Source organism: Lathyrus oleraceus, chromosome 2, assembly GCF_024323335.1.
Source record: "Lathyrus oleraceus cultivar Zhongwan6 chromosome 2, CAAS_Psat_ZW6_1.0, whole genome shotgun sequence".
NCBI lineage: Eukaryota > Viridiplantae > Streptophyta > Magnoliopsida > Fabales > Fabaceae > Lathyrus > Lathyrus oleraceus.
Genome location: NC_066580.1, coordinates 8217290 through 8289378, shown reverse-complemented (window position 1 = coordinate 8289378; position 72089 = coordinate 8217290). Strand labels below are relative to the sequence as shown.

Sequence of the window (72089 nt, the reverse complement as noted above, 5' to 3'; positions counted from 1 at the left end):
AGTGAGTCTCCCACACCACCTGACAGTCCTCAGCCTTATGAAAACCGAAATGTAAATCTCCTTGATACTGCTTCACACGTCTCTGGTGCTCATCGTATTGATCCTCCCATTGATTTCGACACTGATATCCATGCTCTATAGTCTGAAGTTTATTTTCTTAGAGGAGGACTTACTTCTCTTCGAGTTGATCTCCTCGGATTTATGGACGTTGCTAATGAGCAGTTCGACCATATGTTCCAGCAAGTTTATTCCTTGCGACGTTCCTCCGAGCTTAATATTAGACATTGTGATGGCTAGTGTTGTTGATTGTAATGTTGTTTCCCTGCCTTCTAGCTTAGACTGTTTATTATTCATCTGTATTTTCCTTTTGTTGTTTACTTTTAGTTTATGTTTACTTTACCGTTGAAATATCGACGAAAACATATGTTACTACTATTTCAATTAATGTAATTTCTCTTTCAGTTATTTATTTTTATTTTTATATCGTGAATCCCTTTAATTTAGTGTATTTTTATGTTTCCGGTTAAGGCCTTATGCAACTATTATTTCAACTAGCATTAGTCTGCCCTTAAGAGCATAGAACTTCCTTATTTTTAAGCAAAAATTCCAAAATTGCGCATTTTAGGCACTTGGCGTTCTCCTTTAGCCTCTTTTTAAAATCCCTACATTTTAGGCATATGGCATTCTCGATATACCTAATGGCGTTTGCCATATCAGGAAAATAGAAGATTTTCCATTTTTTCGTTTCCCTCCTGCGTGAACTCCGAAAATTCCTCATTCAAATCTCTTAACTTCCTACTATAACCATCATTTATTCCCATTCCTCAACACCTAACCATCCAACTTCCTTCCAATCATTATAAAACATATAACTATCCTTTTTTCTCATCTTTAAATCCATATTTTCTCATTCTTCCCTTTTCATAATATCCATACCCCTTTCTTTCCAACTTTCTCATTCTCATTCGTTCACCATGCCTCCTAGAATAGCAAGGCCAAGAAGATAGATTTATTACTTAAGTATCACATTCGCAGAGGGTATCGTAGGAGAGAATTAAAGGAGCAGTTATCACAAGCTCTTCATGAGGAATGTCTTAGAAACAAGGTATCCCGATAACGCTACTCTTCGTGATTTAGGATTAATCGACAATGTTAATTGGATGCTCAGCAACCTAGCTATCTCTTACTTTTGTTCTTTAACTAGTCCTACATAAATTAGGCTTACCTATGAGTTTCTGAGTTCTTTTAGATATGTCACCCCCATAGGAGGTTCACGCACCATGGGCACTGTTTATTTTAGAATGTTCAATAGAGACTACACCTTTAGCCAAGACCATATGGCCAATATATTTTCATTCCCTCATGGAGATAAGTATGCTTGCCAAGCTCCTCTAGATAGCGAATGGGAAGCTAGTGCTCTTGACTTTTGGCAGCAACTAACAGGAAAAACCACCATTGATTGGGAAGGTCTTAAGGCAACTGCTATTTAGAACTCACCCATTAGGTACTTGCACCGTATTTTGGCCAGCACTATCTTTGGCCGGGAAAACACTGGGAACATAAATTCTAGGGATCTTTTTCTCATTTTCTGTACACTATCTATGACTAAATTTAACCCAACACTTTTCTTATTAGCACACCTTCAGTCTACTAGTGTTAGGATAGGAGGTCTTATTTGTGTTGGAGGGTTGATTACATCCATAGCCCTTGCATTATACTTAAGCACGGAGTTGGCTACACTTGAGCCATTAGAGACTCCTTTTGCAGACCTTGATTATTGTCATAGCATGAGTCTTATTAATAATAAACCAAACTACAAGTATTATCTGATGATTAGTAACAGAGAGGTTATGGGAGTTAGTTTACCTTACGCCGCATGCATTAACGTGTGATTGAGCGCTAATTGGACTTTTGATGCTAGTGCCTCTGACCCTGACGATACTGTCAGGCTTGATTGCATGGAGCAAGATGCTCCCCATACTATCACCCATGGGCATGAACACACCCACACATGATTTTCCTACCTCTTTTGCAGGAACCTCATACGGATATCATCCCTGCAAGGAGTGTGACTACACCGCCATGAGGACAGCTCTTGATGATATCCTAAGTGAGCTTAGACATCGGAAGGATATCGATGTGGATCGTGACGTGCTACTTAGGAGTATTCAGAGGCAGTAGAAGGAGATGAGGGTCACCATTGATCAGATCAGAGACACTCAGCTTGACTTTGTCGAGAGGACCGAGCTCAACATGGGTGACCTCACCGAGCAGATGAACGAAGTGCACATGGAAGTAGCAGACATGCGGGAGTATATGCAGCATGTACCTCACCATGTGTACGATATAAGCGGTATTAAACATCATAAAGGACGCGGCTGACATCACTGAGCCTCCTACCCGGTTGTATCTACTCCTTTTTCCGTCTTGCACTGAAACATTAGGAACAATGTTTGGTTCAAGTGTGGGGGAGGAGCGTTCCCGTTTTATTTTACTTTATTTTATATTTTTACTATTTTTCTAGTTAGTTTCTTAGTTTCTTTTAGTTTAAGTTATTTTTCTTTGTTGTTTGTGTTTGATCGAGTCATACATGTGTTGTTGAGTCATGTTAGATGATATTCTTTTCTCTTGTTGGAAAATTCCCTTAGATTTGACCCCCTAATTAAATAAAAACATTGTTCTGGTTCAATGGTATGACACCTCGAGAGTATAGGTTATTTCTCATTCTTAGGCTTTGTTAAATAGACTTGGGAAAGTTTCAATAATATCGGTATTGTCCTAACACCCTAAACTCCCTAAGTATGCGGCATCGATTTGAATAACCATTATGCCAAGACCTTAAATTCTAAGTTTTTGAAGTAGCCTCTTAAGTAGTTTATTTAAGCAGTCAACACCATCTTAAGCACACATTGAGTAAGGAAGTCGATGCAAATAAGTGTATCGTCTCAAGCTAAAAGCGGGAAAAAATATGTGATAAGATATGTCCCTTCGAAGTTAGGTGATCCTCACCCGTCATTTATCCCAACGGTACAAACTCTTAAAAATTCAGTTGATGCTTAAGCAAATTTGCTAAGTAAGTGTGAAAAATAAAAATAAAATAAAAAATTTGAAAACGAGACCATAGTCACTAACAGGTTCGTCTACCATGAATGTGTACGGATAACGGGATTAATGTGATTGCTCTAGAATGAAAGAGAGGTGAAAAAGAACAATGAGTGTAGGTCGAGTTATAATGGCATGATTCAGATTGGTTTTGCATAGGGGGAGTTTTTGTCCGTGTAATGTGAATATGTGTCATTACGGTATCCTTATTGTCGATATCTAGTACATATTTATTTAGCACTAGCCTAGCAACCTCTTACTTTTTAGAGTTTTCTCGTGCATATGTCTCAGACGTTGTGCTTAATTGTTTTTCATTTGCGTTGGGTGATTGCTTGAGGACAAGCAACAGTCTAAGTGGGGGGGGGGGGGGGGGGGTTGATAACGAGAAATTATATCATGTTTTTAGGCTTATATCGCATGTTATTCGTATTTATTTCAATATGTTTTATCACCTTTTAGTTCGTTTTTATTTATTTTGCAGTTGTTAGCGAGTTTTGGTGCAGATTCGAAAGCAAATCGGAAAAGGAGCAAAAGAGCAAGATTGTGCCTATTCTACCAAAATGGTGTTCGCCATTGGCCTGCCTGCCACACCATTTAATGATCAAGGGAATTGAGTTCTCCATTTCCCTAATGGCATTCTCCATTATCATGCAAGTAGCTGTTTTGCGAAAATGGGCAGTTTTGTGCAGTTTTCTCCAACCTATTTTCCCTCCACTTTGCTTGCACGGTCAAGGGAAGTTACAAGGGAAGTCACATCGAGGGATTGTCACACTTGTTTTCTTTTAAATTTCATTGTACTCTTGGATCAAGAACAAGCTTGCCGGAATTATCAATTCAATTCAAGTTTCTGTTTTCTTTAATTTCAGGTTTTTACTGCTTTATTATTTATAGTTGTTATTGACTTTACTACAGTACATGCCATGTTGTTTTTAAGTTTAGTCGCTTTGATCATGTTGTTTTTAATTAAAATAATGTCTTGTTAAATATCCTTGAGTTCGGCGTACGAGGATTGTCGTTATTGGCGGGACTCGGTAGAAATAATAGGCGTGAAATTGTGATTAAATTATGTTTTGGTTTTAGTTTCCAATTGCATGTTTCATTGTTTTGGCACGAGAGTGAAGAACAAACTAAGGTTCTAGCCGATAGTGCGAGAGTGTAAAGAAGGAACCGGATAGTGGAAACTAGGCATCGATCCTAAAAATAGCAAGAGCGCTTTAGGCATTGTTTAGGATCTCATTGGTTTTCAAAATATGCTCTCTAATTGAAACGGACGAGCGAGAGAAAAATCCTGGGGTTAGGAGGTATGATTTTAGTCAATAGCGCGAGAGTTTGACACAGAGTCTTTAAATCAATATTTTCTACATAATGCAATACAATCGTAATTAGTACCCGAATTCTACGTAATCCCTTAGGAACATGGAATCCATATTCCAGGATCATTTTATCATCATTTTAAACCTTTAGCTATTAGCGTTTATATTTCCGTTCATATCCTTTTAAACTTTAGCCTTAGCTTTGCAATTGCAACGATACATAACATTAGTTTGATTATTAGTCTCTGTGGGTTCGAATTTTTAAAAAAAATACTCGATAAACTGGATACTTGCAGTTGTTATCCGACAGACACGTCCATCGCGATCAGTGATTACGATGGTTGATTTCACCAACCTATTTTATCTCCCCCTTGCATTTTACTTCTTTACCGCTTCTCTCATTAATAAGGAGCTTGCATGTATTACAGTTGAGTAGTACTTGGATGTTACCAAGGACATGGTCATGGAGGAGTTTAGGTTTAACAGGGGGTCTCACTTATCTCTCTCATGGCTCTAGGATATGTATCAGACATAGATGGAACACTATGTTTGAGGAAGGCACTAGGGTATACATGCTGCATCTGGTAGGATTTACTATCCTAGTGGATAAGTATCATGTATACATCAATGTCGGATACCTCTTCCTATTTACTGAGCTTGGGCATGCCAACTGGTCATGGGGGTGTGCTACTTTGATGGTACTATATAATCTCCTTGGAGAGGCGACTGTTTTTTAGACCAGGCAACTTGCGATTATATAAGTCTATTTTCGGTATGAATATTTATTATGTTTTATGTATTTAGTTGTTATAGATTAAAAAAGTTTTGTATAAGTAATTTCTTCTTCTGTTGTGTTGGATATACGAGCATTTCCCGTCCATTTGTTATAGGTGTACTTGTGTTCCTACCAATGGCTCTCCATGGGATACCATATAGGAGGCCATACATTCACATACAGTAGGTCTTTAAGAGTACAGGTGGAGGATCTATGCACTGATCATAGACGATTTCATTTGGACACCCTACGTAAAGCGTAAACTGCATCGGGACTTTGATGACACCGCCATGTTTTGGGGAAATCTGCGATGGAAGAGTTCAGTGGTTAGACATTTTTTTGAGAGGTGTTTGCGCTAGTTTGGGTATGTTTAGGGCATCCCTCGACTAATCCTTGTTGTCCCATTTGAGGGAATTAATAGATGGTTTATGTTTAATATTGTAAACAATGTCATTGTTATTAAAGATAGTGCAGTGGATGTGAAATTCCCTTGGAAATATGAGGATGGTTACTTAGAGTGGTATGTTACAGTATCACATCCTTGAAAAATCCCACATGCCTAGCGTGTTAATGATGTTGGACCTTTCCATGATGGAGGATCTTTAGATGATGTGTCACTACCTCCACCTGGTATGACTGACAGCAGCGACTTCAAAGGATCATACTTCTTTCAGATAACCTCATGGGTTTGGTAAACCTAGATGGTGAGATGTATGCTTTAGCATTGCAGATAGCACACATTTCTCGTGGTGGACCTGCATATATTTTATTAGTTTTTTCATTATTTACTATCGCTGACATTGTTTTAAGTTTGTACTGAATTATTTGTATATTATTGACACTTTAGTTTGAAATTTCATTAGATAAAAATTAGAATTACATAACTTAACATGAAAATAACATGAACATAACTTAAACATTGTTAGATGATTTATGAGGTTTCAACATCTTGATAATATCGTCGACATATTTGTTGCATCCACCTCGATCATACCCTTTTTTTCGTGTTGTTCCTTTGATTGGCTTATTTTTATAGGAAAAATGGAAAGCAAGACTCCTGAAACATTTTGTGTGATGTCTTGGTGTACGTGATACACTGATTGGATTCTCATGCATTTCATATTTGTTTCAAGATTTGTTCAGTCTAATTTTCTACTAAAGTTGCTTGATTGAAATATTTGGTCATAGGTAACTTGTTAAGCACGATGTCTGGAACATGTTATGTGACATCATGGCGCACAGACTGCTCATATTGCATTAAATGTTCGCTTCAATATTTGGTTATAAACCCGTATTAATTTTGGTACGATGAGAAATTTACTTTTGTGAGAAGTTTATTAATCCAAATTAGTTTGGAAAAAGGTTTTATTAAATCATAATCCAAAAAGGTGAAGAACATTTTATTGGATATGGTTTAATTAAAATATTTTATTTAAATAAGAAGATTTGATTGAATTTATTTTGAAGAAAAGATTTATTTGAATATGCATCGAAGGAAAATTTGTTTCAGATTTAGTTTATGTAAGATTGTGCTAAAATTGGATATGCGAAGATATTGATGGAAGATTCATCCCATGAAGAGATTTAATTAGATATGTTTTAATTATAAGATTCAAATTTGCACTTAATGAGAAAATCTCCAATCTCTATTATTTAGAATTTTGTTAAGTGGACAAATGTCAGACCAAATGTTTCACAATCTCTTAGACTTCTGTCTCAGACTGTTACTTGTTGAGCAAGATAAATTGAAGTATATCTTATCCTTTTATGATTTGTTTTCTTTTTTGTTATATAAGAGATATAAGCACTACTACAAATAATACATGACATGTCGGACGCGAAAATAATTTCACCTCGGTTGCAATGTCGAGATAACCAAGGGTGGCATAAAAAGTGGGAGTTTTACCCATCGGTTTAAAAATAACTGAGGGGTGAGATATATATTAAATACTCATTACATTGTTTACACAGAATATTAATAAATTAATTTGTTTATAAACTACATTGTTTACACAGAATATTACATATTGTTTACATATAATATTAAAGTAAAAATGTTGTTCTTCATCGTCATTGTTGTCGATGAAGAACAAATGTTGGATCTCTTGGAGAAGAGCAATTGTTGAGGATCCTCGTTTCATTGATCTTGAGGAAGATCAAATGTTGAATGTAATATATTTTCTTTGGATTTTGCATTCATTTGTTTTTGATATAAAACAAAAAAAAGTTAGATAAATAAAATAAATATTCAGTTATATGATTATATAAGAACGCAAACCTTGAACCCCAAATAATTTTCTGCACTTGCAAAGTAAATACAGTACTCTCACCAACCACATTAAAAACCTAAATTTTTTCTGATCTTGCAGTCTATCACATTGATACAGTGCTCTGATTAAATATAGAGGGTTTCACAATGTTTGGGTTTCTTGTGGATTCACTAATATTCAAAATGCTTTTATAATGAGGCTTTTAGGTTTCACGAGGATTACTAATGTAAGTGCCTTGAACGTTGATACTCATTAAATGGAAGGCAAAGATTTCTTTAAGAACGGTGAAGAAACACACTTATATTTTACCTCAATAAAATATGTTTCAACCCAAGCGTCAAATATCTCTCGTTTTCTATTAAAATCTGAGGAGAAAAAGATTTTTTTTTCTTCAATATTTACATTATTACACAGAATAATAAAACAAATTGTTCAAACAAATCAACCACACACCTCTCGGTTTCTGTTAAAAACTGGTGAGAAAAAGTTTTTTTTTAATATTTACATAGTTTACAAAGAATAATAAAATAAATTGTTCAAACAAATCAAGAGTTTGATAAAGGATTCTTGGAGAACAACATATCTTTCCAAATTTCAGATAAGTTATATGTTCCAAATAAGAGAAACAAAATTTATGTACTTGCAATCCATCCCAGAGAGATTTCATTATCTTGAGAAAATATTTTTCATGGCAAAAAATTTCACACGACAGAGAATATGAAAGAGAACGTGAAACTGAAATGGATAATTGTTTTTATGAATAAATTTTTCAATGTTGTCAACCGATGAAAGCAATAAATTTCTCAATATTTTCTTTGATTGACAACATAGTAAGTTTATTACAAAAATACAACAACAACACCAACATCATTATGTGAGATAGATTAAAGGGCAGAAAAATCTTAGAAAAAAAGCTTATGATAAAATATTTGCTCTTATTAGTGAATATCTTCGTTGATATCTTTGCTCTTATATTCTAACCATTCGGTTAAATAGAAAACTGAAGGGTTAGAACATTTTTATTTACACTTATAAACAAATAAAATCATAAACTGTGTTAGCTGAGAATCGAAACTTGTACTGAAATATTTTTTCACCTCGGTGTTATGAAAAACTGAAGAAATGTATGGTTTTTTATTTAAATAATAAAAAATAGCGCGTATTGGCTTTATACCTTGGTTTTATATTGTTCGAGGTGAAAGCTTCTTTATAAAAAGTGTTATTTGTTATAGTGAAGTATGCTAGCTTGAGTTTGGATTTGAAAAGTATCTTAATTATTCAAGATTTGTATCAATCAAAGATATCAATCTTCCAAATAAAGATTTGATTGATCATGTGTGTTTTTAGAGGATGTGATATGAATCAAATACATCAAGAATAATCAATAGATTCCTATTTATTCAAAGTGATCAATTAAGATTAGAAATCATCATTATTGAAGATTTATCTCATGTGCTTTTTAGAAGTCCAACCAAGTTCATGACCTAAATCCTTACAAACTTTTGGAGTTGAACTTTTGTGGCAACATAAGGAGTTCTTTGTGAAAACTCATAACTTTATAGAAAAATATACTCTATAAGAGAGTTTTAATTAAGTCTTATCTTTGATTTTTTGTTGTAATACTCTGCAACTATATACTAATTATATAAACTTGAGAATAAAGTATTTGTGTAGGTTTAGTTGTTCCATCTTTCCAGTCATATTGTTATTGTCCCAACACATGGAAAGTGTTTGAGTCAAAGTGATAGGTGTCTCTTATTCAGGGGGAGCCTCAATGAATCTTCATGGTAATATTATGAAAGTATCCTTGAACTAGGAGAGTTCGGAGTAAGCACATTTGTCCTTCTAACTATTAGGAGTGAAGTCATTCTATAGGGAGTCCCGAATAGAAATTGATGGATAGTATTAAGAAGAGAGGCATTAAACAAGGTTTATTCATCTAAGACTATTTATACTTTTAATATTGAAAGTGGATTTCTTTTCTTGGGTTGAATGCGCTCAGAAGTAGGTGATATTGCATCGAACTGGGTTAACAATTCCTGTGTTATTTTTATTATGCATTTATTATATTTGTTATACATTTATCTTGTCATACACATTGTCCCACACATTATGTCAGACATCTGTCCTCCTAAGAATAGAATTACATTTCGTATTGATGATAATGTGCTCCACATGACTTTTAAATTTTCATTTGTATGTCATCCAAACTTAGTGAACCTAATCTTTCATTCATTATCGATCGATGGCGAACGACACTGGATCTTAACCACCTTTCTATTATCGGTATGATGCACAAGATTTTCCAGTTTGGATTTCATTTCAGCAATAGGGGTGTCGTATGTGAACCTAAAATCAACTGGAGGTTTCACGTCGTTAAACTATACAAACGTGATATACCAATATTGAGACATTCTGAAATATTTATTAACAAATCAAACATATTTATACAAGTTTGGAATCAATATGCATGACACAAAATTGTCGGTGCAATCACAACCGTGCAAAAGTGTTGGCAAAATCTCAATTGTTGACACATTGATTATTTTGAAAAATCGATAAAAAATACATACTGAATATCTTTATTTAACTAAAGGTATTTTCGTGTGTCTATCATATTTTTTGTTTGCCTACCGAATTTTGTGAACAACTTTTCTTAAGAGGAGATAATATCGATATTATGAAAATATGAGTGTTCGGTCAAATTGGAAGGGTGCCCGAAAAAAAATTCTTGTCTGAGGCATTTTGCCTTAATGGGGCCTACATAAGCTTTTTTTTCTTGTCTATGGATTAAAATGAGTGTATCTCTTGATGACTTTGGTTAATATGAGTTATTTTATGATGGGTATACATATTTTGCCCCCTACCATGTAGGTGAAATAAATATAATTCTTAATTAAATTTTTTTCTCATACATGATTATATCTCTTTTGAAAGTTCAATCACTCATTAAAGATAAAATAACTATACATATATTCTCAAATAAAACGAATCTTAGTGACGTTCACCTAAAAATAATCCAACCTTTTTACACATATATTATTTTGGGTATCTATTTGGCCTTAGCAAAAATGATAAATTTTGTTGACCTTAAATAATAGTTTTGATATAAATTATAACTACATAGTGCAACTTAAGAGGGTGCGAATTAGGTTATATGAAATTTTTTCGTTATTTTGTAGATGATTTTTTATTTTTATTTTTCGGAAATTATGATAAAGAACTTAGAACAAGAATACAGAAAAATAAAGTGCATGAAAATAAAAAAGACACAAGAAATTATAATGGTTCCTCTTATCAACAAATGGTACGTCTAGTCCCTTCACACTCCATGAAAGATTTCACAGTGTTAGATCTTTGTACAACCTCACACCAAGACTCTCCTACTATCTTCTAACACAACACATCAAACTTATGGTGGATTTTGAATCTCTCCAATTCAAAGGACCTATTTACAATAAACACCAAATACCTAGGTAGACTTTGAATCTCCATGAATCAAAGAACTTTTTTACAAAAAAAAAAACATAATTTCCTATTTGCAAACACATGTAGAAAGTACACACAATTTCTTTACAGACAATGTCACCACATATTTGGTGAATAATTTGCAGCAAATAGATAAATTAAGTGCATACAATTTTGTATGCTTTCTAGTATTCTGAAAATTTAGTCTTCTCTTTCCTATGAATAATTCAAGAATATATAAATCTTAAGTGCTCAATGATTTATGAAACTTTTTCTCTGATGTGTGAAAATTATACAGTAAAAGTTTCTAAGTCATTTTGCATGAACACTTTAATAACAATAAGAATTGTTTGAAAAATTTGATGAAAGAGGTGTATTGAAATCTGAAAATTCTTATTTTAAATACATCACAATATGCCTCTTGAATGGGTAGCAATGTTTGAAAAATATTCACGATTTAATGCAATGGTTAGGAAAAGCTTTCATGAACAATTGTAATGTAAAGGCATCATACTGGTTCAGAATTTTTCATAAAGCTTCATAAAGCAATCGATTGCACTAAGGGATCAATCAATTATTTCATTTGCAACGTTCGAAAAACATGAAAAATTACAAAGCATCAATTCATTGTTGTGGATGCTCAATTGATTATGGGGTCAAAAATTCAAGGTAAAATGAGACACTACAATCAATTGCTTCAATAGATCAATCGATTGACACTTAAATTGAATGAAAATCCAATTTTAAAAGTCAGTAGCTACAAGCAAATCAATTCCACCATTGCATCAATCAATTGCACCTTTTAAAAATTAGACTTTTTTCTTGTTAAAGAATGTACTTTGAATGACAATCATGCATGAATGATTTAGAAACATAGAATGGTTTAGACGAAAATATTTTGATAACCTAAAACTTATATACATATGAATTGTCATTATATCTTAATCTCCATGATTCAATCCTTTTGATTTCCAAAATTTATAGAATTTTATACTTATTCCAATCCTTTTCTTCTTTGATATCATTCTTCATTGATAAACTTTTGTCATCATAAAAATTAAATTAAAAAAGATGATGAATATCTTTCTCACATAATTGGATACTCAAATGTTTCAAGTATCTTTTCAAAAACCTTGACTATTAGAACTAGAGGGTTTCGAAGAAAAAAAATATGGTTTCTATTTTTTTTAATGTGATAGATCCATCTTATTGAATAATATCCATCTTTTTCTCAATGTAAATTTGTCATTTGAATAACTCATAAATCTTAAAATGAAGTGTTATTTATAAATGACTAAGTTTAAATTACTGGCTCTTTTATCATGACTATGTTATACTTTTATGATTATTTTAGTAATTATTTTAGAAGTAATAGTAACGATCAAGTGTTATTAAAAGGAACTATATATCATTTATTAATTGTGCGAAGGTATAAAAACACCATAGCAAAACTAAAAACAAATATTTGCAATGATTTTGGACACAAAGAAAGAAAAAACATTGTAAACGGTTGCAGCGGAAATCTATATATGCAAAGCATATTTTTATTTAAACAAAATTAAAGTTCAAGTCTCCCCTACCTCAAACATAATTTTTTTAAAAAAAATATTATAGAACAATTCACCTTTAATTTAAATTCGAATAAATTCTTCTATTGATTCAGGATAAAATTGTCTAAATCAACTTTAATTTGATTGCTCCCTTATGAATTGATGATAGCAAATTAATCTTTGGATTCAATGCTCTTATAGTTTTAATTGTTTAAAAACTTTGAGTTTAGAGAAGAGCGGTATAAATGGGAAGGTTTGGTTGTATTTGCGATAATTCCTAACTGTTTTTTTATGAGTGATTTTACCTTAAGACTTTAGAGACATTTGTGATGCTTCAATTTTTAACTTTCACCTTTTTAAATTGTAGCAACTTCAAATTTTAATCATCATTGTTCCTTTATGTTTGAGATTTTTCATGATAATTGAAAAGATGGAGATGGATTTGTGATTTCTTATATTGGAGTGAAATAAAATTAATAAATAGAGGGTAATAGATTTATTTGCTTATTAATTTGTCATAGGAAAAATCAGTTTTTAGATTTTGAGAAGAAAATAAGAATTATAAAATTGTCATTCAAAATTTCTCTATTTTAAAAATATCAATAACATTCTTTTATATAATAGAATGAACTTTATTTAATTATTAAATTGGTTTAAAAAAATAATTTAATTGATAATAGAATAAAATTAGATTTAATGATAATATATGAATATTCTAAGGTACTTATTTTATCTACATTTGACTGCATAGTTTAATTATGAAAACAGTTGGAAACTCTAAAGACCAAATATTTATTCAAATTTTATCGGGTATTAAAATTAGAAAATCGTCATTTTATAAAAGTTAAAAATATATTTAACTCTTTATATATTTTATATTTTAAATATTTTTTTTAAACAAAAACTAGCCATTTATTTTATTATCATATTATATTGTTTTCTACATGTTTAAGATAAGAATTATAAATAGAAAGAGAGGATAAATTAAATTTTAAAAATAACTTATCATATTCATGAATCACTTAAAATATTAAATTGAATATGATATTCACATTTATTCATCACTTATTTTATTTTGGCCACTAAAATTCTAATATCGTGAAGAAATGAGAGGGCGAATTATTTTCATAAGATGTACGGGTGGTGTCATGCATATAAGTTGGGGCAGTATTGGTGATTCATATGTATAACATGAGAATAAAATAAATTCAATTATATATGATTTATCTAATATTAGATTAATTGTTTAAAATTCTAACTTAATAATACATTAATTGTGTTTTTATCATTTTTTAAATAAATTTCATTACACTAAAACTTCTATATCAAAAGTAAAATTCTTAATTTAAAATTAAATTCTCCATATAGAATATTTAAGTTTTGATATCTCATTTAAATAATATTCAATATATTTTATAAATTATAAATCAAACTTCAATAAATTTGAGATTATCACAAGCTCTTTCCCTTGATAATTAGAGGGATAAGATCAATCCAACAATTTATATTCAATTTTAAAAAAAATTAAAATATCGCCACCATAATATAAAAAGAATAAAACACAGTGTTGTTTAAGTAAAAACAAAGAATATAGTAAAAAAAATAAAAATTATTCAAATAACAAAAATAAAAGAAAAACTGATCATATAAAAAATTGGAGCTAAAACTACTTGATCTAAATTAAAATCAAATCATTTTATCAATTAAATAGTGAAAATTTAAGAAAAAGGAATATACACTGACACTATAAAATATCATAGACTATATCCGAATTTTTTCCAAAATAATCAACTTTTGAGAGGAGGTGTCAGATGCATTGACGCACATGCATTGGACCTCATGAAGAGGCGTCAATGCATCGTTGCATGGCCCTCCACACAAGAATCAAACACACAACCTTATCATCTGTAGTCAAATACATTACCATTACACCACAAACCCTTCATGTTAATTTATTTTATCATATATTTAATATACCGTGTATAATTACAGTAGATTAATAAATTACTTAAACTTAGTTGAAATTTTTTTCACTTAGTTTTAAAATAATATATAATTACAGTAGATTAATTTGTTTCATCTCTATATATTTGTATTAATTATTTTCACTTAGAAATTTTATACCTATTTTAAAATTTTAAATTAACTAAATATATATTTAATTTTATTTTATCATTGTTTTAAAATATATAAGTTAAGAATATTATTTAATATTTACATTTTAATTTCTTAAGAGTATAATCGCAATTTTATATTATAACATTAAATATAAAATATAGATAATATCCATTCGACATATCAAATATGAACGTAGATAGTTAAAATATTTATGTTTATTTAAAATTGATTATAATAAAATTAAATAAAATATATATTTTTTATTTTATAAAAATAATTGTTTAATAAAAAAGAGTATTGTATAAAAGAATATTTTAATTTTATAAAAATAAATATTAAATAAAATAATGGATGAAACATAATTAGTGACAAAATTAAAGACCAATTTTAAATAAGCTATTATGTACAGTGATATATTTAGTGACAAACTCATTGACGTGATGGATTTTAATATGATTTTTCATTTTATGTAAGGGACTTGACAACTAAACTAACATCTCTATATATTAAATTAATATTAATAAATATAAAATTGTTAAAAATATCATGTGATTTATAATTAACATCTTTGTTACGCTCACATTACTATGTATACGATTTATGGCATAAATTTTAAAATAATAGGAAGACAAATGAAATTTTGGTCAATTAAATAATAGAAAGACAAATGAAATTAAAAAAATTTGCCCCCCTTCTATTTTTGGTCAATTAAAAAAAATTCAAATAAAAATTTCTTAGTTGAAATTTTTTTACTTATTCTATTTTTAAATAATAATATAAAATATAGTTTACAATAACAATACACTATCTTTAATCTCTAAAAAAAACAATTAAACATTATTTAAAAAACAATACACTATCTTTAATTTCTTATGGTGTAAAATATTGTTCTTATTTTTATGAAAGGCAGGCATTGAGTGTCTTTATGTTGACTATCTCATTTGCAATATGTATTTATTTCACATGGAATCGATAGATCTTAAAACTCAAATGGAATTGTTGCATGAAAACATGGGATATCATTAACATCTACTATTAATTAGTTTGTGGTGCAATACTTGTGTCAATGTTGTATAAGTTATCATCTAGATTGATGTCAACATCTAAGTCCTCGTTGTTATCGAGATAAAATGGATCACTAAGATCATTCAAAGTCTTAATTTCTCATTGAAGGTCAAATCTAAATTGTCTATTTTGTGATATTCTGACTTTAGTTTAACATTCTTGTTTGACTTCAACGAACCTCTTGATGGTGTATTTCTCTTAATAGGCACATTTCATTATATATTTAACTGTTTATCTTGATTTCAAAATTTTAGTGTAATTTCCCATTTAATTTTAGGATTAAACTTGTCATTTGTGTCAAAGAGTTTTATATTTTGCATTAGTATTAAGTGTGGGCACATTTACTTTTTGTCTTTTTGTGTTGTGATATTTGTTATTTTAGTTACTTAGTATATAAGTAACATAGTTGTATATATAAACATAATTGTAATTCAGTTTTAACAGTTATTTAATAATAACAATTCATCAATTATTTTTCATTCTCTCTCTCTCTCTCAAAGTGCTTCACGCACTAACAAATTGCTATCTAGAGCTTCTGGTTCGTGTTCTTAATTGTGTTTTCAAGAATTTCATGTTAGTGGTCGTGTTTCCAGGGGTCATGAATCGTAGTTGTTGCAGAGATGAAGGGTACCAATGACATTTTGAATTCTCTTCCAATTCTTGACAACTAAAACTGGAACCGATGGAGTAAGTATATGAAGTCTTTGTTCGGTTTTCATGGAACCCTATAAGTGGTCAACAATGGCATCCTAGAGCTTGCTGACAATGCAACTGATGCTCAGAGGGTCATTCACATGAATGTGAAGAAGAATGATGCAAGGTTTCCTATTGTTTCAATCTGCAGTAGATGCGACAAACTTTGATCGGATTTCTCATGCTGAATCGGTGAAGGAGGCATGGAATTTTCTTGTCCAGTATTACGGAGGAGGTGAGAATGTTGAAGTCGTCAAATTGCAAACATTGTGAAGGCAATATGGATTATTGCAGATGGGAGAAGAAGAAAAGATTGCATATTATATCTTGAAGGTGCAGAATCTTGTCCATTTCATGAAAGGTTGTGGTGAAACCCTAATTGATAAGGTGATTGTTGAGAAGGTAATGTGTACGTTGACCTCTCATTTTGATCACGTTATTGTAGCCATTCAAGAATCTAACAATTTTGAAATCATGAAACTAAAAGATTTGGTTGGTTCGTTGGAGGCACATGAGATGAGGATTGTCGAAAGGAAAGGTGTTGAAGATTAGACACAAGCACTACAGGCTCAGACATGGAAGAAACATGATGGTTCCAACAAGTTTAAGGGAAAGGGAGACAAGACTCAGAGTAAGAAGTCTTGATCAAACTCTCAAAAGCATAAGGTTGATGATATGGCTTGTGAATCCTCCAAAAGAGGAGAAGGAAACTCCTTTCAAAAAGACAAAGAAGAGAAAAAAGGTGTGCAATGTTATAACTGTGAAAAGTGAGGTCACCTGCCCAAGAATTATTGGTACATAAAAGACAAGGGAGCGACAAAAGGCAAGGAGGAAGGAGAAAACCTTGCATGCCACGGTTGAGATGATTATGAAGATATGGTGGTTATGTCTGCAGTTACAGATGACCATGTCGACTCCAAAATCTGGTTCCTTAACACAAGTTGCTTGAATCACATGACTAGTAGTAAAGTGTGGTTGAAATATTTCGATGAGTCGAAGAAGAGAAATGTCAAACTTGAAGATAATAGATCGTTGCAAGCAGAAAGTATTGGCAGTATAGTTATTCAAAGAACCAATAGAGCAAAAGCTATGATCAAATATGTACTCTATGTACCTGAAATGAAGTGCAGCTTACTAAGTGTTTGACAACTGATCAAAAAAGGTTTCTCAGTGGTTATGAAAGATGGAGCCTCAAAACTGTTCGACATTCAGAATATTTTGGTCTTAAAATCTCCTCTGTCGAAGAACGATACAGTTAAGACCATGATCAGTTCGACTAAGGTTAAATGCCACAAAATTGTTGTCGGCCACAAGAATAGTTGGTTATGGCATTTGAGGTTTGGCCGCTTGAATTTTAGGTCATTCAATTAACTAATTACTCAAGATATGGTAACTAGTATACCAAGTCTTGATATGTCCGACAAACTTTGTGAAGGTTTCTTGGAAGGGAAGCAATTCAGAAAGTCCTTCATATCACCCATGCCAATGAGGTCCTCTTACATACTAGAAGTAGTACATTCAGATGTATGTGGCTCGTTTGAAGATCATGCCATTGGTGGAAATAGGTATTTGTCTCATTTTTCGATGAGTACAGTCGAAAGCTTTAGATCTATGTGATCAGGCGAAAAGACAGTATTTTCAATCTTTAAGAGATTCAAAATGCATGTTGAAAACCAAAGTGAAAAGAAGATCAAGGTCCTGCGAATAGATGGACGTGGAGAATACAAATTTAAGATATTTGAAGAGTTATATGCATAACATGGTATTGAGGATAAGGTAACTTCTCCCTACGCGCCTCAACATAATGGAATAGCATAAAGAAGAAACATGACTATAATGAATATGGCGAGATGCATGCTGAAGCAGAAGAATTTTCTAAAATCTTTATGGGGTGTTACAACTCCCCCCCACTTAAAAAAAATCGCCGTCAAAATTTACCATGCGAGAAAAGCTTTGGATAAGACCCTCATCATCCTACTCTTGAGCTCTCACGTCACACTGGCAGCAACAGGACCTCCCCAAACAACTTTCACTGAAGCGGTCTCATTGCCTCGCAAGTGCTTCAGTTCACGATCCTCAATCCTAAATGGTAAAGTCTCAACTATCAAGTTCTCTCTAACTTGCACATCATCCAACGAAATCACATGAGATTGATCAGGAATGTACTTCCTCAGCTATGACACATGAAATACGTCATGAATATTTTAAATATATAGAGGCAATGCCACTCGGTAGGTCACCTCCCCTACCCTTTGAAGAATCTGAAACAGACTAATAAAATATGACATAAGTTTCTTAGACCTCAATGCATGACCAACACCAGTTACCAGAGTAACTCTCAAGAAAACATGGTCTCCCTCTTGGAACTTAAGTGTTTTCCTCCTCTTATCACTATAGTTCTTCTGATGACTCTACGAAGCTTTCATATTCTCTTATATCATCTTGATCTTCTCAGTAGTCTACTGAACTATCTCAGTTCCAAGCACGACACTCTCACCAGAATCATACCAATATAAATGTGTCATACACCTTCTACCATACAACACCTTGAACGATGTCATTCCAATAATATAATGGAAACTGTTGTTGTAGGTGAACTCAACCAACGGTAAATAACTATCACAGTTACCTATCTGCTCCAAAACACAAGCTCTCAACAAATCATCCAAAGATTGTCCTCTGTCTGACCATCTTTATGCGGATGATAAGTAGAACTCAACTTCAGCTTTGTACCCATCTCTTCTTGCAAACTCTACCAAAACCTTGATGTGAACCTTTGATCTCTATCTGACACAATACTCTATAGTGTAGCGGTGTATTCGTCACTTTATGATTTATCGATTAAATCAAAAGCAAAGCATACAAAGATAGAGTCGCCACCGCACTTTTATTTATCCAAAGGAATGGCTAAAAAGCGAACAAAAGCCTAAGAAGTTTTACACATAGAAAACTAATGAAAAGGTCAGAGATCTGGGTAAGGGGTTAATTACGCAATGGGAAGGTGTTAGGCACCCAAAACGTCCTAGGTACTCCTAGGGAACCTCTTTTCACGCTTGTTGTACAAAAATGTTTATTTGTTTATGACATACTGTGCAAACAATGATGGAAGGGATGAGAAAAGAATATACAATTTTTATTGTTTTTGTGTTTGAACGGATGAACCCGTTGCCTACGTACCTTTCCATGGAAGGTAAGGATCAAAATGCCGTAGTTCGGCTAAAAGATTTCCAAAATATGAGTGAGTTCATTTTAAACAAAAGCCCTAAGGTCTTTCGTTATCCACGGGAGAAAACTCAACCTTATACAAACAACAAGTCCACCATGTGAGAAAAGCTTCGACGTACTAGAGGGGTTAACCCTGTTTTCAGTACGGAAGTCTTACAGTTCGATCACTAAGGACAAAAGGTGAGATTAACATCAACCAACTAGGATAAATCAAACCTATGGTTATTGTAAGAAAACTTATCAAGAATGGGCAAATCCACAAAACAATTGAATGAGTGAAATTAATCAATTAGGATTTATTCACAAAAGATGGTCAAAGTATGATTAGAATTTGATTCGAAGAAGTATTAAGAAAATGAAGTTTGAAAAGTCAAAGGCTTAAGGCATAGGTTTCTAATTTGAAAAGAGATGAAAATGTTTGCACAATAGTTTTCAGGTTTTGAATTAACATGCAAAAGGAGGTTTAAAGAAACAAAAGATGGGTGGGTGAGGGATGTAAAACTTCTCAGATGTTCACCTCTTGAGATCATATGGAAGATGATTCAAGCGATTCCTTTGGAATAGGCAACAATGCAATAAGCAAATGAACAAAGTATCAGGCAAAGCCAACAAAAGTGGATATCGGATGCCAATCACTGGACTTATACCAATCTCCTAAAACAAAGATGGATGCCAGATGCCAATCAATGGACTTATACTAGTCTCCCCAAAAGCAAAACAAAACATGGATATCAGAGGCCAATCAACTGGACTTATACTAATCTCCTAAAACAAACAAAGGATGGATATCGGATGCCAATCAACTGGACTTACACCAATCTCCAAGGGACAAAACAAACAAAACAAAAATAAAGAGGAAACAAGTTGCCAATAAATGGTCTTATACTCGACTCCTACCAGATCATAGGAAACAACTGCCAATAGCTGGACTTACAATTGACTCCTCAATGGTCATAGGAAACAACTGCCAATAAATGGACTTACAATTGACTCCTCAATGGACAAACAAATGTGTCACCAAGCAATGAACAATGATCATGAAATAATGTACAATTAATGATGATAAATGCACAAAGGCACACATAAGCAGATATGCACAGATGAAAACAAACAAGTCAATTAGCACACACTATATACAATCAATTAGGCTCAAACAAGGTTAGACTTTACAGTCAACTGGAATGGGGTAAGTTGTGCTCTTAACCCTAACATTGAGAGTTAGGGTGAAGCAGATGAAATAGAGATGAGGGGTGTGCCTCATAGCTCTTATCCCTGGTCAGGGAGAGCTTTGAATAATAGAAGGTGTGGGAGTTCAGAAAGTAGGAACTCTTCTCCACAAGTGAATGACTCTATAAGATCTTGGGTTAAGATCCACAATGCATCAACATGTTATGTGAGCAAAGGGATGACACACAGAATAGCAGGAGATGGACTACACATCTCTTTTATCTGCCAATTGCCTTATCAAAGGACTTTTCCTGCTTAGCACAAAATTAAACACACAAAGACATTGCCTCTTAAGGAGGGCTTCAGACAGGTGCCTGACCACATAACAGGCCAGGTCTTCCAGACTACATGAAGATTAGAGGTTATACCTAATTGGTTAAGCAACCAAGCAAAAGCAAGTTCAAAGTGAACTTAAGCAACTTATGTACCTGTGGAAACATCACACAAATCCGTACAAAGTTCAGACAATCAAACAACAGTCAATAACAACAGTCAAACCCAATAAGCAAAGGCATAAGCCATAAGTCAAGCTCAAATGAGTTAACAACCCTACAAAACACACAATGTTAGTAGTCAAAAGTAAACATCAAATGCTCAAATGTTGAAGCATAATGAACCATATAACTTGGATGTTCAACCTGAAATCAAAGCTCAAACATGACAAGCAAACCACTAGGTCAAAGCCTAGGGTCAAAGATTGGGTAAATATTCAAGACAGAAGCTGAAAATTAACATGAATCAACTTCAAACACATCTTGAAACAATCCAAAAGGTCTCACATCAATATCAATTACCAAATCCATTTCATAATCACTTGAAGTTCAAGGCAATTTTAAAGCTCAAAGGTGACCAACCAGAATGAAAAATCTCAATTAAATCAGAAATCAATCAAATAATTCCAAGAAAAATCATGCTCATTCACAACAGCCATAATATGTATCACACAAAAAATCAGGACAATTGGAGATCATTTGATAGGGTAATCACATCACATAAGTTGAACAAGCAAAGGTGTGACACAAATTGTCACACCTACATTCACATGATCATAAAACAGAAACCACAAATGGTAAAAATACCAAATCAACACCAAAATGTCAAGCAAAGTGTCTAGTTTCATCATGCAAAAATTCAGATTCATTGGATAAAAACTCAGCATTTCACAAATGAAGAAGCAAGGCAAGGTCAAGATATGATACATGTTCATAAACCCTAGGGCAAAAAAAATTCCAGCCAAGCACAATTTATGGAAAAATAACCAAAAAATAATAGACAGAAAATATGACATCATGTAAAAAACCACATATTTTTTGGATCATTATTCAATTAGATATGAATTTCTAAAGATGAAGAAAAATTAAAAAAATGTATGAAGCAAGCATATGGAATCATGGAGGGAAAGGAAATAATATGGCATGGCATTTGAATAACTGGTACAGGCCGGAATCGAACACGGAGCGGATTCAAATAGTGGCGCCAGGTGCTAAACGCACCGTTTCATTTAAATTGGCTCTGGCCAATCAGAGCGCTGCATGAGCGCTGCATGAGCCAATAGGAAACAAACCCTAGGGAAACATTTGGAAACGCTTTTTCGTGGTAAGAAAAAATTGAAACCGTGGCCTATTGCTCTGTGTCATCTTCTTCAACAAGCACGCGTATGAACAGTGATTCAACATGAACATGATGAACAAATTTTCCAGATCTTAAAACTGAGCACATGTACATGTAGCATAAACATCATGGATCAAGAATCAAGCAATGGTTAAGCATCTAACATCGTGTATCATGAGGATCGAACAAAATAAGATTCATCATCAAACTTCAAACAGTCGAATCTCAATGAATATGGCATGGATTTTAGTGATTCAAAGCTCAGATTAACCACAACAACATGATCTACAACATTAGCATAAGCAATTTGAGAAAAGAGAGAATCAATTTCGTGACCTCTTGAAGTGCAGAATTGGAATTTGATGAATCAAGCCTTTGCAATGCTCCAAGTGTCTTCTAGGCAGCTTGTACAAGTGATTGGAAGAGATCTTGAGGTTCAATGGTTCTTGATTCGAGCAGAATTTGATTTCACCATGGATGAGTTCAAGCTCCAAGCTGCTCCAATGTGCACAAATTCATGTGATTCCAAGTCCAATAATGATCAATGATGCTTCAGAGTGATGAATCAAGTAGTGGATTGTGCTTTGGTTTGAAGAAATGTGAAGAAAATTTGAGAGAAAAAGTTTGAAGAATTTTCTAGATCTGAAATTTGTGTGTGTTGTTTTCGAAATTCTGTTAGGGTTTTATGTTATATACTCCCTCCTAATCATGCTCTAATCAAGATTAACCAATGCTAATGAAAATGGATTAAGTTTGGAGGTGCTTTGACAAATTTTGGTTTTCACCCTTATGCATGGAAATGGCATGTGAACAGTACACGAGTTCAAGTTAATTTCACTTAAAATGAATTTTTAAAATCATTGGAAATGGCAAAATGCTCAAATAATTCACCAATTTTAAATTTCAAGATTTCCCTCCAAAAATTCAAGACTTTGCAAATGATTATGAGATGACAAATTATGTAATGCAATGCAAGATTTTGAAATTATAGGTCAAAACAAGAATAATGCAAAAAGAGCCATGTAATTTGGAGTTTTGGTTGAGAAGTTATGCACATTTGAATCTTCATGTACACTTGGCCATGTTTTGATCATATCTCTTCAACCACACCTTAGAAATTCATGTTCTTGGACATTTTGGAAATGGAAGAGAAAGATCTACAACTTTCATGTTCAACAAAATTTCATTTGAAGCATTTTTGATCATGTAATTTGAAGTTGAAGTTGGATGAAAACCTTTCCATTTTTGGAAAGTTCAAATTATAGGTCACTTTCTATTTTTGGCAAATTTTGACTGGACCTCAAATCCTTCAAAGTGAGTGTTTAAAATGTCAAATGAGACTTGTTTGAACATGAATGAAGTATTTCCCATCACTTCCCACCTCCAAAACCACAGTTGACTTGACAGTTGACTGGCTAGGGTTTCAGTTGACTGAAGAATGCCTTGATGAGATTCAAGCCTCTACCACTTGAGATTTTGATTCAAAATAATATCACCACTCATATGAACTCTTGTGAATGATTGTGGGGATCCAAATCTCAGAATTGGCCACCATCTATTGCCCAATGAATGTGTTGACTGCTTTGACCTGTGATTACTTCATTTGCAAGTAACAAGGTTAGATGACATATTTTTGTACTTTTGGTTAGTGATTGAAATAAAAGAAATGATATACAATGCAAAGGAATGCTTGGTGATCAAGAACCACTCTCAAAAGATGACCCACCCACTAAAGAGGCAAGCAAAGTGCACAATGATCCTTGAGGCAATGAAAATGACATGATATGATGCCATGAGGGATCTTAGGGACAAAATTGGGGTCTTACATATAGGATACCATGAAATCTAACAATCTTCTCAATATATAACTCGGCTAACTTCTATAAAGGATAACCGATCATAATCAGTATGAAATGAGCTGACTTAGTCAGTCTATCAACAATAACCCAAATGAAAATCACATCCCTTCTTCGTCTTCGGCAAACTTATTACAAAATCCATGGAAATGCTATCTCACTTCTATTCAGGAATACTCAATGGTTGCATCAGACTCAACGACTTTTGATGTTCAATCTTCAACTTCAGGCAAGTCAAACACGCATAAACAAACTCAACTACTTCCTTCTTCATTCCTAACCATTAAAACATTTTCTTTAAGTCTTGATACATTTTAGTAGCATAGGGATGAATACTCATACCACTCCATATCCTTCCTCAAGAATACTCTTCTTAAGTTCTGGCACATCAGGTACGCAAACTCTGTCTCTGAATCTCATCACATCATTCTCATAGATCCTAAAAACACCTTATTTACCTTGATTGATTAACATTATCCAGTCAACCAATCTCAAATCAACTTTCTGACCCTCTCTGATTTCTTCGAGGATACCACTGTTAGGAGCCTCTTCACACACTAAACTCATATCTCTGAATTTCTCAATCAACTCCAATTCTAAAACTATGAAACTATGAGCATCATGTAAGTTGAGTGCGCGCCTAAGGGGTGAATTAGGTACTATGAAACTTTTTTCCGATTTTGAGTTGTTTTAAGAATCTTTCCTTAGAGATTATTATGTGATGAATACGGTAAATGCTTAAAGATAAAGAATATGGAGAGGCATCCTAGTTCCCCTTACAGATCGAGAGTACTCCAGTACCCTTTCAACATGAAAGAGATTTTACTATTGTTAGGACTTTTACAAGACTATTCATAGTCTTTATATATAGACACTAACAATCACACCAAGAACAACCCTCTTGGATTTTTCACTAACTTCAAAAAGAGAACAATCCTCCCTTTTAATGAACCTCTTGTTTCCAACAATCCTGGACAATAAGGATACACAAAGTAATATGAATTTTTGATAAGTATGTAAAACGAAACTGTATATGTATCAATCTATGGATTGATCTTCTCCTTATAACAAACAAATATCTAAATGTTACATAAGTGTTCACTGTGAGTGGAATGAAACTTATGATGATTTTTTATGAAGGTTAAGTGCAGAAAGTTTCACTCTAAAAAATTCTTGTTTTGAACACTTAGAAAATATTTTGAAAGATGAAGAGAATATTTGAATGTTTGAAAAAATTTCAAAAGGAGGTGAGCTTGAAATCTGAAGAAATGATGTTTATATAGTCTTTAAACACCTCTACAAAAGAGTGAAATTCATGAAAGGATGTCATGGTTCAAAAACTCTTTTTGGAAAACATTTGAATGAAAAATTCCAAATTTTTCTGGCACTGGTACAGTGTTAATCGATTAACACATATAGGTTAATCGGTTAACACACTTTGAAATGTACAAAAAGTTCAAAATATCCATATGTTAATCGATTAACATCCTGGTGTTAACCGATTAACACCTGACAACATTCCAAAAATATTCAATTTTAACAAGTGTTAATCGATTAACATCCTAGTGTTAACCGATTAACATCAGCCCAGAATGCAAAAATTGATTTGTAATGAAATGAAAAACTATATTTTAATGCATCAAATCATTTTAATGTAGCATAAATGAATAATATTTTGAACACTTGTATACATAAGGAGGGATTGAGTGTTATATACCTTAAAATTTGAAGATCAATTCTTAACCGATTCTTCAAGACTTTGATAAAACTTGAAAACGTTGTCTTTTTGTAAAGAGTCTTGATCCATTCCTTTTTGCTAGTCTTGACTTGCTTGTAGAATGTCTTCATCAAAACATATTGAGAAGCATGCCTTCACACATCGACATATACAATGACTTTCTGCTCAAAGCGTCAGCTACGCCATTAGCTTTAATGGGATGGTAAATCAAACGAAAATCATAATCCTTCAGAAATTTGAGCCATCTCTTATACCTCATATTCAAGTCCTTTTGACCGAAAAAGTACTTAAAACTCTTATGATCACTAGATACTACAAATCTGGAACCAAACAGATAATGTCTCCAAATCTTTAACATGAACACCACAACGGCCAACACTAGATCATGCATAGGATAATTCCTCTCATGAACGTTCAACTGTCTAGAAGCATAAGCCATAACCTGACCATTCTGAATCAACACACCACCTAGACCCATCTTCTAAGAATCATAATACACAACAAAGGATTCACTCAGACTTAGCAATATCAACATTGGAGCAGACGTCAACTTCTTCTTAAGTTCTTGAAAACTCTTTTCACACTGAACACTCCACACACATGCTTGACCCTTTCAAGTTAACTGAGTCAAAGGCAATGCAAACTTTGAAAAGCCTTCGATGAACCTCTGATAATAACCAGCCAAACCAAGAAAACTTTTAATCTCAATAAAAGACTTCAGAGTCTCCCATTGAAACACAAATCTATCTTCAATGGATCCACTGGGATACCACCACTAGGTATCACATGACCAAGGAAACTTACTTCCTTGAACCAGAACTCACACTTCAACAACTTCGCATACAACTTCTTCTCTTTCAAAGTATGCAATATCATTGATCAACACAACCACAAACTAATCTAAGTACGGATGGAATATTCTATTAATGTACTCCATGAACACTCCAGACGCATTAGACACATCAAACGGTATCATTGAATACTCATAGTGACCATATCTCATTTTGAATGCGGTCTTCAGAATACCGTCTGACTTCACACAAATCTAATGATAACTCGAACGTAAATCAATCTTAGTAAACGCATAGGCGCCAACTAAATGATCCATATGATCATCAATCCTCGGTGTGGATACTTATTCTTCACAGTAACCTTGTTCAGTTATCGATAATCAACACACAACCTCATGTTACCATCTTTCTTCTTAACTAATAGCATTGGTGCTCCCCATGGTGAAACACTTAGTCGAATAAACTTCTTCTCAAGAAGATCCTCTAACTGTTTCTTCAACTCACTCAGCTCTGCAACAGACATCTTATAAGGAGCCATTGACACGGGACTAGTATCAGATACTAAGTTTATAGCAAACTCTACCTCACGCTCTGGCAGAAAATCTCTAATGTCATATAGGAACACCTCATGAAAATTCCATACAACATGTAGATCTTTAATCATTCTCTCGCTTCCCCCACTCAAGGATGCAAACACCATGAACACATGATCACTCTCACTCAAGGACATCTCTACCTTTCTCATGGTCATGAAACTTGATTCCTTATTCTCTTTGGATTCAAGAAACTGGACTGAGTTATCAAAATAAGTGATAAACACATGGTTGAACTTCAACCAATTCATTCCCAGAATAACATCAAGTTGACTTAGAGACAAACACACTAAGTCAATCCTAAAATCTATACCATAAATCATCAAAGGACAATTCTGGTACACTAACAAAGTAGTCAATGAACCATTTGTTGAAGTATCAATGACCATGCTACCACACATAACAGAAACTTCCAAATTCAACCTCGACACACACTCGACAGATATAAACGAATATGTAACACCTATATCAATAATAATAATAAAAGGAATATGATTGATAAAACATATACCTTTAATCAGGTTATCAGATGTTGTAGTCTCTACTCCACTCAAAGCAACAACTTTTCCTCTAGACTGAGTCTTCTTAGGTTTCTCACACTGAGTACTAATATGACCCCGCTCTCCACAGTTAAAGCAGGCCAGATTATTAATCCTACAATCAGCAACTCGGTGATCTAGCTTCCCACACTTGAAGCAATTCACAATTGTGCTTTTTCACTCAGGAGCATGATGTCCAAACCCACCACACTTGAAACATCTTACAGTAGTAAGAGTCCCTCCCCACTTAGCTCTTTCCCACCTACATATTTATGGTCAGCCTTCCATTTCCCTTTGTTAGCTGGAGCACTATACAGTTTCCCAAGATTCTGATCATTCCCTTTATTCCCATTAAAACTCTTATAGTGACAATATCAGGCTCTACTATCCTCATCATAAATTCTACATTTATTCACAAACACAAAAAACTGGTGAATCTCCTGATAATCAATACCTTGCTTAATCCCGAGTCTTAAGCTGCTCTCGAACTTGATACATTTCACCTCTCAACAGTTGCACCGTTATAGTGTGGACAAAACTCCATAGCTCCTCAAACTTCATAGCATACTCTGCAACTATCGAATTCCCTTTTTTCATCTCAAGGAACTCAATCTCCTTCTTACTGCGCACATCCTCAGAAAAGTACTTCTCTAGAAAATACGCTCTAAACACAGCCCAAGTAATCTCATTACCAACAGCCTCTAGTCCCTAACACGTATTATTCCATCAGTCTTCAGCTTCCTCTGACATTATGTGAGAACCAAACTGCACCCTGAACTTCAGTTAATTCATCACTCAAAAAATCATCTCAATCACTCTGAGCCATGCCCGCGCACCCTTCGGATCATATCTGCCCTTGAACGTTGGCGAAAAGTTTCCCAATCCACGGAACTTATCACTAGCCTGGTGTTGCTGGCCCTGCATCACATGAGCCAACGACTCCAAAGCATCAACAATTGTGCGATCATTTCTTCCAAGCATTATTATGCATACTAGTAAATAATTATTAGAAGAAACATGTATCGACAATGTTCATACACATGTCACATACTAGGGAATAAAAATCTTGACAAAACATGGTCGGATGGACCGACCTGCTATGATACCATTATGTAACACCCTACTTCCCAACTCGATAATTAATTAAACAAAACATAAATCTTCCAAGTAGAATGTTACTCAACATACGAACAACTCATATTTTAAATCACATGAATAAAAATAACTCATTTAATAAGCAGCGGAAAATTAGAAATAGTTGACATAAAAGCCATAACAACCAAGAGTTTGAAAAATGGTTCAATGTTAAAATTAAATGAAGATATGTAACATAAAACAAATAACAGAATAACCTGTCCCCTTTGTTACATATCAGAGCGAATTAAACTATAATACCCTATTGTCAAGCAACTAAAGAGATATAACATCGTCCTCAACCTCAAGCTTCTACTCAAGTACCTGATTATTTGTACTCCAGCAAAGCACAGACGTTACAACACAAAATGGGGGTGAGAATATATTCAAATAATAAATGGTACATAAATAATCAGGATAGATTCACACACTACAAATCATACATGTATCAGATATGCACCTCAAACAATCATGTATTCATATCTCACTCATATCACAATTAAACTCCCACAATCATACAAAAGTATTCATCAGTATACAAGCATCTCAATTGCACAATCATTATATAATGCAATGCAAAAATTGACTCGACTCATGCTTGTCACGGTCCCTACTCTGAATTGGACTCACAATTCAACTCTACATGCATGTGGTACCGAGTCAACAATCAGTTCTTCATACGGACCGGGTTCCAATCTCTGTGAACCCCGATCCCCCACTCTAAGCTCCAAACCCCAACTCTAAGCTTAAGACAAATCATTAGTCCACACTATGAACTAGGAAACATGTCTATTTCACAACAATGACAACATATGATGCATGGCGCTTAATCATGCAATGATAACAACACAATAATGAATACAACCCTACTCTGACTGTAAATGATCATACAACAACATAGTAAAGACTATAACTCCACTCTGACTGTAATTCATCATGAACTCAATACAATATGAGTGGTGTTCACTCTGAACCTCTCACCTCATCAATCATCGATAAACATGTATAATAATTCACACAATTATATATACCATCTACAACATACATCCACACATTGAACATAGATTCACACAACACGCAAGCATGTCAACTTATCTTATCGAACACATTCAATCAGTAACTCACGATCGTTGGATTCAGAAATGGGACGATAATTCAACATAAAAACAGTAACTATGCACTGTCACTCTCGCTAAGCGAGACCTCTGCTCATTGAGCGACGAATCGCTCGCTAAGCGAGACTCACAGAAACCCAGAACCCTCGCCCTATCACGCTCTCTTTAGCGAACACAGTAGCTCGCTAATCGAACTCACCTTCACTAAGCGAGACAGTTCAGACGTGTAAAACTCGGAACGTGATTTTCCTCTACAGAACCCCCAAAACCCCTCCAATTCAATCCCAAACATTCTAGAATCATCGTATATATGATTATCACACATTAGCGTGTTATTTCCTATTAATCTATCATGTTTTCCATTAATTCATCACAAAAATTCAGAATTATATTCATGCTCTAAAACCCTCAATTTCATATCAAACGCCATGTTTGTGAACAATTAGCATATGCAACAATCACCATAATTACATAGCACAAATTTCCAATCAAATTATGGAATAAAACAGAATTGCATTCATATAATTCATCAATAATACAATCAAAGGAAAATGAATAAAAAATCATATTTAAGATTAAGGGAAACCTCTCTATCTTTTCATGAATTAGACACCCTTAGATGAATAATCCTCTTTTACCTTGTAATTCCAGCAAAAGCAAGCTCTCAAACTATCTCTACGGTCTTCTCCTCTAAGCCTTAACTCTAAGTGCCTCTTGTTCTCTAAACTCCTTATTTTTCACGTACACTGACAAATGCTCTAAAAACCTATTTAATATCTATTCTGACTATATAATAATATAATTAGTTGCCTCATAATTGTAATATTTTTCCAACTAATCATAAGTTCCTCATTACTAACCATCTCAGTCTCCATCATTTTTACTTTTTACCCAAATCTTAATATTCTCTCAATTTTTATTAATTTAATTCCCACCAAACTAATTAAATTAGCACAAACATCACAAATATCAACACCAACCAAACACGTCATAATTTAAATAAAAAAAATATTTAAATAAATCACTCAATTAACTCTAATAAACAATTAAATAATGATTAATTAAATTAGGGTATTACATCTAGCACGTTTTACAACTTTATTAAGGGATTTTTGCACTTTTTTTAGGATCTTCTATTGCCGACCTAATTCTGACGATGAAGAAATATTGTGAAGCTCTAGAGCAAAGGTTTTCACCATCTTAAGTCAAATTCTAACCAGAAATCCATGTATATTTATCTTATCTCTATTGTTATAAATTAGCTAGTTATGAGTAGCTAATTTTCTTAGGTTAGGTTTTGTTTAAATGAACCTGTATGGATCTGTTGAGACCATATGCTAGGCCTTTGTACTATTTACTCTTTTGATTGATTCAGTTTTCTATTCGGTTAATATTTGTGTTTAATGATTTATATGCGTTTACAAATGTCCATATATCGATTCAGATTCATGTTAATTACTAACCCAAATTGTATGAATTCGACCTAAATTAATTACTCAACCTAATAATTGAGCTAGAGATGGGGAATTGTAAGGTTGTGACTTAGGGTTTAACGGACAAACATTGCATATTTTAAGTATTGAAATGGCCTAATAGATTAGAAAATTATAGCTTAGAATAGTGAGTTATACACCAAGAGATTGGGTATACCGGCTTAGTTAAACTGTCGTGGTAATTGAATTCATCATCATAAGAGTAGGTAGATGCTAGCATCAACAGTAACATACAGGGGATTCAAGATGAAACCTAATCGTCTTTCGCATTCTGATAACCTTTCTATTTACTTTTCGCATTCAAACTCGAAAAACCCCTTGTTACCTTTAATTCTCAAATCATATACCTTGTTAAATTGTAATCCTCGTGAAGACAGTCTTTTTAATTATTACTTCGACACTATCGGTACACTTGTCGATTTGTCATCAAGACATCGTCTCTCCTAAAGAAAAACATGTTTTAGCGAGTGTCATTTAGTTATTAGCAAGCAACACATCCTTAGGATTTTCTTCTTTCTATTCCTATTGATGGGTTAGGCAAACACATTTCATTGGTAGAGTGTCGTATTATCCTTAGATATTGTCTTATGATTCTCTTATTTCTTATTGACGAGATTTTCTCTCTCTGTCACAAGACGTGCTTGGATACATTTGAGGAACATATGATTCATTCTAGGGAGTTTCCATGCATTACATAACGACATGATTTTTGTTAGGATGTCCTATTTGATATATTTTAGCGGGGCGGAGTATCTATGAAGAAAGAGGTGCCTATGGATTTTTTAATCATCCCACATGAAGTGAAACGGGCACTTAAGCCAACTGATGTTCTTGTGTATGCTTGGGTAAGAGGAAAACATGCATATATGAATTTGACTGATGTTTCTCCTCTAGTGTGATTAAGGATTGAATTTTTCTTGTGGGATAGACAATTTTCAAAGTCCCTTCAAGTAAAATGGTCAAACATAAGAAAGTGTGTTTCAACATAAAACATGCTTTTATACCATTTGTCTTTGACACTTTTTATTTCTTAGCACCAAAAACAAGACGGTGAATCTTTTACATAGTGTCCCAAGACTCGTACATTGTTATGTTATGTCTTCTTGATCAATACATATAATTGTTAAAAAAATTGATTTTATCATTCAAAAAATGATAACGATTGCCCATTTTCCTTTTTATTATATATATATATATATATATATATATATATATATATATATATATATATATATGAGAGAAGAATATAATTAAAAAAAGAGATTCCAATAAATAAAGATGAACAGTTAGATTTTCGGGCAAAAACTAGTCATCATAAATGATTACTCTATCAATAATATGATTTTAAAAAAAAATCCAAAATCCATATATAAAACCACATTCCATTGGATAAATCTAGGACAATTATAGAGCAATGGAGATAGGCATTATCTATGAGATAGCAAAATCCATACATCAAACCACTCGTGTATATGGATGGGATTATCTATAGGATTGAATAATATTGATATGATATAATTTTAAATTTAAGAATTTTAATCATTAAAAAATTCAAAGTCTTATTTAAATTTTATGTCAATTCAGTCTTGTTTAAATTTTCTGCCGTCCGATCTTAATCTTAATCTAACGGTAGTCATCATCCGTCCCGTAAACAATAATAGAATGGTTGAGAGATACCAACATCGAGAATTGATGTCACGTGGTGCTTGTACGATTGACCCAAAATGATGCTTGCAAGAATATTAGTGTACGATCAAATTTACATTTCCTTTAAGGATCGATTAAACCCAAAATAAAATAATAATATGAAATTTACTTCATTTTAATAAGAAAAATAGAAAGAAAAAGGATTTAATTAATAATTTCAATCCCAGACACATCTTGATACAAATTCACAAGATATATAAAACTACTAAGATAATTCTAATTAAAAGAGAAAAAAAAGATTAAACTAAATTAAAGAAACAATAATAGAGTTGGATTAGTACTACTACATATCGATGCCGGATCTGCATCTTCTGCACCTTCTTGTGACGGTAACTTTTATCGGAGTACTTAATCGGACTTATTGTGAAGATCGAACTGCGATTCGTGGTCACCGGAGACGTAATCAAGGAGATCCTTATGAATCGAAGCGTCGGTGTGAGGAAGAGGACAGGTTTTGGCGAAGACGAAGACGAGGGTGAGGACGAGAGCGGTGGAGAGAAAGAGTGGCCAGAAATAGGTAATTAGGGTTAGTAATTTTGGGGCCATGAGTATGAGAGAAAAGAGGGTTAGAGATAAGAGGATTGTTGTGAGGAAATGATATTTCAGTTTGAGGAGTTTTTCTGGGATCTTCATGAGTGAGAGAGTGAGGTGCAAGTTGAGCTTGTGTGTGTTTGTTTTGGTGTGGATGGATTAGAATTAGAATTAGATTCTGAATTCCTCACTCAGTCAGTAGTGAGTCACTAGTCACTGTTCCTTTCTTTGGAATTTCATTTTCTATTCAGTCTAATCACCGTTTTCTTTTCTTTTTTCTTTTTTTTTAATGGGTAGAACTTAAAATAGTAATTTGCTTTCGATTCACGTGTCTAGAGAGTACTTTGTAGTTCGTAGTACTGTGGAGTTTCTATAAAATAATACAAAAATGGTGTTTTTTCAATAATAATGATGTTCATCCCAATAAAATAAAATGTTTGTAATGATTTGTTATAAATATATATATATATATATATATATATATATATATATATATATATATATATATATATATATATTAATTTTTGGTTATAATTTTTTTATCTGAGTCCTTATATCTTATTTTTGTGTTGATTTTAGTTCTAAAGTCAAAATTCCTAGAAATATTTATAGATTTCTTATCGATTTTCATTCCAATTTTTCTGCTAATTTTAGTTTTAGGGATAAAAAGCAATACAAGAGTGAGATATAGGGACTCATAACAAAATAAATAAATTACAAGAAAAAAAATAAATTTTCACTAACTTACTAGAATCAAAAGACCATTTAAATCTATATTTTAAATAGAGGATCATGTCATTTCACTATCGTACATTTAATTTTAATTAAATTATATAATAAGATGTTATTTAATACTATCTCATACCATTCTACTTCATCTCATTTAATTTTTAAATAAAATTTTAATGTTAGAATTTAATGTGTTATTTTTTAATAACATAAATATTAATATAATTTTTTATTTATTTTTAATTACGAAAGACAAACAAACAACCTGCAACAAATATGTGCTACACGTTAGTGGTAATGAATAACAGACTTAAAAAGCCTCAAATTTAAAGGACAAAATTGGAGTAGTGATAAAGCATTCAAGTTGAATCGAAAACAACCACACATCACTCTCCATTTTATGAGTTCTCTCGATCTCCATTTTTCAAACAAATGTGGGATTTCAATCTCACTTGTATCATAACAATGTCCCCATATAAATGTGAGTTCACCCACTTATATGCTCCCCTTTAAACGAAACATTTTTTATCATCCACATACACTTGTATCTTGTGTGTGTGGGTCGGATGATTATCTAGATTTCTTTAACATGATCTATCAAAGAAATTAGGTGAAACTAAACAAAATGGTTAAGGAGAACAATCAACCATTTGTCATAAAATTCTTTTCTGAACGCTCACAAATGAGGTATTACACATGTTTTTTTCTTATATCTATGGTAAGGAAATCAACTACAGTCATAATATTATAATAAGTTGCTTGATTTGACTGCCCATGGGATATGTGTTGCTGAGAGAAGAAAGATTATTTTTAACATGTCTAAGGGTGATGAATGTGAGGAGATTCTGAATGAAGTTTGTCGCAAAATAACGACTTAGTTATAAAGGCATGGTATGAACCAAACCTGAATCACTATAGAAAACATGAAGCCTATCTGAAAAATCTAGGGCATCATTTATAACCTCTTACGACATCCAATAATTATACATGTTTCTATCGATTTTCATAATACTTTAATGGTGTTTCGTCCCAGAACCAAAATTGAATGCAATTGGTGAACTGAAGATCTTGAACCAATGATGTTGATCTCAAGTGTGACGGTGCAGGGATAAACCTGCAAGGTTAGAACTCCAATGCCCAAAGTAATTTCAAAATTCAATATGAGAGTAGTAAATATCGAGATCATATAGTGTACACTGGTTTCCATGTGAATTGACTTTTATACTTGGGTCAAGTGGAATGGGTTTGAGGTGAATTAGAACTCGGCTATTTGGCCTTCTGGTTGGCCCATAACAGTTGCTTATAAGGCTTTGTCGGGAACTAGGAGAGTGGGGGAAGCCTTTAGTGACTTTGGTCGGCCTCAAAGGATGTTGTCCGATGTAAACTGGAAGTGGAACGCTTATAGTCAATTGAAAAAGTAGTGGGGAATAAGCGCATTAACTGCATTTTTATCATTGATATGTTTCACTGACTTCTTCTAACACATGGGCTTACGCGATAAGTTAGGGCATGACTGACCAATAGTGCACTCGAGTTTGTTTGCATTCCCAAGAAGAAATCCAATCATTGATTCCCTACTTCTTTCCCTTGCAAATTTGGATAGTTCAATAATCTTTGCATATAGATAGAGGGTTGAACGCTGAAAAACTTTTCACAATCCTTAACATTCAAGCTCATTCATATACACTTTATTAGTAAATGTTGTCATCCTTTCCTTCTCGAGAGCATTAATTAGAGTGATTGTAGTTCCTTGATTAGAGTCTCTACCTTTTTTCATTCATTCCGCTTCATCAATCTCAAATACCCAGACACCCACATCAACTTAAGCTTTTTCTTAGCATTTCCAGTTTTCTAGTCAGGATGAGTGATAGTATTATTAACCTAGTGAGTGACTTTGATAGTGATATTTCTTCTGTTGTGAGAATGAGGGTACCCCTAATTATCATCTCCCTCCCATTGATGATGATCTCTTGGGCCAAGAAGTTATATCCTTATTTGATGATTTTGATTCATAAAGGGTATTTGGGAACACCCTTGTTAAGAAAGCTTTTTCACTCGACTCTTTCAAATCTCTTTAATAATGATGGTGAATAGGAAGATCGTATTGAGGTTCATATGGCCCCACCTATTTTGACTAGGGAGGAAATACAAGCTAACAAGCAGATGAGAGAAGGCGTTGATGATTTCGTCCAGCTTTACCTGAGAACCGTGAACCTAACAACGCTGATGTGAAGACCAACTTGGAGCTTTAGGGTAGGTCAGATGCATTGTCTTGAATCAGACCTAGCAAACATTTAAAAGTTTGCCTTTTGGCCCGGAGAGGTGTGATGTTGGTGGAGCTTGTTAGACATGTGACTCTACACACAAGAGGGAGTGAATTGTTTGTTTCAGAAAAACGAAAGTTTGAAAAACTTTTAGGATCATTTTCAGAGTTTAAAAACATTTTGAAATGTTTGAGAAATTTGCAACAAAAAGTAAATATGCGGAAAGTAAATAGTTAAGGGATATAGAAATAACACCTAAATTATAGAGGTTCGATAAAAAAGAAAATACCTAATCTCATACCCAAGATTTGTTCTTAAGAGTATCTAGTAAATCTTAAGAGCTTTTAGTAGGTTGAACTCTCGAATTGGCCGTCCTGAAGCATTTAAAGGTTGCCACTTCCCAGCTTCATCCGAGGTATTTGGCTTACATGAGGGTATTTCAATTGTGTGTTGAGCATAAGTCTTGGAAGCCTTCACTTGGGTTGTTTTCCAACTTATTCTACATGGTTCACACTTCTCAAGATGACTATTGCAACCAAGGGCTCATTAGTTTCCACCCAGACGACCCTTGGTTTTACCACTTCAATTGGGACTAGTGAAATCCCTTACGCAAGAGACTCATCTTACTTTCTTCTACCCCTGTAAAACCTTCTCTCTTATGTAAGGGCATGTTTATGAAGTATTGGTCCTTATCTCATTTTCGTTGGGACGTCCAAGCTAGGTCATCTTTCCCATTACGAGGTATTGATGAAGGAAGACATGCGTTCCTAGTTTCAAAGGCTTGGTTATGAAGAAGGGCTTGGCCCTGGTGAGGTGCTTCCTTTTGAGGTAAGGAGGAGGAAAATTGACACATACACCATTGTGAGTGCAGCCAGTCGTGCAAAGAGAAAGATATTTTTGATGAGGACGAAGTCTCATAGCTTATTTTTTGACATGTGTGATTGTATGTTGTAGACAACATGGATAAGTTGAAATTGTTCTACGATGTTGCTAGTGCCCAAGGTATAAAGATTGGTACTACTAACTAGGATGTGATTTCCCTTTTTAAAACCACTGCTCATGCTCTGACCATTTCTCCCTTCTCAATTATCGAGCCCGCTACCACTTCCCCTAGGGTCGACCAACTTGTCAATGTTGTTGCCATTTTGATTGTGAGGGATACGTCATCGTCCCCAATTTCAAGTAAGAGGGAATGAGATGTAGATCAAGATTCCCCTAAGAAGAGAGCTTTCTCAAACAGACCCATTTGACCGAGGATGTTTCTTTGGGAGAGATAACCCCCCTTCTTGTGAATGCATGCCATTCTTCCTTCCCAACTTACTCGACTCTTAAGGAAGTTACTATTGTTGTATCAACGGAGGATTTGTCCTTCGTCCAAAACCTCTATGAGGCAAAGAAGATAGATTTCCTCTCTAAGGTCACCTATAACATGTATTGAACCTCTTCTCCGATCTCTCTTTCCACCACTGGTAGAGGAGACGTCTTTCTTGGTGGAAATCCTTTCAAGAGAGAGACACTTGGAAGGGTAAGTGTCAAGATATAAAGTATAAGTGGTTTGGTTTTCATAAGGAATTCTCTGAGCAGCGGGAGAAGGTCAAGCTTACTGACTTTTTACAAGTGAATGCGAATATCCACAACTCTTCTTCTAGTCTGGCTTCCCAGATTACTGAGTTGGAGACTACTCTAGGGGCGGAGAAGAAGCGATGCTAGGAGGTTTTGATGTTGTTACTAAGATGAACTACAATGTGGAAGAGGATTAGAAAAAATGTTCAACGAGAGGTCGAGGCTCGTGCCAAGGATGTGAAATCTCTTGAAAGTGAGGTTATCGGTCTGAGGGGAACATTATGGGATTCCGTGTACGAGATCTGCGACAAATTCGTGGAAAAGGCGAGGGGGTTCTGCCCCACCGCTCCTATTCCTATTCAAGAGTTGGATTATGGAAAATCCAAGTACTTTGGCTCTAGGTGTTGTAGCTTGATTTTTCTTCCTTCTTTCTTTGTATTATTTCCCTCTTTCTTGTAATGTGTGTCAGGCCATTATTCCTCATCTATGACAGTTAATATTAATAAAATAGTTTTACCTTAGTCAGTCGTGTGTTATTTAACTTTGAGTCATGTATTTGGCTTCATTATATTGTAGTTGTGTTGCCGTTATGGATGTTTACAAGTTATTACAGCACCAAGATTTGTTTGTCATCCTTGCAATGTAAAGTTTATGTACCTCGTGGGCATCGTCGGTGTTCACCGGGGGCTGTGAGTCGGCAACATTACAGCTACGAAATATTGTCTGTTTTAGGTGTGATAACCCTTATGACTTGCCTTTAGGAGGAAAATTGGTGCATTTTTACATCGAAGTACATGATGTGCTCTTTGAAATTGCCTGACAATGGTCTCTTGTAATTTGCAGTTTAGTACATTAAACTTTGTTTGCTACCATGTTAGGTTGTTGTGTTTGTTCGTTGTAGCTAACGTCCACTGATTTAGTGTCTATTTATTTTTTGTATTTAGCATTAGATGAATCAATGTGTATTTATTTATTGTATTTAATATTCGGTGAATCAATGTGTATTTATTTGTCGTGTTTAGCATTCACTGATTTATTATGCATTTGTTTTTCTGCGGTGGGGTCTGGATCAGGTGGGACGTGGTTATATCTTTGTGATGTGATTCGCGTCCTAAAGGACCGTTCCCCATACAAGGATATGATCCCCGTCCATGCCCTAAGATATGACTCGGATCAAGGTGGACGTCTTCAGGCTCCACCGTTTAACGCCCTTGATTTGGATAGATCCCAGGGGGGGGTGCACTAGCTACGATGAAAAGACTACTCCTTGGACGTGAAGCATGTCTTTTAAAATACTAACTCAAACCATCATGGACATAACACATAATATTCTTTGTGATTACAACATTTAACAATTAAGATATAAACTATCGAAACCATGCAACAACTTTATAGAATATATAACTAATAAAAGTATAGGTAAGGATATAGTTTCCTCTTTCCTATCATATTTTCTTTAGTTGGTTGAGGCGTTGGTGTAAATGGCCTTATCTTCGTCTAACCGACAGGATGATGGTCCACTTCAAATGCCTTTGGATCTTCGTATCCAACGGGCACCACAAGATGGTAGGTTTCATTGAGGACATAGTTTAATGGCGACCACATAAATTATGGAGCCACAAATTTGTCTTTTTTAATATTCTGGTACGATGCCTTCTGAACAACGGGATTACAACACCCTCGTTCATCTCTTACTTTGGTGAGGATACTCACCCCAATCAATGGATGTGTGACTGATGATCTTCTTATAGGAGACATAGGTGTTTGTCTTCTGGAAAAGCGTCGGATTTTATTGGGGCCAAGTGTATAGTCAGACGAAGGTGAAATTCCTTAATAGGCTCCTCACCCCGACCCTCACGGGTGGAGTTTGGCTCGTTTCCTTCACCTGATAATTTCCTTATGGAACGACGATGTTGGGTGAGTGATTGAATATAACTTCCGATCAGAGGCGTATTTGATGAAACTTCATTTCCCCACTACCAGAGTCTGGGGTGTCGTTCTGTTGTGTGTAATTAGTGAATTTGTGTTATCATGCATGCCCAGCTATGGAAATCCGGTAGTATGACCATGTTGGACCAGACATTGATGCCTAGAGAATGTTGCATATGCGTTATCTCGTACGGACTTCTGCATCGATAGAAATTGTTGTGATCGTCGCGCATGCTGTAATTGTAGTTTGCTCAATGTTCTCGTTATTTGAATGTATTTGTTCTTAGGCATCTTTAATTCTTGACGCAATGGTCAACAATCATATGGAAGAGATGTCTTACCAGGAAATTTCCGCTGAAAGTGATTGAGCTCCAAATCTAAATATTGAGGAGAAAGTGTAGTATAGTCGAAATATTCAACATTTTGTGTCATGGCAGTGCTAACACTATCCACGATGATCATTATTTCAACCACATATAATTTTACGCTGGAATTTCAATTTCCCTGGGCTACGACTAAGTAGCTTTAGTCGCAATACGAGATTCATCATGATCTATCAGATCTGGCCCAAGGCAGTCTTCGTTCATCATTCGGAGATCCTTTGTTTCCTATAGTAGCAAAGATATTAACTCACCATATCTTCGAAGTTGTCACAGTAAGTATCATGTCAGCAACTGATAATTGAGGTAACACAAGATCGGGAGGTTGATTAGGAATCTTCATTACGATCTTGAAGGAAATTACCTTCATTCTTTGGTAAGTCTAACATATATCTCGATTTAGATCTAGAATCATTCGTTTTTTTACTTCGCAGAGTTCTCGCTGGAATCAGATATCCTATAATTCGATGAACCATAGTTGAAACGATGATCGATTATATTGAACACGAAAGATCTTTGTATTCGACTCTCATCGCTCTTGATTTGGTGATCTTCGAAGGTCGTTCCCACATACGGTGACATTGTTCCATTATGGAACCAGAATTAGATGTAGTTGGTGAACTGAAGGTCTTGAACCGGTGGTGCAGATCTTCGGTGCGACGGTGCGATGGTTAGACCTGTAAAGTTAGCACTCTCATGTCCAAGTAAGTTCAAAATTCAAGATGACTTTAGTAAAAGTGGATATCGAAAAATATACCTTGCTTTCCGTGTGAACTATTTTTATATCTTGGGTCAAGTGAAGTGAATTTGAGGTGAATTGAGCCTCAACTATATAGGCCTTTGGTTGGCCCTTAACAAATAGTATTTTTAGTTCATTTTGTGTGTAACATAGAAAAATATGACAAGGTTCAAGACATTATGGAAAAGATCAATTCAATTTAAAATTAGTCTAAATAGATAAATTATGCAATATTTTCATGGTGGAAGTTACACTCATAAGGAATGGAGGGAGACTTAGACACATAATTGGAAGAAAATAAGAATGGTGAAAAAAATTAGCCAATTTCCTTTAAAAAAATTCTAAAATCAAAATTCCTTGCAAGCCATTGCAAATATCGTGATGCACCTAGGAACATGACGCGGCGTGCTACGAGTGTTTGAAGCACTTCCACGACAGATAGTTCATGGAATATGACACACCTAATGCATGGTGTGACGTGATTGGCGTGAGACATCTAATGTAGCTAATTTATAAATTCATTGTGATAATTAAGGAAGAAGTTATGTGATCAAGTAGGATTATCAAACAGATTTAGAAAAAAACAAATCAAAAAGGGACCTAACCGCTTAGTTATCATATTTTCTTTACTATTTTCACATAAATTATTCTCTACTTTCAATCATGTGATATATGTACCCTAATAGATAATTTTTTTAAAAACTTTGATTAAACCCAAGCAAAATCACATTTCTTTTGGTAGGAGTTGACACAATCTCTATGTAGACAAACCTTTTAAAATTATATTACTTGACAAGGATGTTGGTACACATGTCAAGTTAGTTTCATCAATCTTTACTCTATAAAGTTCCTTCATGAGCTCTGAATTCATCCTAAAGGTGGTTCTTGCCTTCTTAGCTATTTCGAGGGGCGAAGAAATTAACATGGGATACATGTTAGTTGAGAGCTTAAAGATGATGGTCGACTTCAATTAAAATGTATTGCGCCATTGTTGTATCACTAACAAGTTATGAAAGGCTCAAAGTGTCCCATGGGAAGCAAGAGATGTCTTATTTTTCATATCTGATGGAACAATATCAAAACGTCCACAAACAACCAGTTCACCCACAATATGATAACTTTACATGGAGTATGATGAACTAGGTGAATGATATGTCTGAGAAGCCTCCTTAGTTTGATCACCAATTTGGGACAAAACGAGAAACATATGGTCGGTAACATCAATGTGTGGCTTCTTTCGAGCGCTTTGGGACCTTGGAAAACATGACATCTTATCTTTTAAGGTTAGAGAGTTAGATCTGTGAAATGAGTGAGGCAAGACACACCTCAGTTGAATATAACTTTCTACAAAATATTGAATTACAACTTTTAATAAAAAGGTGACACCTCATATGTGCTCAATTTTCACGTATCTAAATTGGTGATAATTGTGAAGAAAAAAAATAGTTCAATTTTTACTTTTATAACAGAGTATTCATGCATTTGCTTTTTCTACAATAACTTGTAATTTTTCTTTAGGATTGATTTTCATATACTCTACACACACTAAGGCATGTTTATTCTCCTCAGTGAAAAATAACAATAGGACACATCCATAACTAGTAATCTAAAACTAATAATCTAAAACATAAGAGATTTTAAATTTGTAGCAAACATTTTAGGGGAAAGTATTATTGAGTATGTTTACACAGCATGAAAGAACTTGCAGAGTATGAAGCAAGTTGTTGTTTGTGTTGTCTTTAAACCAAAATGTCCTGGCAAATCGTTTCCAATATCTATCTTCACGCAACAAAATATTTTTGAGATTGATTTTTCTCTAAATCACCAAAAGATCTTACCATGTTTTTATCATTGGAATATGATTTAGTTTTATTTTAGCCCTACAAAAAATTTAGAGTATTTTAGAAAGAAAAAACAAAGTTTTTCTAAAGAGAGTTAGAGGTATTAATGATGTTATATTAAAAAAAGATATTTTATTTTACAAGATATCTTATTTTAACACCTACACGGTATTCTTATACATAGAATCTACTTATTTTATTTTATTTTTAATGACAAGGTGTATGGAAAAAGTGTCAAATAACACACCTGTACTATTAAATATGGTATGTTGAAATGTTAATTTTTTTTAACACATTCTATTCATTTATTTATTTTTCATGAGAAATGTTAATTGAACAAGAGTATAATAGATACATCTAAAATATACTTTTTAAATGAGAAATGCTATATTGACATTCACTGTAGCTTTTATGTTTTACTTGGCATAATTTCCAATTTCCATAAAAATAATATATAAAATAAAAAAAGTATATACTTCCGTATGAAGATACGGTGTAAATGTCAAATTCAGTATAAACTATCATTTCTCTTTTTAAATACAGTATTGTTAATTCTATATTATTTTCTACACCAAATATTTATACCGTATATATTGTTCACCGTATTTATACGAAAAATAATATATTTTTAAAATAAAATAATACATTTATGAACAGTACGTAAACAGTATATGAATATTGTCTATAAACAGTGATTTAAAATAATGGGAAAAAATTGGTTAATTAAATATAAAATATTGGTTAATGAAGTGACGAAAATAGTTATTAAACGTTCAAATATTAAAAATAATTTTTAGTGATAAACCAAAGTTGATTAATGAAAAGTAAAATGTTGGCTAATGAAACTATGAAATTGGTTAATAAACGTTCCGATATTAAAAATGATTTTGAATAACCACCAAAATTGATTAATACAAATTATGAATTATATATATATTTTTTAAAATAATATATTATTATAATATTTATCTATTCACCGTATTGATGAACAGTAAAATACGATGTAAGTGTAGAATGTAGTGTAAAATTCCTTAATCAATATTCGTAAAATATTTTATATAAAAATAGTGAAAAATAATTAATATTAAGACAATTAATAAGTAAGCCAATATAAGATGCCCTAAGTTCGATGACTAACTTAAATGTCTAACACTTTTTGTTTTGGTCAATTTTAACTATTGATTGAACTATGAATTATGATTGTATCTGTTAAGAAAAAAATTATGACTTTGAAACATTGTTATCAAAATTTAAGAAGAAAAAAAATTATGACTTAATGCACTCTTAGTATTGTTTCACCATCTTATTGAAAAATCAAAACTATTTTTAAAATTCGGAAATGCATCTTTGAATACAGTCTCATTCACATTCATTTTTGAGTCAGACCCAAAAACTATGTTAAAAAAAGTTACATAAATGCATTTTCGTGTAACTTACGGAGATGCATCTTCAGACGTTATTTTAACCATATACACGCCAACTTCTTTTCATTCCTTAGTTCTCAAAACTCTCAAACTCTTCAACTCTCCAAACTCTACAAACCTCTTCACTCACAAACTCTTTCAACTCACAAACTCTCAAACTCATACATCACACTTCTAAGGTTCTACCATCAACCTCCAATCGATCAAAAAGTTCAACATCAAACTCACCTCCCGTAGGAGGCAGGTGTCACCTCCCGATCGTGCCCCAAAAGCCCCATCAGTACATGATGCACCCGAAGTACCTGAGGCGGCACCCAAAGTCAGGACACCCCAGGCCCAAACACCCTGTGAATTTTGAGGAGGCACGTCTGGCATATCGTTGTTGCCTCTATATCAAGACCATGTTGTCAGGCCTGTGTGGGACGGAGAGGTAAAATTCAATTGTATTCATTCATTAAAAAAAATATTATAATATTCAAAGTTTATGACGATGATTTATTTTTCTACAGGAATGTGATGCTTTAAAATGCATCAACCATGGCTGGAAGATTACGGATCTTCTACAACTTGTTAAGTAGTGGTTTCAGGATGTGATGCAGCTATCTGGGTTGCGAGACTTGTGCGAGATCGATTATGTTACGTTTAACCATGGTATGTTATCCACGTTTATAGAGAGATGACACTCAGAGACGTCATCATTTCATCTTCCACATGGTGAGATGTCCATCACACTAGACGATGTCTCATGCCTGCTTCATATTCCGATCAAAAGAATATTGTTAGGCCACACATGGATTAACATAGATGAGACAGTGGAGATAATGGAGACCTACTTAGGAGTTAATCCAGGGGATGAAATTCAAGAGTTAGAAGCCACCTGAGGGTGCAATGCCAGGTTTCAATTCTTGGAGAGGTTGTATACATAACAACTTCATGCGGTGGAGCATGTCATTGGTTATGATGAGCAGGTCATGCAGTATATAGCTTAAACAGTGATAACATACATGTTGTATTTGGTTGGCACATCTATTTTTATTAACAAGAGTGCCACGTAGGTGGATGTTGTTTACATGAGATACTTCGCTGACTTGGAGTGAATCTATGAGTACAACATAGGGGTCGCTTGTTTGGTCTACTGGTACTCCAGGTTAGTTGAACACTTTTGATGGTAATATATTTGCGTCTTTTAGTGTTTATGTGTCATTTTCACACCTCTTGTGCTACGCAATTACTAATGATTCATATGTACCATTTTTAGGCTTGGATCCTCCAACACTTTTCACGCATATTTGACTGGTCATGTGTTCCGACCAATAATGAGGATATGCCACGTGCTTCCGCATCCGTCCCGCTCAGAGGAAATCATGCGATGGAGTCATTCAGAGATAGTGTAATTGATTAACATAATAGTGCAACCAGTTACAACTATAATTTTTTGGAAAAATCTGAATCAGTATGAAACTTTTTTCATTCCAAATGTAACGAAATCTTTTCCAAACCATTGTAATTATCATGAACATTTTTCAAATGTTTCTACTTATTCAAGAGGCGCTTGGAATGTATTTAAAGGAAAAAATTTCAAATTATCTCTTTCACTTAATTTAAAACTACAATTCTAATATGTTTTAAGAAATTTTCTTCATCCAAACCTTGAAACATTTTCTGCATAAATTGTTGTATCATTGTAAAAAAATTCTGAGCATTTTAAGCTACTTATTCAGAGGCGTTGCTATTATATTTGAATTGTACATTGAAAGAGAAAAATTAGTTTTTGTATTGGAATTAATTCAAAAACAACTTCATATTCATATTTGTTCAAGACTTGTATTTAATCACGAAGTGCGTGGTGACTTATTTTGTAATAGAAAGTTGTATACTTTCTAACTGTTGTAAATAGAAAGTGGTGTGCTTTTTGGTTTATTTGAGAATCATCATAGTGGTTGATGTTTGTGAAAAGGTCTTTTGAATTGGGTTGATTCAAAGTCTCTCATAGTTGTTAGTGTTTGGAAATCAAGAAAGTGATGTGCTTCTTTGTTGTCGTTAGAAGATTGTCAGAGAAGTCTTAATTGTAGGTATGTACAAAGATCTAACAATAGTAAAAACTTCTCATGAAGTGTAAGGAACTAGATGTAACATTGGTTAGAAATGAGAACTAATATAATTACTTATGTCATTTACTTTTCTGCATAGCATCATTCTAAACAAAATGCAATACACCACTTGTTTTAAGAAAAACATAAAGAAAAATTACTTACATATAATACAAGAAAAAATCAACAAATCTAATTCATCCCCTCTTAAATAGTATTCTGAACTTAGATAAGACTCATTTAAGATGTGGTTTAATGAAAAAATTATACGTCCAAAAATAAACTTCTAAAATCTAAAAAGCCTTTTTAAATTTTTTTTAGGGTGTCACCACTTGTGATGAATAAACAATTTCCTATTATAATTGTGTTTGTATTGATATATCTAAATCTTTAACACAATAATATGTAAAAAAATAATACAGTATCCAGATCCATGTTTTTTGAATTTGTTAAAAAAATATTTTATCTTAATATTAAGTAAGGTTTTTAAAAATACATCTTATTTTATTTGGAAGTTAAATTCCAACATGCATTTTCATTTAAAAACTTAACATTTAGAATTTGAAAAATAAAATAAAAGCTCTTGGAAAGATAATACAGAGGGGGTGCAAATAGAAACTTCCAATTTATTTATTAGCAACAAGCCCAAAGGATGGAGCTGTTAGTATCCAAAAAATGGCGCCCGTGGCAGCGAGAAGCGCCGGCGCTGTTGGTGCCGGAACCGCCATCTTACTCTCTCTTGCCGTCGCGTATTTCTTCTGCGATCGTCGCTGCAATTCATCAAAAAACAAGAAGAAGAAATCAAAGAATGGAATCCTTGCCGCCATTGGTAACACTCCTTTGATTCGAATCAATAGTCTCTCCGATGCCACCGGTTGCGAAGTAATCATTTTTTCAATTTTTGTTTTGTTTCACTTGCATGCCCTAATTTTTACAGTATTTGTTATAACTCTTTTATTTGCTTTTTAGATTCTTGGCAAGTGTGAGTTTTTGAACCCTGGAGGGAGTGTCAAGGATCGTGTAGCAGTTCAAATTATTGAAGAGGTAACTGAAGTCCTCTTTAGATAATACTAGTTAAATTGTTGTTGAAATTGGCTTTTGAAAGTGATTTTTTTTTTGTATAATCACTTAGCATTCGGCCCTGTTTGGATATACAATTGAATTTGCAGCTTAAAGCATGAACACTTAAGTATTAGGTATTTCTACGACAAAAGTTAAAATAAAGTTAAGCTATTTTTGTATAATATATAAGCTGTTTTCATAAGCTATCTTGAAGTCCTTGTGAAAATAAGTATGAATATCATGGGCTATATTCTTAAGCTTTGTTGTCCGGTGTCCGACACTACACGATACTATCTGATTATGTTCAGTTTATTAATTTTTTAAATTATTATTGGTGTCAGACATGTTAGTGTCGTGTCCGGTGTCGTATATGTATCCGTGCTTCATAATTGATAAGTTCCGCTAACAATCTCTCAAGTGTTTAACTGCTATCAAGTAACGGCCATGGCGGCCCTATGGAGGACATACATGGCGGGTTTTTGGCCCACAACAATGGTAAATATTGGCCGATATTGTGGGTTTTTCTGCCATAACAATGCCACAAAGTAGCCTGTATGGTGGGATTTTGACTCCGCCATCCGCCATCAACAATAGCGATGCCAATAGATAAACTCAAATAAACCAATCCAAATAGCTCCTAGTTTATAAAGGATTCTCATTTTCAAAGGAAAGTCATAATTTCATTTGAAGCTATACGTTAATTTAAACCTAATCCAACTTTAGCTCTAGCCTTTCGGAGAATTGGTGCCTTACAATTTTCTTGTCAAAAGAGGATTATCAAAGTTTTGGGTCATTTCATTTTTCTTCAGAGTCATTGCTCTTTATTTATCACTAATGTATGTCTTTTGTTTCATGTTTCCTGTGATTTGATTGAGCAGGCTTTAGAATCTGGGCAGCTACGTAAAGGTGGTATAGTTACTGAAGGGAGTGTCGGAAGCACTGCCATTAGCTTTGCTACTGTTGCTCCTGCTTATGGATGCAAATGCCATGTGGTTATTCCAGATGATGCTGCCATTGAGAAGGTATATATGTTCAATATTTGTAATCAAGTAGCTCTATTATGATTTGCTTACAGACTAGCTATAGCCTGTAGTTTTTGTATATGATGATTATCTTTCGCAAGGACCTAAGGAATATTTTCAACAAAGCCGAACTTGAAACTCCTTTGGATTTAACACAAGTCAAAAACTACTCAGTGCATTGTCTTCCTCGCCTACCGGGTTTTGTTTTTTTCGTTTGTTTTGGGTTGTAATTTGTAGGTGGAACAAAATGATTGAACAAATCAATAGAAGGGTTAACACAACTATGTCTTATTTGGTAGCTTTAAAAATATTTTCTGTTGTGGCTGTGAATTGTCTGTGTGGATATCGTGACTTTCCCTTGCTCTTTCTATATTTTCCTTCTTAGTCTTTCCAATTTATTTCTTTGTTTACTGAGGCGTTTCGTTTACTCTATTGGAACCATCCTTCAGTCTCAAATAATTGAAGCTCTTGGGGCAAATGTTGAAAGAGTACGGCCAGTGTCAATCACTCACAAAGACCATTTTGTCAATATTGCAAGAAGACGGGCATCTGAAGCAAATGAGTTTGCATTTAAGCATAGAAAATCACAACCCAATGGCACGGACTCGCAGCAAATAAATGGTTATGAATCTGACGGACACGACCACAACTCGCCCTTTCCTAATGATTGTCAAGGCGGCTACTTTGCTGATCAGTTTGAGAACCTTGCAAACTTCAGGGCTCATTACCAAGGTACAGGACCTGAGATTTGGGAACAGACAAATGGGAAGTTAGATGCATTCGTTGCAGGAGCAGGCACTGGTGGTACTGTGGCTGGTGTTTCCAAGTTTCTTCAGGTTCATCTCCTCTTTCCTTGATGCTTTTAATATTGTCATTTTGATTGTAAAAATTGCCTGAATTTCATGTTTATGCTTAACAGGAAAAGAATCCAAACATCAAGTGTTACCTCATAGACCCTCCTGGTTCTGGCTTGTTTAATAAGGTAACGAGGGGGGTAATGTACACCAAAGAGGAGGCAGAAGGACGGAGACGTAAGAATCCGTTTGACACTATAACAGAAGGAATTGGAATTAACAGGCTAACAAGAAATTTTGCAGAGGCAAAACTTGATGGGGCCTTCAGAGCCACAGATATGGAAGCTGTTGAAATGGCCAGGTCATTCCTTACTCTCTGTTAAGCCGTTGTACTTCTCTTAATCTTGATGATTTTTTGTTCGTTTCTTGTTCACATTCATAAATGGCAACTGGAAAAGAAAAAAGGATAAATGGATTAGGCTGTTGCGTTAATATTTCCATTTTTTGTTTGTTTTAGGTTTCTTGTGAAGAATGATGGGCTTTTCCTTGGGAGTTCTTCTGCATTGAACTGTATTGGAGCAGTTAGAGCAGCACAATCATTAGGCCCTGGTCACACAATTGTAACCATTCTGTGTGACAGTGGAATGAGACATTTGAGCAAGTTCTGTAATGATGAATACTTGTCTCAACTTGGTTTGACACCTAAAGCAACTGGATTAGAGTTCTTGGGTATCAAATGAGTATGTTCCTTCACAGAATGGCAGGAATTCTTACTTCATTACCAAAGTGTGCAATGCCTGAGAAGACCATGCGAGAAGCCAACAAGTCCATCATATGCTTATGGTGTTATTTTTGATTGAAACATTGTTAGGAGTGTGATAGGTTCATTCATGGTTAGATTATTCGAGAGCTGCAGCCGGAGACGACTTATTAATTTGATAATAGTTTCGCTCAAATTATGAGTATGAAGCAATTAGTTTTCATATCGTTACTGTTTTTATTGGAGATATCAATGCTGTTAAGCTGCGTTTATAAATAGAAATTATTAGTTCATCTTGTGAAGAAAGAAATTATTGAAGCATGGCATGGATTAACAACAGTGCATCATATGTGTGCAATGTGCTTAGTGTGGGATGAAATGAGGATAATTAAATACACACTTGTAGGCTACAAATCAAGGCTACTAAATTAAAAATTGAAAATCAAGGCTACTAAGTTTATCTTTTTAGATAAAAAAATATATGAGTTCATTCAAATTGATAAAATACATTGAAAATCACACATATTTAGATTAAAGGAAAAATAATAAATTTGCTTGAAACTGAAAACCACACGAATTTAGATAAAAGGAGAAGAAAGAAAATATCCGATGAAGATTTCATAATGCCTTTAGAGTTTAAAATTTCGACGTATTTAAAAATGAAAATTCTTTCAATTTTATCAAATCAAAGATGAAATGGAAAAAACATCATAAATCAACATAAATTTCTCATTTGACAAATATTAAAATACTTAAAATTATATAAATATTTGTTAATCTAAACCTAACATTAGTTTCATCATCAAGAGGTGGTTGGAGATGTTTAAACATCTTTAAAATTTTTCAATCAAACTCGTAACTATTGCATACCGAGTATTTGTACAAACAATGTGATAACTACAATTTTGTCACCCTTAACATTTACAATCCGTTCAATGTATTTATACATTAAAAATAAATATCTTTTCAATGTGTATGATTTTGGTAAAGGTGGTGATGGAGATGGTTTATTAATGTGAGCACCTTTTATAACACTTTTTTGAGATTTTAAAATTGGAGAATTAGAAAAAAGTGTGTCAACATGCTCGAAAAAGGAAGGAAACTATTTTGTTGAATTGTTACTCAGTGTTGGTTTGACCTTCTTAGGAGCACATTTTATTTTTACGAGTTTTGTTGGTGGTTTCAAATATGTGATTTATGGATAATCAATCTTTCTCAATTTCTCTTTGATGTGTGATTTCATGATATCATAAACTTTCAAAAATTTCTTTTGAATCACCTCTCATACGATCATGGTAGTTATATCCGATAATCATCCTTCATAACACCATCATCATCAAATTGGATCCTTTTCTAGTGTGTGTAAACCTCGTCTATATGTATGGGTATATCAAGTTTCATCTTTTTTGAAATTACACAAGCACATGGAAGACCGTGCATCTTCGTAAATGCACAATCACACTTTGAGCTATTTGAACTTGTTTTCTCTGCTTGTTTGACTTTATGATAAATAAAATTCAATTTCGCTTAAGGTACATTGACTACCAACTATGAATAAAGATTGTTGTCTCTGAATCTATGTTCAAATACTGTAATTCTGCAACCAAATGATGTTTATATCTAGTTATGTTGATTTTGGATCATTTGATTCACGGAGTCTCAACCTCTACATAAATTGCCTTTATTATTTTCCAATAAATTCTTCGATGTAGTATGAGTAGAGTCAAATTTATTAGTTGTTGTATTTCTAGAGTTTCTGACCTAATCAAGAACTCTAGAGTCCAAACACAAACAATATTCTCCTTCACCAGCTCTAGAATTATACTTTTAATATATTTCAAGAACTCTGGATATTTTACACATGCCTTCCTGAAATGTATGACAAATTTAACATATAACTCTTTCATAGAGGAATTTATTATAATATTCCAAACATCCATTATGCTTTCTAATATCACACCAACTTTGATCAGTTTCCATCATCACCTTTGATTTGTTTGGATCTTATCGCAGGCTTAAGTCTAATTCTCACTTTTTTGTTATGTCATACCTACAAATTAATGCATATGATATAAAAAACACATTTTCAACCAAATTCATTAGCGTTGTATCATGATTAGTGACAATGACATGTGACATGTTGTTGATCTTTCAACATAGTCTTACACACTTCCAAAATCCAAGTAACATTGTCCTTTTTTTCACATTCTAAAATTGAAAATCCAACTTAAAAAGTCATTTATGTAGAAGTAACACCAACAATTTCCATAAGTGGATGTTTGTACTTGTTGGTCTTATATGTTGAATCAATTATCAACATAATGAAAAATGTGTTAAACAACTTAGTGGAATTAGAATGAGTCTAAAATATATCTCAAATGGTTTCTCCATCCTCACACACTTTATACCTAGATTCATAATAGTTCTCATCTAAAAGCTTCAATAGTTGTTGCATTTTAGATCTTGAACCTCGTATCGCCTTGTTGTTTCAGACACACACATTGTATACTTGCTTAATATTTGAGATATTTTAAGGTATTTTCCGTTTCAAAGTTGCAAGAATGTTTTTGGGTTGCACCATGTTCAATATCATGTCAGAAACAATATCATTCTCTTCAGAATTAAGGTGGCAAGCAATGGAATGAGCGACTGACTTGTAACACAGGTCATGATTATGTATACAACAAACCACATTGAATGTCCATGTATCATTCGCCTTAAGGTACCCTCACAACTTATTAGAACATTCGTATTTCTTCATTTTGGTGTCATCCTGTTTCAACTTTCATATAGGTTTTTGGTACTTGTCACTTCTTTCACATGTAATCGTCACAGATGCTGGTCTTCTATCAGAACTAGAATCCTATCTTTTGATTATAATGTTGAACCCCAATTAGACAGCCTTTGTGCGGATCGATTGAAGCATATGATCACGAATAGAAATCTACTATTTAGTCATAAATTGTTTTCCAATATCTACATGGATGGCCCCCGGTATCTAGACACCACCCGATTTAACATCCATACACCCAACAACTTTGGGAACAACATCAGGGTACACAATTGTTGCAACATGTCATAACATAATCAAATGAAAATTCAACATAAAAACACTCTGAATATTAATCTCTGAAATAACATGCAACATAATCTTGAGGCAATGCTCGTTTTTAAGTACAAAAACAAGATTCTTACAAGGAATGAGAAAGGAAATATATGTACATTACCTTAAATTTCATCTTATTTTGCTCCTTTTGATGTGAAAAAATAGAAGAATGTGATTTTGAAGTACAAAACTTGATTGAGAATGGAAAGAGATTTTTGTAGTGTTCTGAAAGTATGGTGGTATGATCATGAAATGAAAAGTACATGCAAGGTGGTGTTTACAGATATTGGTATCCATATTGTTTTAGGAGATTGAACTCTAGACTATTTTTTGGGCAAATAGGAACGACTCACTAACGATGATGGTGTAATGTATAATAGGTGTGTCCGAATTTTAAAATTCGAATAATTGAAGAGCATTTTAAGGTTTTCTAAGGGTGGTTATCCACCCTCTTAGTGAGAAGAGCAACTCTCAGCTTTATTATACTCGTACAAAAAAGTAATTCCAATTCTTCTTATTTTGAAAAAAAAAATGTTTGATTATGAGTGTCACATTTATCAATAATGAAAAATGTTTCAAAATAAATACCCATTTTCGGTTTTTAAATTATTTAAGCATTATTTTTTCAACTATACCATTTAGTTATGATATAATATTGATAATAATGACTCGAGATTTTAACTTGTCACCCCAACATTTATATCTGATACCCCATCCTATTTAGAGTACTTTTATCGTTATACTCTTTTATAAATATCATAATTTTTTGAAATTTTCATGTTTTTATAGAAAATTTGTAGTCTGTATCGGAAATTTTGGAAATTTCCATTTTTTTTACCGCAACAAAGACATATATACCGCAAATTTAGTATTTCCGGTAAAAAAAAATATAGGAAAGTTTAAAATTTTCCGGTAGAAATCTGGAGTGTATTACCGGAAATTATGAAATTTTCGGGAAATACCACAAAATTCCGGAAATCTTAAAATTTCTGGTATGTGTCTCAGAATTTTAAAAAATGTTTAAATTTTTGGTATTTTCCACAAAAATTTGTTCAACTTTTTTCTGCATAATTGATTCGATAAAAAAACCATCTGGTATAGTATATACATATAACAAAACATATGATACATACAAGATTACAAAATAAATTAGGATGACTTTCTAACTTCATCTTTCCATTGTCTAATTAGTCCTGCATAGGTTGATTCTCATTCTTTTGCATCTTCAGTACAATTATGTCTCCAATGGTCAGTGACGGGAGGCAATTGACTATTAAGTTTTAACTTTACATGAATCAAATGGTTATTATTGACAAAATCAACAACAATGATATTATGCTTGCTCGTATACATAGGTGAAGCTAAGGTAAAAGAGAAAAAGGTAATGTTAAGTCTCTTTGACAGGGAGACAATACGACATTATATCTACAAGCAACAGGATAACACATATCAGGAATCGTCATCCATTTATCAGTATCCTTCACACCAAAGTGTTCTCTACTCATAAGGCATTCCTAACTTCAGAGACAGTGTCATAGAACAAATTAGACAATAATTTAGGGTGTCAATGAACTTGAGTATCTAACTGCGTCCGAACCAACAACCATGACTCTTCTCCCCATCCAAGTAAGTTGCAATAGCCCAAAAACCACAATTTTCATCGTCACCCACATCAACAATCTCATTAATGTATGGATGCAAGAAAATAGGAAATTTAGACAAGTAAAGATGCCTCGAAGATGTAGTTGACGGTTGACTTAGATCCGACATACTAGACGGTTGACTTCCAGTTAGTTTTGTATTTGATCTCTTTGTAGTTTGACTCCTCTGTGTGACCCCTCACCATACTTCCACTGTGAAGGATCACGATGCACATCACTCTCTTCACCTTTTTACTCATTTTATTCCCCCTCTTTAACTTGTACTTCACCGGCGATGAACACATAGAAGTTATGGATGAATGTGTTAGTTCCCAAACCTTTTTATTCAATATCCTTTGGTCTACAATATCCAAAGTACTGAAATATGTCTTCAACTCTTCACACTCTGCTTCTAAATCCAATTGTGTACCACTTTCTTCATGACTGACATCATGTTCTTCAATGTGTAATTTCTTTCAAAAAACATGAATTGGTTTTAAAGGAACTGGATTGCCTTGTATTTGGAAACCGACAAGTTGACACGCACAACGTAACTCATGTGTTGTTCTAATGAAGAAACCACGAGCATCTTTGCTTGTACCAACAAATTTTACCCTTTCTAGTTCCTTTCCAATGTGTTGTATATGTTGTTTTGAAACAAAACTGTGCAAGTTGGTATAGAATGGAGAGTTATACCAATGCTCAATATTGACAATACTTTTTTGAAACGAGACCCTGATTGAACCTAAATGCAACTTCAACATGGTATCCACTGCATCTCAACTTCGACATAAATCTCCTTATCTTGTAGTCAACATGTTTTTTAGTCTCCAATAAGCAGATTCGACTCTAAAAATCATAATTAGAAATATATGTTAAATTATGTTTAGTAATGTAATAACATCAAAATGACGGCGATGTACTTGTTCGTTGTTGTGTTCCATGGATGAGTGACTCTGTTAGTCCAAGCCGCAATAAACTTTTCTTTTTACGATGCCAACCATGTTTCACTCACATACTTAACAAATAAAGGAGTATCATCACAAACAGTCTCAAAGTGCTTCAAGCGTGCGATAAACTTAGTTTCTCTATTAGCATACATGATGTTATTCCATAAATCCATGACATGTTCTTGTCTTTCTGATTTAACCTACTATTTACCTTTCATACTAACATTTTTTGAAATATGGAACAAATAAAACATATGAGTTGAGTTTGAATACAGAACTTCCATGGCATTGATCAACGCAAGTTCTCGGTCCGTTACCACAACCTTCAGTAGCAATTTCTCAGAAGAGAACAACTATTTAAGCTCCTTCAATGTCCATTTGAATTTCTCCTCACTTTCATGTTCCAAATAGGAAAAGCCTACCGAAATGTCAATTTTATTGATGTAACACCAACAATCTCAAACAGTGGCAATCGGTACGTGTATGATCACAATGCAAATAATAAAAAATATGATAAATCATAGTATGTCGAAAAAATATCAAAGTATGATCACGATGCACATTACTTATTTGTCTTGTATGTACAATAAAAAATCAACACTAAATAAAACATATTCATTGAATCAGGTTGTGTCCAAAAGATATCAGCAACATTTGAGTCTTCCCTATTTCTAGTCCAACACATGTATTTTTTTCTATGAATAAGACTCAACAAAATTTGCATTTCCTTCAATAGACTCTCTTGTTCATTTTGTATATCTTTATACACCTGGGTAACACTTGTGAGGTTTTCTGGATCTTTGTCTCTCAAAGCGGCAACTATGTACCGTAGAGGCATGTTGTACTTCGTCATGTCACTTACAAATTATCTTTCATGAATTTTTAGACGGTCAAATATGTCATGACCTTCTAAATTATTAGATAGTTTATGATTGTCCAACCTACACATAACTATCACCTTCCAACCGCTACCACTCATTGCAGATCTCAGCCTAAAAGCACATTTCACTTTCATACTATAAATGTCCTCTGAGGATTTAGTGCTTTCAGATGCATTCTTCCTTTTATAATTTTCTCCTCTCTCACAACTCATAATCAATTTATATTGCATACCTCGCTTCCCATTTGCAGTTTCAGAACGAACAATCACAACAATAATGTCATGTTGTTTGCCAATATCATGTGCTCATGCTAGTACTTCAGATCGAGACTCAAATATCTATAATTTACATCATACAAAAAGTATACTATCAATATCATATAGAGATGGGAAAATATTTAAATTAAATTTGTTACATAAAAAATATATTGCGTGAGTGGTGAAGAACTGCGTAAAATCTGTACATGAATCTATAGAGGACCTTGCCTGCTCCGGACCACATAAATAAAGCATTTTTTCTGTTTTCTGCACTGCTACTGAAAATTTGGATGACAGGCAAAATTTCTGATATACCGAAAATTTTTAAATCTCCGGTATTTCGGAAATGTTAAATTTGCGGGAGTTTTTTGTTTTTTATTCCGAAAATTTTGACAATTTCCGATATGGGTTTAAGATTTCAAAGGAAAATACCTGAAATTCTGTAATTTTCGGTATTTCTTCACCAGATGTTTTTAAAAGTCCCATACAAATGCGAGATTTTTCAAAAATGCAAAAAAAATGCTTATTGAAAATTTTGTTTATATTATTAGAGATTTCATTTTGGAAATCTTTGTAAGAGTGAAAAAATTTTAAGAAAAATAAATTTTGATTGATAAATAATAGAAAAGACATTTTTTAAATTATAAGGACCGTGCTAGATATAAGTGTGGGATGACAAGTTATCTGCATCTTCCTAATCAATGTTACGCGGAAAGACTTGGAACAATTCATATCGTAATGAATGGCTTAGTTGAGTTAGATTCATCTGAATTCATCAACATTTTCTTCTATTTTTTTCCTTCTGTTTTTTATAATATAAAACTGTAAACAAATTATTAATACTTATGAATAAATAACTTTTAAAATAAAATAAAAAAATTGTAATGGATGGATTAAAAAAGATATGATATTTATCTGAAGAGAAATGTTATTATTTCCACAAATCAATTGCCTTATTCGATGCGTAGAGATCGTGAATTTGGATTCACCATATTTCACTTATTCAATATTAAAAGATAAAAGATTTGTTATTCGACTTCTAAATCAAAAAGAAAAAATATTAATTACACATTTTTTTAACTGATATGATAAATTTATACTTTCCACTAACTAACTTGACCATAAAAACTAAATTTTGCCTTAGAAAATTTGTTATATTATGTATTTATCATTTGACTAAAAATATTTATGTTGCATTGCTTAACATTTCATACACACTTTCTTTTCTTTTAGTTTTATTTCTAGTAAAAACTATAAACAGTTTACTCAAAATTTCAGGTAAACTATTATGTTGTTTTTTAATTTGTTGATCTTTAAATCTGAGCCCTTGAAATTTAATCCAATGACTTACAAATTCCAAATGTATTTTTCCAACCAAACAAATTTCAAAAATTACATATGAGTAATAATGAAATTGGAGGTGAGCTTCCAATATCACTTTCAAACTATGATTCTGTCAATGTGGAGACAAAAGGGATCAAAATGACAGTGATGAAAATTCCAAAATCTTTGTAAGTATTGATTTGTCAAGAAACAAACTTGGAGATATTTCAAATATCATTGGAGACTTTATGATCTTAAAGGACTTAACCTTTCCCATAACAGGCTCACTTGTCCTATTCCCAAATCCATGGGAAACTTGACAAATATGTTATCGTTGGATCTCTCGTCAAATATGCTAACTGGTGTGATTCCTGCAGAATTAACTAATTTGGATTTTCTTGAAGTCTTAATCTTTCCTATAACCATCTTGTGGAAGAAATACCTCAAGGACAACAGTTTAATACATTTACAACTGATCCCCAAGAGTGAAAACCAAAGGCTATGGTGGTTAATGACAAACATATTAACTGAAGATTTGTATTTGAAATGGATAATTCTTCAGATGAAGGAGAAGAAAATTACACAGGTTAGTGAAATGGATAATTCTTCAGTTGAAGGAGAAGAGAATTTGTATTTGAAATGGATAATTCTTCAGATGAAGGAGAAGAAAATTACACAGGTTAGTGAACTGACAAAAATGTACCTCACCATCTAAGTCATTCATCCATGGTTGCATATATATATTGAACTGCACAAAAAGATTGTTGAACTCGCTTCACAATGAATGGCATCCACCTCCCCACCAACCTAAACAAGTTGTATCCTATTTTTTGACTCGATTATCAGTTACCAGTAATCACCACATGAGCAAACCCCATGACGAAAATGATGAAATCGATTTATATCCCTGATAACAATTTCTCGTTGTACAACTTTCGATATCAACTTTATCACTGCATGACAATCTACACATATTCGAAGATTTTTAATAATGCGAATAGAACAAGCAAGCGGGGTCCGAATGAGTCCATAAGCCAAGGCCAGTCTCTCACTATGTAACCACAGGTGTCGCTCTTTTTCATCCTCCTCTACATCAAGCAAAACAGCATTGCAATCAGGAACATACCCTGCATCCCTGGTTTTCTTGTTTAACCATTCAAGCATAGCACATATTAGTTTAATGTCAGGATGAGAAGTGTCACCCACAGAGAAATAGTGAACAACACCTTGGTTCTCAACCCAGCTTAAGCCAGGTTCTTTCTTCACTCTTTTCTTTTGCATATTTTTCCTAACTAAAGCTACACTGTCCCATCGCCCCGCAGTGGCATACATGTTTGACAGAAGTACATGGGTCGCATCATCATGCGGCTCCATCTCAAGTACATGTTGGGCACAAACTCTTCCTAGATCAACTTTCTTGTGGATAACACAAGCCCCGAGCAATGCGCGCCAAACCATTACACTAGGTTGATATGGAATTTCTCCAATGAGTTTCATTGCTTCATCCAATCGGCCCAATCTTCCAAGAAGCCAAACCATGCAAGTATAATGTTCTATACATGGCTCAATGCCGTAGTCCTGTGACATTGACATAAAGTGAGCTTGTCCTTTCAATAACAGTCCTGCATTGCTACAAGCAGACAGGACACCAACGAAAGTCAGTTTATTAGGTTTGCAATCACTATGTTGCATCATTTCATATAAAGTTAGAGCCTCCGCACTCATGCCATGCATAGAATATCCACAGATCATAGCATTCCATGAAACTTCATCCCGTTTGTTCATCTTATCAAATGTAAGTCGGGCATCATTAATTCTTCCACATTTAGCATACATATCTATCAAGGAATTTGCAACTACAGTGTCATTGTAATACATGGTTTTGATGGTTAAGGAATGAACCTGAAGTCCTGGCTCTAATGCCGCTAAGCTAGCACAGGCACGAAGAACACTTGAGTAAGTCACTTCAGTTGGCTGCATGTCATACTCAAGCATATATGAAAATAAATTCATTGCTTTCTCTCCATCCCCAAGCTGAACATAACCAACGATTATAGTGTTCCAAGTCACATCATTCCGATCTGGCAATTCCTCGAACAATTTCATGGAGTTCTCAATTTCACCACACTTAGCATAAACATCCATGATGGCATTTGACACAAACACGTTTGAGTTCAGACCAAATTTCAGCACACAAGAATGAATTTGCATTCCCAAATTAAGCAAAACTAAAGAGGCACAAGCTTGCAGCACACTAGCAAATGTAAAATTATTAGGGAGGACAGGTGTTTGCCTCATTCGAAGAAACAAATCCAAAGCCTCCTTACTTCTGTCACTCTGAGCGTACCGTGCTATCATCAGACTCCAAGGAATAAGATCATTTTTCGGCATTTCCTCAAAAAGCCGTTGCGCGTCCACAATCTCCCCAGACTTCGCATACAACTCAAGCAATGCAATGCCAACAAAAAGATCATGATCATAACTACCTTTCAAAGCACATCCATGAACACTTTTCCCAACATTATACGCCTCTAGACCAAGACAGGACTTAAGTGCACCAGAAATGGTGAAATTGTTGGGCCTGTACCCCATAATCCTCATTTTATTGAAAAGTTGCAATGACTCCTCATAGAAACAATTCTCAGCATAACAAGCTACCATCCCAGTCCAAGACACCATATCCTTACAACAAATATCATCGAAAACATGACGAGCAACATCGACATTTCCACAAACAGAATAAGCATCAATAAGAGCAGTCCCAACAAATGCATTAACATGATGGCCAAGCTTATAAACACAAGCATGAAGTGTCCAACACAAGTGAGCCAAATCCATGCTCACCAGCAACTTGAGAAGAGTAGTAAAAACAAACGGGTTCACCTCATGCCCTTCTCTGAATAACCTGTATTGAAAATAAAAACACATATCTTAGAATATAACAAGTGCATTTATACAATCAATACAATCAATCTCTATCTATCTATGAAGCACGGACACCTCTAGGCGTAGGCGTGTCGCGGTGTCCGACACTTGTATGACACACGTACAACACGTGTCAAAAAAGTCAGACAAATGTCGGAAAAGTCAAACAAGTGTCGCCAAAAAATGGTTTTTTTATGTTTCGACACTTGTTGAATCGGTTTCCAACACCAATATGACACTCATACAACACGTGTCACACAATTCAGACAAATTTTTCAAAAAGAAATTGTTTTTCTTTTTGCTTCATCACACCTTATACATTTTTTGTCCAAATCTCATACATTTCTAAAAGAGTTAAACATGTTTTGAACGATGATATCACTGAAGAATTAAAAAAATTAATTTTGATTAGAATATTTTTTTAAAAAATTATAGAGGATAAATGAAACTCAAATATAATCATATACATAACGGTGACGGTGTCCTATATTTTTATATTATCGGTGTTGGAGTGTCTGTGTCGTGTCGGAGTGTCTGTGTCGGAGTTTATGCTTCATAACTATCTATTCTAAGAAACATTTTCAACTAATAACATGTGGCAGAATTCCACACCTTTATTTTCAGTTTTTTTTCCTCACGTTAGTATAATCTTACGCTATAGCTTGTTTTACTAGTAGTGTTATTAAAAAAGAAAACTTTACCTGAGAATGAAATGAAGAGCTTCATTGAATTGATGGGAACGGGAGTAACCTTGAGCCAGGGTGACAAAAGTGATGGTGTTAGTGAGAAGCATTTCATCAAACAGTTTGGAAGCATCATGCAAGGAGTTGGACTGAACATAAAAGTTAAGAAGAATGTTTTGAGCGAACAAGTCAAGAGAAGCGCCACGCTTGAGAATGTGACAGTGGAGATGCTTCCCAGCGTTTGGGTCGGCGCCGTTTTGGATAATTTGTTGGAGCATGTGGGCGTAGGAATGAGAATCCAAAGCAGAAAGACATGGTTGGTGTTGGTGATGGATGTGGCGAAAGGGAAGTAATAGTAGTGACAGTTTTGTTCTGTCACGAACTAAACTCTTAAACATGTTTCATTGTATGTTTTTTCTTGCTCTTTTCATTCGTTGCTTTGGAGTGAACCAAACATACATAAAATTAGTGAATTTGCATGTTTCATGTACTTTCAAGTGTTCACCAAATAAATTATTTTAAGCATAGTTTTATTTTGGTTACATAAAATTTAAATGGGTCGAAAACTGGCCTCAAGATATTTATAAAATTAAAAGATGTTCGGACATCGAAAGTTAAACCAACAATCTTATATTGTGTTGTGTGATGTTCTCACATCACATCGACGAGTGAAAGTTGAACCTACAATCTACAATTCTATATTATGTGATATTTTCACATCGATCATATCAACAAGTGAAAGTTGAACCTACAATCTACAATCTACAATCATGTCTTGTGTAATATCCTCACATCGATTCACATCAAAAAATGAAAGTTAAATCTCGATTCACATCAAATGAAAGTTAAACCTACAACTTTCCGTTGTGTGATGTTCTCACATCGATGTGTGAAAGTTGAACCCTACAACTTTCTGTTGTGATGTTCTCACATCGATGTGTGAAAGTTGAACCTATAATATTCTGTTGTGTGATGTTCTCGTAAAGACAACAAAAGTTAAACCTGCAATCTTTGATCCCTCGATGTTCAAGGCATGTTCTCACATCGACAGCAGGAGTTAAACCTACTATCTTTGATCTTTCAGTGTTCAAGGCAACTCTTTATAAAATAGACAGTTTATTTATGAGGGTATAATAAACTTTTCCCCCACAAAAATGCAAAAAATTCAAAATAGCATAAATTTGAACTTATAACATTCCGAGGAAATATATATATATATATATATATATATATATATATATATATATATATATATATATATATATATATATATATATATATGCAATTTTCGATGGTACTCCGATAAAGTCTCAATTTAATTTGATTTTAATAGGAATTAAAACTGTTGACAGAAAATAGCGAGAATTAAAAATAAAAGAAAACTTCATAAAAATTAAAAACATGTTTAACTTTTATTTTAAAAAGTTTAATTGTCAACTTATCCATACACTGGTATAACAAGCTTGTTAAAACTAATCATAAAAAGGGTTTCAATATAGACACATTGAGGCCAAATAAAAATTTGATTTTACTTTACAAGCTATCATATTAGTCTCCAAATTTTTTGATAGACTAATGATCCAAAAACCCAAGAAATACAATACAATTCCACCAGAAAACTTTAATGGTATGTTCGGATCAGCATTGGTGAGAACTTCTTGCATCGCAGCGTCGATTCAACGCAAAAATACCGACGCGAAAATACTAAAGCAAGTATGCAGTGGGTTGTCCATCAATTTGATCAAAAGTTGACAGAATATAACTTTTCAAGCCAGTGGTTTCAAAATATAACTAAAGTATAACTATTGACTACTGAGCATAAGAATTTAAGTAGGGTATCGAAACAACGGGCGATGAATTTATTGTCAGAGTACAAAACCTCTTAACTGATGCATCAAATCAGAATTATAACAAGAGTGAATTTTGTCCAAGTATAAAGAACTTAAAAGAAACTAAAATCTTCTGTGTGAATCACCTCCTCTCAAACTCGGCTTCATGGCAATGTGGATCTAACCAGTCCTTAGGAGAGGATCTCTTCACCATGCCGGCATTTGCTTTCCCCACACCCACAAGCTCCCTTAAGTTATCCAACTTATTCTCCCTACCAGTCCCACTATTTTTCTTATCCGCTTCTTTCAGCTTTTGCTTGAACCGCTGCTTCCGGTTTGATAAATTTACCTCTTCCTTCTGTTTTGATTGTGAAGGAGGTGCCCCGTGTGGGCCGAGATAGATGTTCTCTTCCTTCTTCACCTACACAAACAAATAAATACAGTAAATATAGACAGTGTCAGCTCAACCATTTTCAATATTTAAAGCCTACATATTAACCGGTCATCCTAACACAAAACAATTCTTTCAACCAAACCTTTGCAGCAGAATTTGATGGTTCTATGCTTGTAACATTTTCTTTAGTTTGATCTGACTCTTCAATTCCAAGACTCGGAATCACAAATCCATCAGTGTCTACAACCAAAAACAGTCCACACAATATGCATTTAGGAACAAAACTAAAATGCTATCAAGTATCAAGATGCATCTGTAAAAAGATCCCAACCATGTAACACGAGTATTAAGATGCATGTATCTCACATGAGAACGCAAAATCAAACTAACACATGCTTTCTAACTTGTAATCAAAATCAATAAGTACCAACAAAAGACAGGTTACTTCTAATAGCAAACAAACAACATCGTAAACTTCAACCTAAATCATATATGCATGGATATTCATCACATAAACAACACATAATAATAAACCTTCATCAGATAATAGCAACCCTTTATCAGACCAGAGATATCATCTTTTTCTTGAAATTCGTTGATTTATAAATCTCAACAACTTGTTTATATTAATACATAAATATAAATAAATGCAGCTGTCAAGGATTGAAGCATAGGTCAACAGTTTACACTCGGCTAACTCAACTAGCGCCTACCAGTTGAGCTACCACCCTCCCCCACCAGAGATATCATCATATGTATACAATATATAACAAAGTCAACCCTAACAAAACACTATAATTTGCATTAAAATTTTGAATCAAACAACATCAAATCAAGCTAGAACTACAAGCACAGCATCAAATCAAGCTAGAACTACAAGCATTCGCAGGATGTGATCCTAATTAGCTAAAATACAGGACAATCAATTACCCTAGAAAATAAAATTAGGTAGACATGAAAATCAATAACTGAACAAACTAGAACATATAACAAATAAATTGATCCAATTGGCAAATATTTGGTATTGTGATTCAAACCAGTTCCAACCTAAATGCAATAAATCAGTAAAACTCAAAAAAAACCCCAATTAGTTGACAGATTCATAACTTATCCCAAATATTTTAGGGAAAAGCAAAAGATCTCTCTTTTTTTCATCTTTTCAGAAATTGAAATTAAAAAAAAAAATTGAATTGAAAATACTTACCCCACTCGTCTTCTTCTGGTTGAATTGGAGAATTGGAGTGTAGTGAAGAGAGATCCATGGAAAAGTGAAGACCATGGGTTTGAATGCGAAATGGGCGATGAAGCCCTATTGAAGAAACTGAGACCGAACACGCTAAGATTGATTCGATCCGGAAGATATAAACAAAATCAATCTTCGAAGAATCAATCTAGATGCGGAATTGATAGAGATGAATTAAACCCTAACTCTAGGGTTTCGGTGTGCCGGAACTACCCTTGCTGATTTGGGGGGAAATTGTTCGAAAATGGAAGTAGTATTTCTCCACCACTCAAGGGTACTTCTGTCATTTTTGAAAGGATTCTTTCCAATTATTTTATTCTTCAACCTTTTTTTTCTTTTGAGTAGATTGATTGACTGATTTTTTTATTTAGATAAATATTCTTCATTTTTTTTTATTTCCTTGAAGTATTTTTGTGGTATAATTTTATAAAATTTAATTATTAATATCAAATTAAATTAATTGATTTCTATATTGTGCAAGGACTCATATGATATGTCATTATGTTTTTTTTTCACCTAGTTGTAGTTTTATATTCACTCTGATTTTTATTATAGATTGTTTTGGAAAGAAATTATATTAAATTATAAATTCTTTTATAATAATAAAAACTAATGTTATTTTTTATTGTATTTTTAATTATTTTTATTCTTTTTTTCAAAAAAAAAATATATCATTAATAAAAAACTGTAAATTTCTTTATTATTTTATCTTTTCATGCATCAATGCTTATATTTATTAATAATATAAAAATGTTCAAATGAAATATAATTAAAAAAAATAATAGATATTTTCATGCAATATTAATATTAACTTGAAATTTGTAGTAGTTCTTGTGCAACTCCTTTAAAGATTCCTTTTAAAAACACTTGAGCATCCTTTCATCTTCGTGTCTTTGATCATTTTGGTGTCATAAAGGGTTTGACCGGTGTGGGTCGATTTTGTGGCCTCCGTCTATTCCGACAATGGCTTCCCCTTCTCGCTAAAATTCACAATCTTGCTTCAAGTGGTTTATAAGTCTTCTATGCAATCTTATGTGATTCTTTTAATTATTGTTTCGATCTAGGTTTGTGTGATTCAAGCTTTCAAATATCTACCTGAGTTTGTTGAATTTGCTTCAATCAGAAATCCGGTTTCATGTTGAATTAGTGTTGCCTTGGAAGAATAGTCAAGCTTTTCTAGTTCCCTTTTGGACGTGATTGAACTTGTTCGGTTGTCTTTGTGAATGTATTTGCATGGAGATTCAAACTTTTTACTGGTCTAATTGTGAAATTTGAAATTTGGTGTTTGCATTGGATAAATCTATATGTATTGCAGTCGAAGTCATGGTTTCTAAAGGGAAGGGGTACAAGACATATTTTTTTGCCCAAATGTTGAGTAAGACATGTGATATTATTCCCTCATTATCAGTTTTTGTATTCTAGTTTAAAAAGAGATGATATCGCTATCAAAAATCTTGAGGACGAATAAAAGGTTAGTCATGAATCGTGCAAAAATCATCTTCATGGAAGGTTGATTTTGTTTAAAAAAGACTCTCACATAAGTTTAAGTATGGTATTTTTAAAATTCTCACCCACTCTTATTTTTTGTATGGTTTGGTGAGAAACCAAGTCTATTTTTCTTCTCACGTATTTGTTCCACATTATTTGTTAGATTTAATCTTACTTATGTTATCTTTGTTATGGTTAGTCGGTCTCAAGCCCAAATAAAAGGATAAGGTTGTGTTAGGCAGTCGACAATCAATGTGAAACTCGGCTGAATCTCTATAACATGGATCGACTACAAAATAATGTGAATTTTATGTTGTTGCTCATAAACAACACGCTATATCGATTGAGTGCAGTTTCAAAAGAGCAAGAGTTGTTGCATCGTCTCCTGGATGCAGTGAAAAATAAGCAAGAGTTCCCACGCCTTCGTGAACGGGTGTGGGTAAATAAGTTAGTTCATGAGAGTATGATTCATTTTGCATCATGGAATATAGGCACAGTTACTGGAAAATATATGGAAATAGTGGACATTATAGTTAGGAGGAAGATCAATTTCATGTGCCTACAAAAAACTAAGTGGACAAACGAAAAGGTGAGGGAATTAGACAACTCATGATTTATGCTTTGGTACAATGAAAAAGTTAGACTGAGAAATGAGGTGGGGATTATTATAGACAAGGAGTGGAAGAAGGATATTATGGATGTGAAAAGAGTAGGAGATTGAATCATAACCTTGAAGTTTGTAGTGGAACAAGACACCTTTAATGTTATTAGTGCTTATGCATCTCATATTAGGTCGGAAGAACACATTAAGGTAAAGGTTTGGGAGGATTTAGAAGGATTACTTCAGGTTACACACCACAAAGAGAAACTCTTTTTAGGAGGAAATCTAAATGGACATGTAGGGAACGTACCACGGGGTTTTTAGGGCGTGCATGAGGGGTATAGCCTCTGGGAGGTAAGTGTGGAGGACAAATCCATTGAAGAGTTTTCTTCGGCCTTTGATCTTACTATAACTAATTTATGGTTTATAAAAAGAGATGAGAATATCATTACGTATAAGAATGGGGTGACATGTTCTCAAATAGGTTTCTTTCAATCACTCTTTTCCATAACCTCATGGTATAACTCATAAGTTTAATCCCTCTATAATTTTCACAATTTTGTATATTCCTATTATTCGTATAAATTGGGACTAAAGTGTTTTTTCTTCATTCATCTGACATTTTCTTTGACCTCATAATCTCGTTAAAGAGTTTGGTAAGTCATTTAATACCTCTATCTCCATAATTTGGCGATAGTACTTATAATTTGACCCTTCTTCTCTAATGTCGATCCCGTTGGAGTCCAATAAAATATCGTATCCTTCATTAAATAAATTTTAGAAACACGTCTTCCACATATCCTTTATATTTTTTTCCTAAACCAATACTTTACTATCTACATCTTTAACACACTTCACTTTATCCAAATCTCTCGTTTCTCCTTCTCTTCCCTTAGCAAGATATATATATATATATATATATATATATATATATATATATATATATATATATATATATATATATATATATATATATATATATATATATATATATCCTTCCTTGGTTTCTAAACATTAGTATAATTCATCAAAATCTTGGGTTCATTCTTCACTCACCGCCTTCTTGGTCTCCTTTTATCTTTCTTATACTTTTCCCAAGTTTTGGTATTTTTACACCTAGACCACTCTTTAAAACAATCTTTTTTAACTACAATTTTACTCTGATACGAACACTTTCATTCTACCACCATTATTCTTTACCCGAAGGAAGACTGGTTAAAAAAAAATTATTTATCAAGATAACCACTAGAAAACATCTTCGACTCATATTTATCACACACAATTATAATGACTAGAACTAAACGATTGCTAACTGGATAATGAGAATCTAAACTAGAAAATGTATATGCCCTAACTAAGGGGGAAGAATTACTGCTCTCATAAGCGCTAGATAAACTCATGGGATGGTAATTTATATTAGCCATGGAAAACTAAAAATTAGGTACTATGAAATAAGCTCAGGGTAAGAAGGATATATGGAGAGAGTAGAGTCTAACGAAGAAGGTAGCGATTAAATGAATAATGGAAAAACTTTGTTGTAGACAGTGGCGGAGCCAGATAAAAAAAATTGGGATGACCGCTAACGTAAAATAAAGATTATAAATAAAATGTAAATAGTATTTTAAATAAAACATTAAAGTTAAAATAAATACAAAGTTAATTACTAAAAATTTAAATTACGTGACTTAAAACTACCTTAAAGTAATGCTTTACGCGTTCCGAGTGACTTGAAATCGTCAATAATTGACTCCGAACTAATGCTTGCACTAATCTCCCTTTCAATATATATCGTCATGTTATCTCCAAGAAACCCATCATCCATCTTGTTTCTCAACTTAGTCTTAATAATTTTCATTGCTGAAAAAGACCTCTCAGTTGTGGCCGTAGAAACGCGAAGAGTCATGATAAGACGAAGTAGTCTATCAATCAAGAAGTAAGTTTCAGCCTGTCCAGATGCAACCAAACATGAACATAGTTCTTGAATAGTTGATAAGTTATTCAAGTTTGATGCTTGACGAGCAACAAATAGAAAATGTTGGAGTTGAAATTGCAAATTATTCTTCTCTTGATCACTAAAATCCATAGGATAATATTTTTCAACTAAAGAACAAATAGTATCAATGCTAAAAGCTTCATATTCATCCTTAGGAGATAAAGAACAAGAAAGAGTTAACAAATCCATTGCCTGCTCACTGAATTTGCTATTCAACTCTTGTAACTGTTTGTCAATGGTAGTGAAAAAGATTTCAACTTTAAAGTAATGTTGAATTGTGACTTGATTCTCTTCAAGACGGGAGCGTCCAAATCTTGTCGTTGAATGAACATCATTAAGATCAGGAATCTCAATACCATACTTTTCACAAAAAGATACCACTTTAGTAAACAATATATCCTAACCATTTTCTCTCAAACCTTGAATAAGATGTTTTGTTGAACGAACCAAGTTCATAGCATTAACTACATCTTGATTTTTTTTTTGTAAGGCTTGACAAAGCATATCTGTTATTCCCATGATTTCTTTCATCAAGTGCAAAATAAATATAAAATCAAATGCCTTCAAGTAATTGTAACAACTATCTGCATCCCCACGTGTAGCATAACTCCCTCTATCTTTTGCAATTTATTTTAAAACTAAACAAGTTGCTTCATACATGTTTATCAAGCTAGAAATTGAATCGTAATGTGATCCCCAACGAGTATCTCCAGCTTGTTTCAATGTACCAACTCGATTTACACCTTTACCAGTTACAATCTCATCAATCTCTAACAAATAAGCAATTTCTTCTAATTGGGCAGCTTGTAACTCATCATGACGCTTTGTAGAAGAACAAACAACATTCACAACAAAGATCAGCTTCTCAAAAAATTTATGAACAGGTTTGACTTCTCTTGATGATGTAACTAATGCAAGTTGCAATCGATGAGCAAAACAATGAACATAGTATACATAAGGACAATCCTTCATAAAGAGGGCTTGTAAACCATTCCATTCTCCTCTCATATTTCTAGCACCATCATACCCTTGGCCACGAATGTTAGAAACATCAAGGTTATGTCGAGAAAGTATATCACATATTGCTTCCTTAAGAGTTAAAGATGTGGTGTCTTTAACATGTGCCACATCAAAAAATCTCTCTTGTATTAAACCAACTTTATCAACAAATCTTAATACAAGAGCCATTTGTTCCTTTTTTGACTCATCACGAGCTTCATCAACAAGGATACAAAATTTGGAATCATCAATTTCCTCACGAATACTCTTTTTCACCCTACTAGAAAGAATTTGCAAGAGCTCTTTTTGAATCTGATGTGAAGTATACTTGCAATTTTGTGGAGCATTTTCCAACACAACTTTTGCAACTTCATCATTGTAGGATGCTAAAAGTTTCAATAACTCAAGAAAGTTACCTTGATTTCTTGATTTGCTACTTTCGTCGTGACCCCTAAAAGCACAAGCTTGTAGTGTTAACCAATGAACAGTGTCAATTGAAGTCTTGAGTCGTAACCGATTATTCATTCTTTGACTTGAACTTTGCACTTGAATAACATTTCTAATATGAACATCTTGATTCAACAAGTCTTGACAAGCTTTCATTGCATTGTTGTGTGGTGAGAAAGGATCCTTCCCTATGTGTTTAAGAAAGAAACAATATTTTCCATTCCTAACTTTCTTTCAATTTCTAAAACCCATAGAAATAAAGACAAGTGATTTGGGACGTCCACTTAGTTTTTTGCTAAAAAGGTAACATGGTAAGCAATATGCGGCATCTTCATATGGTGAATATTCTAACCATGATGGAAATATGCTAAACCAAGTATATTGAAACCTTCTCGGATGATCCTCGTTACCGGACAAAGGATAGTTTTCTAAATGAATTTGATATGGACCCCATTTTAGATAAGCTCTTTGTATTGCATCCACTTGATTTGGCGGATATTACCAAATCGGAGGACGCTTTCCAGGATCGCGTTCCAAAGAATTTTCAAAACCATGATGCTCTTCAATTGTTGGATTCTCAAGAACTGTTTCAGATTCGGATGTCGGGATTATAATTTCTTCGTCTTTCTCTTCTCTTTCAATTTCACATGCTTTCCTTTTGAAAAAAGAATTCATTTTCCTATTATTCATCTTTACTCTTCCTATAATATCATATCATATCCAAAAATCAATTTAGAGAACATAAAAATTAAAAGAGAAAAAAATTAATAAACTTAATTAATCAACTTTAATCCGTTTTCAAATACCGGTAACTTCACT

General features: G+C 33.5%; 4 protein-coding genes across 4 annotated transcripts; 1 reads left to right on the top strand and 3 right to left on the bottom strand.

The window, feature by feature from the left end:
• Positions 1-27172: 27172 nt before the first annotated feature.
• On the bottom strand, positions 27173-30508 carry LOC127121615 (uncharacterized). The gene is made up of 6 exons (XM_051052074.1): positions 30383-30508; positions 28751-28852; positions 28438-28642; positions 28160-28274; positions 27907-28049; positions 27173-27858 (listed from the first exon to the last, which is right to left on the bottom strand). The coding sequence occupies exons 1-6, from the start codon at positions 30506-30508 to the stop codon at positions 27173-27175; spliced, it is 1377 nt and encodes a 458-aa protein (XP_050908031.1).
• A 16950-nt stretch (positions 30509-47458) lies between these two features.
• Positions 47459-50734, top strand: LOC127117588 (cysteine synthase 2). Its single transcript, XM_051047655.1, has 6 exons — positions 47459-47755; positions 47843-47917; positions 48814-48957; positions 49407-49793; positions 49877-50112; positions 50269-50734. The coding sequence occupies exons 1-6, from the start codon at positions 47549-47551 to the stop codon at positions 50489-50491; spliced, it is 1272 nt and encodes a 423-aa protein (XP_050903612.1). The 5' UTR covers positions 47459-47548; the 3' UTR covers positions 50492-50734.
• A 7931-nt stretch (positions 50735-58665) lies between these two features.
• LOC127117587 (putative pentatricopeptide repeat-containing protein At5g13230, mitochondrial) lies at positions 58666-62801 on the bottom strand. Its single transcript, XM_051047654.1, has 2 exons — positions 62295-62801; positions 58666-61573 (listed from the first exon to the last, which is right to left on the bottom strand). Exons 1-2 carry the CDS (start codon positions 62672-62674, stop codon positions 59515-59517), a joined length of 2439 nt encoding a protein of 812 aa, XP_050903611.1. The 5' UTR covers positions 62675-62801; the 3' UTR covers positions 58666-59514.
• A 1253-nt stretch (positions 62802-64054) lies between these two features.
• Positions 64055-66043, bottom strand: LOC127117586 (uncharacterized). The gene is made up of 3 exons (XM_051047653.1): positions 65704-66043; positions 64642-64739; positions 64055-64526 (listed from the first exon to the last, which is right to left on the bottom strand). The coding sequence occupies exons 1-3, from the start codon at positions 65759-65761 to the stop codon at positions 64248-64250; spliced, it is 435 nt and encodes a 144-aa protein (XP_050903610.1). The 5' UTR covers positions 65762-66043; the 3' UTR covers positions 64055-64247.
• Positions 66044-72089: the final 6046 nt, after the last annotated feature.

Excerpts from the sequence above, each read along its gene's own strand:
- LOC127117587 (XM_051047654.1), bottom strand. The coding sequence starts at position 62,674 with ATGTTTAAGAGTTTAGTTCGTGACAGAACAAAACTGTCACTACTATTA. Across the intron at positions 61,574-62,294 it reads GCTCTTCATTTCATTCTCAG|GTTATTCAGAGAAGGGCATG; the intron begins GTAAAGTTTTCT and ends TTTTCAATACAG.
- LOC127117588 (XM_051047655.1), top strand. The coding sequence starts at position 47,549 with ATGGCGCCCGTGGCAGCGAGAAGCGCCGGCGCTGTTGGTGCCGGAACC. Across the intron at positions 47,756-47,842 it reads CCGATGCCACCGGTTGCGAA|ATTCTTGGCAAGTGTGAGTT; the intron begins GTAATCATTTTT and ends TTTGCTTTTTAG. Across the intron at positions 47,918-48,813 it reads CAGTTCAAATTATTGAAGAG|GCTTTAGAATCTGGGCAGCT; the intron begins GTAACTGAAGTC and ends TTGATTGAGCAG.
- LOC127117586 (XM_051047653.1), bottom strand. The coding sequence starts at position 65,761 with ATGGATCTCTCTTCACTACACTCCAATTCTCCAATTCAACCAGAAGAA. Across the intron at positions 64,740-65,703 it reads ACCAGAAGAAGACGAGTGGG|ACACTGATGGATTTGTGATT; the intron begins GTAAGTATTTTC and ends TTTTGGTTGTAG. Across the intron at positions 64,527-64,641 it reads CATCAAATTCTGCTGCAAAG|GTGAAGAAGGAAGAGAACAT; the intron begins GTTTGGTTGAAA and ends TTGTTTGTGTAG.
- LOC127121615 (XM_051052074.1), bottom strand. The coding sequence starts at position 30,508 with ATGTGTGATAATCATATATACGATGATTCTAGAATGTTTGGGATTGAA. Across the intron at positions 28,050-28,159 it reads GGGGAGGGACTCTTACTACT|GATTAATAATCTGGCCTGCT; the intron begins GTAAGATGTTTC and ends TGCTGATTGTAG. Across the intron at positions 27,859-27,906 it reads ATCTGATAACCTGATTAAAG|GTGTTACATATTCGTTTATA; the intron begins GTATATGTTTTA and ends TTATTGATATAG.